The 71,431-nt window shown below is 38.3% G+C and overlaps 2 protein-coding genes and 1 long non-coding RNA gene across 6 annotated transcripts in view; 2 read left to right on the top strand and 1 right to left on the bottom strand.

Annotated features, from left to right (window-relative positions):
* LOC307170309 (uncharacterized protein) overlaps positions 1-464 on the top strand; it is a 1,533-nt gene extending 1,069 nt beyond the window's left edge. Inside the window, exons 4-5 of one of the 3 annotated variants that reach the window (XR_013823343.1) lie at positions 1-167; positions 395-463. The exon at positions 1-167 is cut by the window's left edge and continues 74 nt beyond it. Coding sequence is in view for 2 of the 3 variants with exons in the window: in XM_079891394.1 (XP_079747520.1) it covers positions 70-167; positions 395-426 (130 nt within the window). In the remaining variant the exon portion in view is untranslated. Of the gene's footprint in view, positions 168-394 lie in introns of all 3 variants that reach the window. The other 2 variants (XM_079891395.1, XM_079891394.1) reach the window with 2 other exon arrangements.
* Positions 465-24,673: 24,209 nt separating this feature from the next.
* LOC307169889 (ladderlectin-like) lies at positions 24,674-28,069 on the top strand. The gene is made up of 6 exons (XM_079890781.1): positions 24,674-24,756; positions 24,899-24,966; positions 25,150-25,286; positions 25,890-26,009; positions 27,543-27,657; positions 27,850-28,069. Exons 2-6 carry the CDS (start codon positions 24,906-24,908, stop codon positions 27,945-27,947), a joined length of 531 nt encoding a protein of 176 aa, XP_079746907.1. The 5' UTR covers positions 24,674-24,756; positions 24,899-24,905; the 3' UTR covers positions 27,948-28,069.
* On the bottom strand, positions 27,226-50,128 carry LOC307169897. 2 transcript variants are annotated; one of them, XR_013823228.1, is made up of 4 exons: positions 49,971-50,128; positions 44,215-44,310; positions 29,164-29,298; positions 27,226-27,248 (listed from the first exon to the last, which is right to left on the bottom strand). It is a non-coding gene; the product is annotated as an uncharacterized lncRNA (long non-coding RNA). The 2 variants fall into 2 exon arrangements; XR_013823229.1 differs by lacking the exon at positions 49,971-50,128 and adding an exon at positions 44,416-44,513.
* Between the last annotated feature and the right edge of the window lie 21,303 nt (positions 50,129-71,431).

Raw genomic sequence — 71,431 nt, 5'->3', positions numbered from 1 at the left:
GTAGGAAGGAGAACAATCTTCACACAGTGATTTCTTGCATGTGTCTTACTGTGTATTTGTCTCAAACAGGTACTCCTTCCCTGCAGACAAGCTGAAATGGGCTAAAATCATCGATTTCAGTCTTTCTCTCTATGGATCTCAGCATTTTTGGACAGAATTTAGGATTTGTAAGTATTAAAATTGAATCTGGCATAATTTAATTTAGTTATTTTGTATTTATTGACAAAAGCTGTTTACCAATATATATTCTTAAGTTTTTGTGAAAATAATAATACAAATTAACAAAAAAGGAGGTTAAAAATAATGTGACACTAATATTCTCTCTCTCTCTCTCTCTCTCTCTCTCTCTCTCTCTCTCTCTCTCTCTCTCTCTCTCTCTCTCTCTCTCATATAGTGTTGGAACCAGGATCTCCTCTGAAGGACTGAGTACATTTGTGTTTGTGGACACGCATACAGACCAGGGAACATTCTGATGTTGTCAATCAGGTTCTGAACAGGAACCAATCTTTGGAGAAGTTCATTTATTCGCAAAGGTGGACAAAAACATTGTGTTGGCTTTTTAAAGATTAACGAGTTTGTTTGCCCATAAAATCTTTAAGATATTAGGTTAAACTTATTTGGCTTGCTGTCCACTGAAGAGGGGCTCTATGAAGCAGCTTCAACTCGAGCTCTGATATACCCCCCCAGTGGCTAAATGTATGGATATGATAATTGAAGGGCAAGGTACCAGGGGACGTAGAGTGGCAATTGCAGGGGGAGAGAGAGAGAGAGAGAGAGAGAGAGAGAGAGAGAGAGAGAGAGAGAGAGAGAGAGAGAGAGACTTTGACTTTTAAGCTTCTTTTATTTACAGACACTTATAAAAAACAATAAATATTATATTTCACAAGAAAGCATTAAAAAAAATGCTTAAAAATGTTTTTAGCGCACATTCAAAATAATTTCAATTCATAACATTATATCATAATCTCTCTCTTCACTTGGTTGACATAAAATACCTTTAGTACCCCAGAAAGAAAAGAAAGAGTCAGTATCATTTACAAATTCATAAAACCTGTACTCCAAAATTAACCTACTTTTTACCAAAACCTTAAACATTTGTAAAGGATCAATTCCTCCACTAAGAAGTGTTTTATTCTTCCTTGTCAGCCAAATTGCCATTTTAGCCTTACCAAACAAAAAATTTATCAAAACTGTTTGTGTCCTGTTTGAGGCACTATATTTTGGTCCAAAAACAAAAAGACCATTTGTAAAGTGAAAACCAAATCTATGACTCAATTCTCCCAATACACCAAACATGTCTTTTAGCCTTGAACAACCAATAAAAATGTGAAAAACAGTTTCTGAAATTCCACAAAAACAACACTCTTCCTCTTGCAAAGGATTCAGACGTGCCTTATATCGATTTGTTGCTATTATCCAATGTGAAATTCGCCACTGCAAATCTCCATTCCGTTTTTCAATTGGTTTCTTATATAAGGACCTCCAACTACCTTTTGGGGAAGTACCAGACTCAACAAATTCAGTCCACTTAGTTTCTGGAAGTTCTTTTAACGCTCTTAAATTGAGATATTTAACACAAACACAGTAAAGAGCTTTCTTAGAAGTAATGTTAAAAAGACCAAGTTCAGGCGTCCTAAAAGAGAGCAGACTTCCTTCAAACTCCTGCCAGTCTCCTACATCCACAGCCACACTGATCTTGGGGAATACAATCTCCGATTTTTCAACTTTTAATGGCAAAACAGGAAAAGAGACTTGAATTTCAGCCAGCAGTTTTTGCACAACTCGAACCGAACGGATACCAGTCTTTATAGCCAGTTTTTCTGCAGTAATCCACTGGTCATTTGACCTAAGATGGCAGATCTTATGTACTCCTGCTCTCACCAAGCTTGTGCGTACAGTCTGTGATTTCAAACTCACACTGGGTAAGTGAGAATTAAAAATTAAGGGTTCTTCAAGATCCCAAAGACTCTGTGTTTCAGAAATCTCCCTTTTAACAATAAAAATCTGCCATGCATTGAGTACTGAGGCATAAAAAGATGGGAGCCCACTAAGATCCATCTCCTTTAAATTCATTAAAAAGAGATGTCTGTCCAAATTCAACCGTCCCACTCGATTCAATAAGGCACAAGCCACTCTTATCCAGTTCTGAGACTGATGATAAAGTAGTCTCTGAGCAGTTTGCAGTCTAAAAGCAGCCACTTTAGACTTAATATCGATAAGACCTTGGCCTCCTTCATGTACCTGCAAATACAAAACTGACTCTCGTAGCCAATGTTGACCAGACCAGAAAAAATTTACAAACAATTTTTGGATTCCTCCAATTAAATCTTCTGGTGGATTCAACACAATTAATCGATGCCATAGGATAGAGGCGGCAAGATTGTTTATAACCAGCACTCTTCCCCTATAGGACAGTTGAGGCAAAATCCAGTTCCATTTTGACAATCTGGCACAAACTTTGTCCTTCACACCTTCCCAGTTTTTTCTTTGGTAGTTTTCAGAACCCATGAAAATTCCTAAAAACTTAAAACCAATTTTTTCCCACTTAACATTTTCAGGGATGACTGGTAAAGGCATTTTTGTTTTATCATTACACCAGAATGCTTCTGTTTTACCCCAGTTGAGTTTTGCGGATGATGCTCTCTCATACAATCCAATACTGTAATTAATAATATCAATATCTTTTTGTTCTTTCACAATTACAGTAATGTCATCCGCATACGCAGTCAGTTTAACAGAATGAAGATCATCACCAATCTTTAAACCAGACAGATTTTTTCTTAGTAGGCATAAAAGTGGTTCAACTGCTAAAGCATAAAGCTGACCTGACAGTGGACACCCCTGCCTGATACCCTTCTGTATGCTTACTGGTCGACTTAAACCACCACCAATCTTTAAAATAGAAGATACATTCATATACAAGAGTTTGATCCAAGATATAAAAACATTTCCAAACCCAAACGCATGCAGTGTTTCAAACAGAAAACCATGGTCCACTCTATCGAAGGCTTTTTCCTGATCCAGGAACAAAAAACCTACATCCACTTCATACAGTTTAGAGTAGTCCAAAATATCTCGGATCAGAAAAATGTTATCATGTATTGTCCTTTCTGGGATACAATAGGACTGGTCTTGATGTATTATATCCCCCAGAACAGATTTCATTCTATTAGCCAATAACTTAGCTATTAGCTTATAGTCTGATGTTAGAATCGATACAGGCCTCCAATTTTTTAGGAAACTCAAGTCTCCTTTCTTGGGTATCAGTGCCAACACTGCCCGTTGACAACTTTTGGGAAGTAGTTTATCTTTAAAACATTCTTGAACAACCTCATAAAAGTCTCTTCCGATGATCCTCCAAAAAGCCTTATAAAAGTCCACTGGCAGTCCATCAATTCCAGGTGCACGGCCCGCATTCATCTGTATCACTGCATCAGTTAACTCCTTAAACGAAACAGCACTGTCCAGAGTCCGACTCTGCTCTTTAGTGATGGTAGGAAGCTGTTGTAATAGTTGTGAAATGCATCCAGTATCAGTGTCCTCCTTTTTATAAAGTTCTGAGTAGAAATCCACTGCAATCTTTCGCATTTTTCTTAAATCAAAAGTCTTTAGTCCATCTGGTGTTGTTAAACAGTGCATTTCATTTTGTTTCTTTAAGACCTTTTCTAAATTAAAAAAGTACGCAGTGGGAGCATCCATGTCATGTATAGACATAAAGCGTGACCTTATTAGGGCACCTTTAGCCCGAACTTGCAATAAAGTTTCAAGATCTTGCTTCTTTTCAGATAACTTTCCATCTAATGATGAATCTGAATGTTGAATCATTCCAGATGTAATCTGAAAGATCTCTTGCTCTATTTCAGACATTCGTTGTTTAATGTTTCTAGTAGACAAGAAAGTAAATTGCTGACAAAAAACTTTTATTTGGGTCTTTCCTATCTCCCACCACTGTATCAAACTTTCAAAATCATCCTTTTGGGAAACCCACTCACTCCAAAACAATTCAAATTTTTCACAAAAATCTTTTTCTTTTAACAACGCTACATTAAACTTCCAGTAAGGACTTTTACATTTTTGATTTGTCAAGGCAATATTCACTGTAATAAAATGATGATCTGATACACAACAAGGAAAAATGTTACACTCCATTAATCTATTATTTTCTGTACGCTTGATATAGAGCCGGTCAAGTCTAGCTGCACTAATCCTCCCTTGTGAAACTCTTGTCCATGTATATTGTTTTACAACATTATTCTTTTCTCTCCACACATCTATAAAATCATGTTGAACAATAATACTTTTCAAGAAAGAAGCTGATACAGAATCTGGTTCCTCATTATTTCTGTCTAAAAGAAAATTTAGAGTACAGTTCCAATCACCACCGACAACTATAAATTCATCCGGGGTAAAACTTTTTAAAATATCTCCCAACTTTTTAAATAACAAAATTCTTTCTGTGCCTCTATTTGGAGCATAAATATTTATGAAAACAAATACTTGATTATGAATTTCAGCTTTCACAATGAGAAGACGTCCTTTCTCCAATTCTATTTTTGATAAAATATTAACATCAAGATTAGCTGAAAATAAGATAGCTACTCCAGCACTGATATTTGTGCCATGGCTTAAACAGGTTTTCCCTTCCCACCACAAATTCAACTCGGATTCATTATTTGAATCACTATGCGTTTCTTGTAAAAATATTACATTATTATCTTTAAGCCTAAAAAATTCAGATAGTAAAGCTCTTTTCCCACCATCCCTCAACCCATTAACATTTAAAGATCCCACTCTTAGAATCTCTGACTCTGATATACCCCCCCAGTGGCTAAATGTATGGATATGATAATTGAAGGGCAAGGTACCAGGGGACGTAGAGTGGCAATTGCAGGGGGGAGAGAGAGAGAGAGAGAGAGAGAGAGAGAGAGAGAGAGAGAGAGAGAGAGAGAGAGAGAGAGAGAGAGAGACCTGGCAGTGGTAGTTGTAATCTTGCAGGGTAGGGAGGAGATTTGAAGAAGAGATGGATGGGTAAAACAAAAAGGAAAGGGGATCCAGGGGAAAACAAACAAAAACTAAACTAATTAGGCAATAACACATGATTTGTGCGGTGGTTAACAATGCTACTGCGTTCCCTGACACCTTTTTTTTTTTTTTTTTTGGCACAGTGGGTAGATTTCATACAGTCCCTGAGTTTGCCAACAGCTTTCATTATATGGATACAGTATTCAATTATTTTACAATAAAGTAATGAAACTTTATGCATATAAAGGATACAGTTGACAAAATTTCACCTGTACAACCTTTAGAATATGAATGTCACGGAGAGTGATGAAGCAGACAAGTTAGTATAATGTAACTGAAGTTTATTATGAACAGAAGCACGGAAACCAGCAGATGTAAATGTTGAGTTGAACACAATGAAGATAGTTGAATGGAACTTAGCTGATGAATAACAGTATTGTCCTTCACAGGTAGAGAACGGAACTAGGCTGACGTGGATGAGAGTCACTGACGATGATAGCAGGTTCGTGGAACGGGATCGGAAGACGAGGATGGCAGGTAAGTGGAACAGGTAAGGATCGAGGTAGAGTCTGTGTGTCCATGGAAAGACGAGATCAGACAATGAAGAGTGGTGCAAGTGAATGTATATAGTGCGCTCAGCTATTTTATTTATTTATTTTTCTCTCGCGCGTCCGCGCCTTTGAGTTCATAAAAAGCTCAGGTGAGTAAGAATCACTCAACAAACACGGTGAGTAATGTCTTGTCCTGTTATTATCACTTGCACTTCATGTCACATGTTTAGTATAGCCTTCTCTGTCGACAATATAGGATTTATATGTGATAAATGTAAGGAGACAGTTAGGTTGACAGAGAAGATTTCAGAATTAGAAACACGCATCCAAACTTTAATTGAGGATAGTAAGAGTGCTAGTGCTTTAGATGTTTTGGATGCGCATCTAGTGAACACTTTACATGGCGTGGTTCCGGCTGAAGTAGTGCCTGAGCAGCCGGGCAAATGGGTGACAGTGAGGGATCGCTCTAGTCGCGGATCTAAAAACCACTCTTCCGTTCCGATTACCATAACAAATCGATTTGCCCCGCTCAGTGAAACACCCACTGAGAATGATTGTGCCCTAGTTATTGGCGATTCTATTACACGGAACGTGAAAATAGAGACACCAACCACCATAGTCACATGTTTGCCGGAAGCCAGAGCGCCTGACATCAAAGCAAATTTAAAAGTGCTGGCTAATGCTAATCGTAAATTCTCTAAGATCATTATTCATGTCGGCACTAATGATGTTCGACTCCGCCAGTCGGAGATCACCAAAATTAATATTAAAGAGGTGTGTGAACTTGCAAGTACGATGTCAAGGACTGTAATTTGCTCTGGCCCCCTTCCTGTTCGCAGGAGTGATGAGATAGTTAGTAGATTATGTTCGCTTAACGGTTGGCTGTCTCGGTGGTGTCCGCTTAATAATATAGAATTCATAGACAATTGGAAAAGTTTTTGGGGCAAACCTGACCTGTTGAAAAGAGATGGTATTCATCCCTCCTGGGATGGTGCTGCTCTTCTCTCTAGTAATATGGCTCGTAGTCTTAGAGCTCAAACATGACAATCTGGGGCTCAGGTCAGGAAGCAGACAGACTGGCTAAACTGACCGTCTGCTAGCGGCCTCCCGTCACCAAGGTCAGATAAATCCTATCACATAGAGCCTCTTTCACCTAGCTATCATCATATAGAGACTGTGTCTGTTCCCCGAATTTGGAAATCCAAAAAACGTTTAAACCCATCTAAGGTTAAAAATTTAATTGATGTTCAACAAATAAAAAACAGCTATAATACAGATGAGCAAATGCTAAAGCTTGGGTTGCTGAATATTCGATCGCTTACTTCAAAAGCACTCGTTGTTAACGATATGATTTCAGATAATAACCTAGATGTGCTGTGTTTGACAGAAACCTGGCTAAAACCAAACGATTACATTACTTTAAATGAGTCCACCCCGCAAGATTACTGTTATAAACATGAGCCTCGTCCGAAACGCAAAGGGGGTGGTGTTGCTGTAATTTATAGTAATAGTTTCAAAACCACTAAGAAATCAAGTTTTAAATATAATTCTTTTGAAGCATTGGTGCTTAATGTAAAAATATATAGTGTAAACGATAAATCACGTTTGAGATTTGTGCTGGCTACTGTATACAGGCCACCAGGGCACCATACAGACTTTATCAAAGAATTTGCGGACTTTCTATCAGAATTAATATTGACTGCAGATAAAGTACTAATTGTTGGTGATTTTAATATACACATCGATAATGAAAAAGATGCATTGGGATTGGCATTTAAAGACATTGTAAATTCAATTGGAGTTAGACAACACGTGTCAGGACCTACTCATCGTCGTAATCATACTCTAGATCTAATATTATCACACGGAATAGATGTGGATGCCGTTGAAATTCTGCAGCAGAGCGATGACATCTCAGATCATTACCTAGTCTCGTGTAAACTTCATTTAGCCAAGGCTGCAAAGCCGACTCCGTGTTACAAATATGTGAGACCTATCACTTCTGCTACTAAAGATTGCTTTATTAATAATCTTCCTAATCAGTTTCATCATCTCAGCATCTCAGATAGCTTAGAAGAACTAGATATTACAACAGAAACGTTTAACTCTCTCTTTTCCAGCACTTTAGACACAGTTGCTCCGTTGCGCTTAAAGAAGATTAAAGAAAATAGTCCAACGCCGTGGTACAACGAGCACACTCGGGCCCTTAAGAGAGCAGCCAGAAAAATGGAGCGCAAATGGAAGAAAACAAAACTAGAGGTATTTCGCATTTCATGGAAAGAGAGCTCAATTACTTACAGAGAGGCTTTAAAAGCTGCTAGATCTGCTTATTTTTCAACCCTATTAGAAGAAAATAAACATAATCCTAGGTATTTATTTGAAACGGTGGCTAAACTAACGAAAAATAAAGCTTCAAGCACCGAAGTTTCCAAGCAACACAGCAGTAATGACTTTATGAACTTCTTCACTTATAAGATTGATAATATCAGGGACAAAATTATAACTATGCAACCGTCTACTACAGTATCACATCAGGCAGTGCATTGTAGTCTCCCTGAGGAAAAATTTGATTCATTCGTTGCTATAGGAGAGGAAGAATTTACTAAACTCATTAAATCATCTAAATCTACAACATGTATGTTAGACCCTATACCGACTAAGCTACTGAAAGAAATACTTCCAGAGGTCATAGATCCTCTTCTTAATATCATTAATTCGTCTTTGTCTCTAGGATACGTACCAAAAAACTTTAAGCTGGCTATGATTAAACCGCTTGTTAAAAAAACGCAACTTGATCCTTCAGAATTAGTCAATTACAGGCCGATCTCGAATCTACCTTTTCTGTCAAAGATATTAGAAAAGGCAGTATCCTCACAACTGTGTTCCTTTCTTGAAAGAAATGATATCTGCGAGGATTTCCAGTCAGGATTTAGACCGTACCATAGTACCGAGACAGCTCTCGTTAGAGTCACAAATGATTTGCTCTTATCATCCGATCGTGGTTGTATCTCGCTATTAGTGTTACTCGATCTTAGTGCTGCATTTGACACCATCGACCACAACGTTCTTTTAAATAGATTAGAACATTATGTTGGCATTACGGGAAATGCACTAGCATGGTTTAAATCATACTTATCTGACCGTTATCAATTTGTAGCAGGAAATGTTGAGATGTCTCATCGATCACAAGTTCAGTATGGCGTACCACAAGGCTCAGTACTAGGACCGCTGCTGTTCACTCTGTACATGCTACCCTTAGGAGATATCATTAGGAAACATGGCATTAGCTTTCACTGTTATGCCGATGATACTCAGCTCTATATTTCTTCAAAACCTAACGAAACTTATCAATTCACAAAATTAACGGAATGCATAGCGGATATAAAAAATTGGATGACTTGTAATTTCCTACTTCTAAATTCTGAAAAAACAGAGTTTCTAATTATTGGACAAAAAACTTCCTCACGTAATAATCTAGAATACTGTCTAACACTCGATGGCTGCTCTGTTAAGTCTTCGTCGTCGGTTAGGAACCTGGGTGTGTTCTTTGATACCAATCTTTCATTTGAAAGTCACGTGTCTAGTATCTGTAAAACTGCATTTTTCCATCTTAAAAATATATCTAAATTACGCCATATGCTCTCATTGACAAATGCGGAACAATTGGTTCATGCGTTCATGACCTCAAGGCTAGATTATTGTAATGCTCTACTGGGTGGTTGCCCTGCACGCTTAATAAACAAACTACAGCTGGTTCAAAACGCAGCAGCTCGAGTTCTTACCAGAACCAGGAAGTATGACCATATTAGCCCAGTTCTGTCAAAACTGCATTGGCTCCCTATTAAACATCGCATCAATTTTAAAATATTGCTGATTACTTACAAAGCACTAAATGGTTTAGCTCCGCAGTACTTGAGCGAGCTCTTAACGCATTATAGTCCGTCACGTCTATTACGATCTCAAAATTCCGGCCAGTTGATAATACCTAGAATATCAAAATCGACTGCTGGCGGTAGATCCTTTTCCTATTTAGCACCAAAACTCTGGAACAGTCTTCCTACCATTGTCCGGGAAGCAGACACACTCTGTCAGTTCAAAGCCAGATTAAAGACACATCTCTTTGACCTAGCTTTCACATAATACATTATAGACTTCTATAATTTAATGTTAGGCTGCATATAGTAGGTCAGCCGGAACCGGGAACACTTCCCAAAAATCCTGATGTACTCGTTACATCATGAGAAAAATGGCATCTACGCTAATTTTAGTGTCTGTGTTTATCCCGAGGTTTTCCTGCAGCCTGCCGGATCCAGGCCGTATCCAGATCTGACGAAGGACCTTCGCCTGGACCGATGACAACGCAGTGCTGAAGTGTCAACTAGTCTCTCCCTATGGAGGATCCCACTACCACTCTACAGATAAGGCGTTGTCGGGAAAATTCGTCTCGCGGTCCTACCCCAAAGCAACAAATAAAATAAAATTCCTTATCAAAATTTATAAGGAAAGACAAGTATTTTGTTTAGGCTTGGCTTGTAGGGAATTCCAAACCTGCGTATATTCAAACGCACATAACTATAGAACCCATTCTAAATGCGCATGTGAATGCCATCAGTGTTTCTCACAGGTTCGCGTTTAAAGTCTGTGTAGAGGGAATGGTGTCGTCTTAGCGGCCCCTAATTTAATAACAAATGATCATTGCGACGGAAGCAAATCAATTAAAACTAACTTTAGATGGAAATAACTTAACTCTGCTGTAAAGCCGAAACAATCTCTGTTACCTTAAATTATACGCTTATCTCTGTAAAGCTGCTTTGAGACAATCTACATTGTTAAAAGCGCTATATAAATGAAGATGACTTGACTAGTGAAAAGGTGACGAGGTACAGGTGTGGTGATTATTAATCAGGGGAGAGTGAACGAGTGGGTGGAGTCTGTAGATCTGGTGGAGCCGTGAGAGTACCCCCTTCTCCATGGGCGGCTCCTGATGACTGGGTGGAAAGATGATGACGACGGCGACGAGGTCTACCACGACCCCTGGGAGCTGGACGATTTGGGTACTCGGTGTGGAATTGGGTAAGGATTGCTGGATCGAGGATATCGTCACGAGCAACCCAAGATTGTTCTTCTGGTCCGAAGTCCTCCCAGTCGACTAGGTAGTCTAATCTGGCACCTTGTCGTCGTGAGTCCAGAATGTCTTGAACCCGGTAGATAGGCTTGTCTTCGGCAAGGTTGGGAGGAGGAGGTACGTCGGCATCACCAGAATCTGTGGGTTGGGGAGAGACAGGTTCAGTGTGAGGTTTCAGGAGTGACACATGGAAGGAAGGCGAGATTCTAAAGTGAGGTGGTAAGTTGAGTCTATAGGTAACTTCATTGATCTGCCTCTGGACGGTGAACGGCCCAATATATCGAGGACTCAGCTTACGGCAGGGCAGGCGAAGACGGATGTCCCATGTAGAGAGCCATACTTTCTGTCCTGGTTGATACAGTGGAGTGGAGGTGCGACGATGATCAGCTTGAGTTTTGTGTCTCCACACTGCCCGTTGGAGATGCACGTGAGCTGAGTCCCATACCCTCTCACTCTGCTCAAACCAGTGGTTGACAGCTGGAACCTCCGAGGGCTCACCCGACCAAGGAAACAGCGGAGGTTGGTAACCAAATATACACTGGAACAGGGTGAGCCCCGTGGTGGACTGGCGAAGAGAGTTTTGTGCATATTCTGCCCAGGGGAGGTATTGGCTCCAGCTGTCCTGGTTCTGGTGGCAGTAAGACCTCAGGTATCTCCCAATTTCTTGGATCTTGCGTTCAGTCTGGCCAATGGTTTGTGGGTGGTAGCCGGAGGAAAGACTTACAGAGACTAAAGAGATAAACTGAGGACCCCGGTCTGACATGATATCTTCGGGGATACCGAAATTTCAGAACACTTGCTGGAACAGAGATTCAGCGGCTTCAAATGCTGTGGGTAGACCGGGCATAGGTATCAACTTGCAGGCCTTGGAGAAACGATCCACAACGACGAAGATACAGGTGTAGTTCTTCGACTTCGGAAGATCAGTCATAAAATCGATACCGATGTGAGACCAGGGTCAACAAGGAATCGGTAGAGGAACCAGTTTACCCTCCGGAAGTCTTTTCGGGGTGTTGGTAAATGCGCAGACTGAGCAACCCTTGATGTATCGGGAGACATCCTGAGGCATGGAGGGCCACCAGTAGCGTTGACGTAGGAGCGAGAGTGTACGCCTACTACCTGGGTGTCCAGAGCCCGGAGATGTGTGGGCTGAGTCCAGAAGGTTCAAACGCAGGGGAAGTGGAACGTACATGAGCCCTCCTGGACCTCTCGGCAGAGCAGGGTTGGAACGGTTTTCTTGAGAGATCTGTTCATCGATATCCCAAGTGATGGGACTGACGAACATGGCTGGAGGGAGAATCAGTTCTGGAAGGGTTTCGTCTGGAGTTTGGTGAAGACGGGAAAGGGCATCGGCTTTCCAGTTTTTGATTCCAGGGCGGTAGGTTTTCCTGATGTCGTAGTTCTGCTCTGCCGAGGACAGCTTTCTAGAGTAGAAGGCACATGGTTGGAGTTTAGGAGGGTCACCCTGCCGCTGAGAAAGAACCGCTCCGATCCCGGTAGAAGAGGCATATACTTCGACGATGAAGGGAAGGTCAGGATTGGGATGGACCAGGATCGGAGTGGTCTGGAAGGCGTCCTTCAGCCGTTGAAAGGATTCTGAGGCATTGGGGGTGAAGGACAGAGACTTGGGCCGGCCTTTGAGGGAGGAAGTCATAGGTGAACTGATGAGACTGTAGTTGTGGATGAATCTGCGGTAGAAATTGGCGAATCTTAGGAGACGTTGAAGTTTCTTGACAATTGTGGGTTGTGGCCAGTTCCGGATGGTGTCCATACTAACTCAAATAAGTTCTGAGTAATATTAATTAACTACATGTAACTACTATAGAGGTATGGTTAGTGTTTTTTTTAGGGTCAGTTACTTGTCATTTTGCATAATTTACTGTTATTACCATAGTAAGTATACATGTATTTGCGTGTCACCTTAAAACAAAGTGTTACCGTTTTGTTTACTATAATAAATAAAGTATCATTTTCTAAAAGAAACAAACAAAAAATGGTAACTTTTACAATCTAAAATTTTGAATGGCATTGTTGAATATGATCAATGTGTATCTATTGCTTTTCTCCTTCTATCTATCACAGTATCTCATGTCTAACTGTGCGTTCACACCGGATGCGAATAGCGCGTCAAATTTGCGCCTGCCGCGTCTAGTTACGCTTGACCACTTTGTGTTAATTCGCAATTCGTAAAACAAAAGTTTGAAGCGAAATTTACATGCGTCAGAGGTGAAATCCGGAGGCGAAAGTTTCGAAACCCGTTGGCGGCCATCTTTTTTAGATGTTTATCGAGCATTAGCATTAGCATTAATCGAGAGAGTCACTCTGGAGAGCAGAAACAGCTGCGTAGGGGACATTGTCGCTGTACTCGGGTCCACCAGACCCTCCGGAGGGTTTCAGGAGTTTCACAATTTGCTCCAGGAGCTAGGTTTGGTGGACCTAACGGTGAGGACGCTGACGAGGACAGCGTAGGCCGCATAAGGCCTCGGCCTCGAGTGGTCGCTGCCTGACAAGCCCGCACTGTACAGCCCGGCGCGAGGTTCACCCTCACCCGCACCCACCTAATCTGTCATTTATTTTTGTTTTGATAATAAATGGAGCCATCCTCCAAAAGGGAAACCTGTCCTGTGATTTTTTTTTTTAGTTTTTATACACTAAATTGTGTTTGTTGTCTTTACATTAGATTAATAATGTTTCATATAATCTAGAATAGATATGGAATAAATAGCATTCAATACAAAATGAGTATCTCTCATATATTGAAATCAAATTTTCGTATGCGTTTTTTCATATTCGTCATTCGGTTGCTCTGAATTGTCATGAACACCATTCAAAATGCTTGTTACGGATGCGAAAAACGCAGAAAATCGAACCCGATACAATTTTTTTATGATGGATGAAAGTATTACAGGCAGTGTGTAAACATGATTGACAAAACATGAGGTCATATTTATTTTTAACATGCACAAATTTAGTGCAAGGATCCGTAATTTTCGTATGAGTTTTTTCGTATTTGTTGGCTCTGAATTGTCAGAACACCTCTCAAAATGCTTGCTATGGATGAGAAAAACAATTTTATTTTTTATTTTTATGATGGAGGAAAGTTTCGGAGGCAGTGTGTAAACGTGACTGAGACAACGTTTGGTCTTATTTATTTTTTAACGTGCAAAAATTTCGGACGAGAATTTGACGCATAGTAGAGAATTTTGACGTTCAAATCCGTCTTTTGCTCTACCCTCTTTTCCCATCACATATCAGATAGGAAAGGCATTTATTTTCAATAAAAAGAATAAAGGAAATAAATTGTTTAAAGTGTTTTTAATAATAAAGTGTTTATCGGGTAGGGTTAGATGTAGGGAGGGCTTTATTGTCCCAATAATGCGTCATCCATTTAATAACTTGAATAAATATAATCATTTACACTCTGCTATTATTGCATAGGTGTAGTGTTTAATGTACAACAACAAATAGTAGCTTATCTGCCACTATTTGTTAGTGTGAATAGCATCTAACTACAGTTTACACGTTGCAAAGAAAATGGGCTACTGCTTTTTACTTAGTGTAAATAGAATCTGTTGCCACTAAATAAATAGCATTTATTTAAGAATACTAGTGCAAAATGCCCGTGCAAAATCAATTTTTGTGTGTGTTTTTAGTAATTGTTGGTTTGGTGTGTTTGAGTGCTCATTACAGTTACACAGCAAAAGTTCAATGACATTTTTATTTGTACATGGTAGAAAGCACACAGTGAACTCTGAGAAAACCCTATGCTTGAGCAAACAGTTTGTGAATAGGCAACCACAAATGATGCCCGTGAAAGAGACTGTGAACGCATTGAATAGGATATGTTTAGTTGGTGAATAGCATAGGCTACTATTACACAGTAGCGATAACGTTAAGCGCACCGGAATGAAATATAATATTCAGAAGTAAACAGCATAGCTGACTTACAGATTCAGATAACATCCACAAATGAATAAGTGCATCGATTTAGGGAGCAGTGGAAAGTGCCCGTGCAAAATCAGTTTTTGTGAGCTGATCGCCATCAAAAAAGTTCAGGAGATATTTCTTAGCGATGGCTGATTTCAACAGTTTCAAAATGGTAAAAAATAACTTTTATATTGATTCAATGGATTAATTGCATTTTGAAAAAAAAAAAAAAGTGTGATGAATTTATTGCATTTTTGGGAAAAAATTATCCGTTTTGCATTTTTGGGAAAAAATAATCAATTTTTATAATAAATATTTGAAAATCAAAATCTGGATTTGAATTTTTTATGTTATTATAACCTAAAGATGCTATGTGAAAGTTTGAAACAGAAAATAGTGGTTTTCATCTTGCCACTTAAAATTGTAAATCTTTTAATATACTGCACAGAGACAGACAGACGAACTGACACAGACTGACGGATGGACTGTTATAAGGTCCGTGTAACGCTTTGCAGTTCTTTGTTCAATTTGAAATTTAATAATCAGAAATGAGAAAACGGCCCCTTTATTCGTTTTTTCCAAAAAACGAAAAAACGAGATTTCGGCTTGATTTTTCGTTTTTTGGTTCACAGGCAAAAAAACTAATAAATGACTTCATAATTCGTTTTCCACATCTGGGCGGCCTGACACGCCCCCTTCCGCCGATTGGTCAAGCAAATCTGAGCATGTGACGTCATCAGTTGTCGCTCAGGGGTGCGTTTCCCGAAAGCATCGTTGGCCAACTATGGTCGCAAGTTCCGTCGTTACCAATAGAGTTCAATGGACATTGCGATGAACTTGCGACCATAGTTGGCCAACGATGCTTTCGGGAAACGCACCCCAGGTCAGGTCTGTTCAACAAAATAATAGTCCTCTACTATGGCTACAGATTCTTAAACTGTACAGGGCAGGTCCTATTGGGCTTTCTTCTGTGCAACTTTACACGTTTCACAGAAATCATTACATCAGAAATATTAATTATTAGTCTGCCACCAGCCTGTTTTATTTAGCTGTGTGTGGTGAAGCTGCGCTTGACAGCGCCGAGCGGGAGAGGCTCACTGACCAATGTCCAGTCAGCAGTCAGAACTTTTCTTTTAGACGCTCCGTTTTGCCACGGGATGGTGATTGCAAATACTGTAATGCCAATCGGCTGAGGGTGGCTACCGATGATGGTGAAATACATTTTTACTGAAACTGTAGGCTAATCATATCCGCGACCCGTGAGAATGAGACAGATGATTGACAGGACGATAGCGGAGGCAATTAAAGGCGCAAGATAACTTGTTAACAAAAACATAAATAAAAAAAGTGTTTAATATAATTGACTTTGTCTTTGTTTTATTGTTTTTGTTGTTTTTAATCAAATAATTGTGAACCACAAACTGAGCCTTCGTTTTAAAGGGCAATTTTCAAATATATTTTATTTATTTGTTATAATATGGGTATTTTATAATACAGCATAAATAAAAACAAACACACGTAATATAGGCAAAACACCACAGTTTTTTGGTTTTGTTTGTGTGAACTTTCATCCCCAACCATATTTCTTCATGCTCCACGCTCAGCACCCCTACTTCCCATGGTAGGCCTACTACTAACTGTAATTAACATGTAAAATCTTTGGTATATTATGTAATATTTAAAAACACTTTACAGTGTGATGGAAATAAACTTTTCTTAAAGCGTGTTGTATACTGTAATAGACAATTGTCCTGCAGAATGATGAGGTTTTTTGGAAGAAAAACATTGCGAGCAAATGTCGAATTGTTGTTTAAAATATAAATCAACAACGTAAGAGGCTTTAGGCTGTCTGATGAACTCTGTATGAACAAACACACAGCTTTGCAGTATAGGTGGCACAGAAGCAGCATCTGACCCTGCATTTTTAGATGTACATTACACACTGTCTAATGCAGCTCAAAGGAGGCACTGTGAATTTGCATAGCAATTTCATTCTAAGCGGCCATTAAATGTGAAGTGACAACATGGAACACTACTTTCAATATATAAAAAAGCAAGTCAGCCTGATAATGATTGAATACCAATTTACTCATTTAGGCTCACAATAAGCAGATTACATAATTATACCATGAAAAAAAATTATATAGGCTATATGTGTGTGTGTGTGTGTGTGTGTGTGTGTGTGTGTGTGTGTGTGTGTAAAGGTATGTCACTTACTGGTGGAACCCAAACAGAAGTCCAGTTCTGGCTGTATAATCAAACAATAAAAACGAGAAACAATGCATGCCATCAAGAACATTTATTGATTCCACAGGAACTTGATCCAGTTTCCCCCATTTTTACTAATAACTACTTTGTGTTAATTCAGAGGACAGTAAGGCAAACTATTAAGCATGAACTCGATGAACAGGATCAATTAACATTTTCAAAGCAATTTGGAACTCTTCTTGGTGGAAATTGACAGCACGTTCAAAAAGAGATGAAATGTCAGGATACTGCATAGAAAACGTGTGGAGTTCAATTGCCTTTGCAATATTTTGCATTTATATATTTTTGTATATATTTTATAGTTTTCAGATGATTTGATATAATTTAATTGATTAGTTTGTTAAATACACATAATTTATCTGTTTGATTATTGTATTATATTTAATACAATATCTCTTCAGTTTAAACCATAAACGCATGCTCTCCATTCAAGTGGACATCTGAAAATCTCTTTGAAAAATTTGTAAAATGAAAAATAAAAAATAAAATCTTGTTTTCCATGCCCTAAGAGCAATAAAAACACATAGGAAAAAAATCCTGACTGAGGTTATCATAATTCATGCATGAAATGTCTAAACACTTTTTTTATTTATGTTTTTGTTAACTTAAGTCATCTTGCGCCTTTAATTGCCTCCGCTATCGTCCTGTCAATCATCTGTCTCATTCTCACGGGTCGCGGATATGATTACAGTTTCAGTAAAAATGTATTTCACCATCATCGGTAGCCACCCTCAGCCGATTGGCATTACAGTATTTGCAATCACCATCCCGTGGCAAAACGGAGCGTCTAAAAGAAAAGTTCTGACTGCTGACTGGACATTGGTCAGTGAGCCTCTCCCGCTCGGCGCTGTCAAGCGCAGCTTCACCACACACAGCTAAATAAAACAGGCTGGTGGCAGACTAATAATTAATATTTCTGATGTAATGATTTCTGTGAAACGTGAAAAGTTGCACAGAAGAAAGCCCAATAGGACCTGCCCTGTACAGTTTAAGAATCTGTAGCCATAGTAGAGGACTATTATTTTGTTGAACAGACCTGACCTGGGGTGCGTTTCCCGAAAGCATCGTTGGCCAACTATGGTCGCAAGTTCATCGCAATGTCCATTGAACTCTATTGGTAACGACGGAACTTGCGACCATAGTTGGCCAACGATGCTTTCGGGAAACGCATCCCTGAGCGACAACTGATGACGTCACATGCTCAGATTTGCTTGACCAATCGGCGGAAGGGGGCGTGTCAGGCCGCCCAGATGTGGAAAACGAATTTTGAAGTCATTTATTCGTTTTTTGCCTGTGAACCAAAAAACGAAAAATCAAGCCGAAATCTCGTTTTTTCGTTTTTTTGAAAAAACGAATAAAGGGGCCGTTTTCTCATTTCTGATTATTAAATTTCAAATTGAACAAAGAACTGCAAAGCGTTACACGGACCGTTATAAGATGCTATTAAATGTTATTCAACAATGTTCCTGTGTTTCCTGAGCATTTGTCACATTATTGACCTGATCTTAAATCAAAAGTAATCTATCTATCAATCCCTGTAACTTTTCGCAACCCTGTTACTTAAATTTCAACCCTGTTACCGTATAATTTTTATTAAAATAGGAATAAATTACCTTTTTTAGCTCACAGGGGCTTGAGCTATTGTCCTTACTGTAGTTTGAAGGATTATATGCATTATGCATTTTAGCAAATACTTGAAAATATATGCTGAAATCAGTCAAATTAAACATGTCAAAAGTAAAAAAATTTGGCAAAGATGGAACTCAAAAGTTACTGAAATGAATTTAAATCAAGTGATATCTAAAATTAAATATTTATCTAGAGTGATTGTGACTTTCTATACCTAATGGCAGGAAATTATATTTAAAAAAATCAATAAATATACTTTTTTCGGGTTCCTGAGTATTGGTAACAGGGTTGCAACGAGCACCAAAAAAATAAAATAAAAAGTATTATAAAAAGTGTGCCTTTGATACCTGAGCTGGACGACTCAAATTATTTAATGGTATATTGCCTGTTTTTATGAAATACATAATAAAAAATAGTAAAATAAAGGGTCAATTTTTCAAAATTATGGATGCCTAAATGTCCTCCAATTCTGGAATGACCCTTTGTTGTGCATTTTAGTCATATTACAAAATAATTTATTGAGGCCAAACATAAAATAACATTTTGCCACTTCACCACGTGACAGCAGCAAGCAGACTCCTGATTGGTTAACGCGGCGCGAATTGACGCAGAAGTTCAGATTTTTCAACTCGGGCGTCAGACGCGAATTCGCGTCAAACGCGTGAATGCACAAAAAGCACTAATAAAATCATTCGCGCTTAACGCGCCAGACGCTCGCTCGCGAACTTGACGCGCGAATGAGGCGTATTCACACACACACACTAAATGCCCATTCTCTCATGCACTTGATGTTTCCCCACCCAGTTGTCAAACCACATTTCTAAAAATAAAATAAAAAATCCTACATCAGGTTTCAGTTTGACTCAGAAGATTAACTCTAGTAAACTGGTTCTGTAAGATCATGGTTTTAACTTTGTACTTTTTCCATAAACTAAAATTGAGAACTGAATATTTACACTCAATCTTTTGAAATCAGTGGAGTTATGCTCCATTTTACCATGAAATGTAGTTTATCCAAAATGTTGACAATATTCTTCAACTTTTAGCTATTTAACACAGCCAGGCAACTAGCTTTAACAACTATCAATGTTAAATGATAAAAAGAAAGTGTTGTCCGCCATTAAGATAGTCTTACTAGAGGCAGAAGAACATTCTTAAATTGCATAACTATAACATGTGCATGAGCGTGTGCATTATGGGTCAGACTCTGTTGGGGGAGGATTCACATGGTGGAGCCTGATCAGTAAGTTCTACATATATTTGTGTCATTGAAGTGCTGCGGTTCAAATTAGATTGTTTCCATCTGTGTTCAAATCTCTCTTTTTTTTAGAAATCTTCATTTCAATGATTACAAATGCAAGGTTTCCCCAAGCAATTTCTAAAACATGATTTAAATCATTTTTAAATACTTCAACAGTAATTATAACAATTACAAATGTCATGGACATTCAGAAATACAAATGTTTTGAATATATATCCTGCATATTTAAACGTGTACTTTGTTTCTGTTGCTGTTCTTTTCTGTGTAAATCTGTTTGTTCATCAGGTGTGTTTGGTGATTCAGTGTCAGTGATTGGAGGGAGATTCTGTCACTCTAAACACCAATCTTACTGAAATACATCTAGACAACGAGATACTGTGGAGCTTTAGAGAAAATGTAATTATAGTTGAAATCACTAGAATCTTCTCAGCAAATAATGACCCTGATGGGAGATTCAGAGACAGACTGAAGGTGGATCATCAAACTGGATCTCTGACCATCACAAACACCAGAACTGAACATACTGGAGTTTATCAACTGCAGATCAACAGTGTGAGAAAGAGTTTCAGTCTCACTGTCTATTGTGAGTTTAATGTTTGTTTCACCTGTTTTTAGCTTTAAAATATCTTAATTATAAAAATGACTAAATTTCAATTAAGCATATATTGCTCAATGATATTTCTCCATATGTGTAAATAATAACCTTTTAAAAATATATGCATAGGAATGAAGATCATATGAGACACTCACTGACAACTGACATTTCAGTAAACACTTTCTAAACTATTCAAATGTATCTCTTTTCCAGCTCGTCATTAGTAGAAACTGTTCTTCTTCATCATCATCATCATCAAATTGTTCATTGGTGTGTTCATCAGTGTTGAATGTGAGTGATGCGACTCTCTCCTGGTACGCAGGAATCAGTGTATTGTCCAGCATCAGTGTGTGTGATCTCAGCATCAGTCTCTCTCTACCTCTGGAGGTGGAATATCAGGATAAAAACACCTACAGCTGTGTGCTGAACAATCCCATCAGCAACCAGACCACACATCTGGACATCAACACACTCTGTCACACATGTGCAGGTACCACAGCACTGATGATGATATTAGTTGATGTCAGCGCTGATATTTATTCACTGCCATTTATTCACTGAATTAAATTGTTGATTTTAGGAGAATTAGGAGAATCTTTCATTGTGTCTTTCTGAAGAGTTTTTACTTTATTTTTCTTGTATGGAGCAGGAAACAAGATTTTTTTAGTTCATGACAGAGAGTAAAATCTCAATTCAATTCATCGTAGCGCTTTATTTTATTTTATTTATTTTTTTAGAAGTCCATGCAGGGGGCTTGGACCCAACATGGGGTTGTCATTCTTCTGAAGCTGTGCTGCGATTGGTCGTCACTGCACTGATGGGCGTGGCTTCTGCAGCTGCTGCTGTTCTTCTGGTCAATGACGTCAGAGCTGCAAGAGGTTAAACAGAGAAAACAGAACAGAAATCAGAAATATTGTGGCAAATAGGCCTATTTCCGGTTTAAACTAAGCATGGTCTAATTGTTTACTGATTGAAATGCTTTAGCCTACTCTGAGCTTGATTGTAAAGGGTTCTTTAATCAAATCTGGTGTGTTGGGCGATTGGGCCAGTATTCTTGATTATTTCATTTTATTCTTTAATGTCATCCATTTTACATTTCGTTCTTAACTGCAGTGTTTTAATTTTTTCTTAATTTATGTTATGTTGCTGTTTTCATTTTGTTGTAAGCTTTAATTGTATGCAGCAACCCCACAAGTGTAGAACTGTCACACCAATAAATTCCTGTATTTGAACAGAAAACTAAATATTACTTATTGAACTGATAAACAGCTTTGAATCATGCATAGGCCTAAATGATAATTTAAGGGTATAATAAAAGAGTCAAAGTTGTTCATCATAAACATTACAAATATTACATCTTTAAAGACCGGATCAAAGGCTGGGAGATAATTTCAGCTTCTGAGACTTTTGTCCTTGTTTTGATGATACAGAGTAACCACATACATTAATCTGCATGGTGCTGGGCATTTTCAAAACACTGCTTCATGAAACTTCTAAACAATTACGAATCATTTGTTTCGAATCAGTGGTTTGGAGCCATAGACAGTATAAAAATATGGGCATTGTGTCTGTGACATCACCCGTAGGTTTCTCAAGAGCATTTTTGAAGCCCAAAGTGGGCGGAGCCAGCCGTCGCCATCTTGGTATCGCGTCACTCACGGATAAATGAAAATAGGCAAAAAGCAAAAAGGCGTGATTAGCTGAGGTGACGTGATGGCTAACAGACAGCAGACAAACGGCTATTAATGACAGCAGTGGCAATCCATACCTTATTTAAGGGTATAGGGGACGATTTCAGACACAGCTGGTCGGCATTACTGGCAACGCCTAAAAAACGTCACACCCATTTATGCCGTGGGGGAAAACAAGCTATTCGAATTAACACGCGTAGACCTTGTTAGGCACTTGATCTTTTACTCTTTGTAATGATTTCGATTGAGTTTTGCTTGGTGCAATGCTGAAAAGTTGCTGTGTGGCCTTCTGCATATCTAATATCTTAATAAACCTGACCTGAAGTTTTATACTGCCAAATAAACAGACGGAGCCATTCGTCGATTCAAAAAGCCTGTGCAATACGTCCATTACAATTAAACATTTACACTACATGATGATGAAAACAAGGGATTTCATCACTTGCAATGGCAAAAGTTTGTTTAACAAAAACGGCAATAAGATACTTTTCACGGGACTCAAACGTCAAAAAAGCGTCAAAAAAGCAGCCAATTTATCATTAACAGTTTTTCACGTTGAGCGACTCACATAGCGACTGAATGCGTGGAGTTACTGATGAACAAAACATTCAAAAGTCTTTATTTCATTATGGGAAGTGCTGGGCTCATGTCTGTGCCTCACGCTCACAACCTGATATATAGTTGATGGACCCCATTGACTTCCATTGTATTTTTATTTATTTTTTCTACTATGGAAGTCAATGGGGTCCATTCAACTGCCTGGTTACCAACATTCTTCAAAACATCCTCATTTGTGTTCAGCAGAAGAAAGAAATGCATACAGGTTTGATACAACTTGAGGGTGAGTAAATGATGACAGAATTTTCATTTTGAAGTGAACTAATCCTCCTTTCTATGCATGACGTCAACAAGCTAACTAACTATGTCCACATTAATTGGCTAATGGGGGAGAGGTCTCTGTCAGTGATAGAAATATTGTAGAGTGAGGTATCATGTTGCCATGTTCAAATTAAGATTTTAAACTAAAAATGTTACAATATTCAAATAAAGGTTTTATAATGTAGGCTAAGTGCCTCTTACATGTCTGCATCTCGAGAGATTGGAGAATTCAAGTGACAAATTATGTTTAATAAATAAGTTCAGGAGGAGCACGTTCAAACAGTCTATAGGGGTGCATTTTTTCTTCTCTGTGAATTTCCACAAAAAAAAAAAAAAAATTAACGTGCAACAAGTAGGTTACGCGCTTAAGTCGCTAAAATCAGTTTCTCATCATTAAAGTCATTTTGGCTTCATACTTTTGGCATAAAGTTAAATATGTGTCATACTTGACCAGAAGATGTTCAAATAAATTAGACAAGGAAGTTGTAGGTTGTGTTTGAATAATTACGTATCTGAGCTGAGGTAAATTAAACGCAATTCTCGCGTATCCTTGCTAGATGAATAATGAGACAATGGGCCCTATCTTGCACCCAGCGCAATTGACTTTGTACACCGACGCATGTATCATTCCTATTTTGCACCCGCGCAAAGCGGACTTTTCCCTCCACAGACGCACGTCGGTTAACTAAGAAATACACTTGCGCTCCCCGAGGCGGTTCAGCGCAAAGAGGAGGTGTGTTCCGGCGCAAACGTTCCATCTACTATTTTACGCTATTTTACAGGGTTAGAAAACAATTCCGCCACTGACCAAAAAAAAAAACAGTTTAAAGTCAGTGGCGCGTTGCGCATGTTATTCATATGCTATTTTAAGGGCCATAATCAATGTAGCGTGTGCACAACGCGCATACACTTTGATTCTCTCATCTACACACAGACGCAGCAGTTATCATTTTTGCAAATCATACATTATTACGATAGATAGATTATAATAGCCATTATAATAGGAATCCGCTATAGAACAAGCGCGCCTGCGCTTAAAGGGAATGTGAGATGTCGCTCTGATTGGTTTATTTCACGTTACGCCCAAACCACACCTATGAATAATGAAGCTACTTCAGACCAACCCATTTTAGATTTGCGTCGGACGCAAGAGTAATTTATCCCACCAGTATAATAGCAACAGCTCCCAAGACCCGCCCACAAAGTTACTTGCGTTTTGCGCTTGATACTTGCGTTTCAGATCGTTAAAATAGGGCCCAATGTGTTAATTGTTAAAAGGATTTCAAGTAAATCATTCAAGTTATTTTTTCAGTGTATATTGTTTGAGTAAGATTTACAAACAAAGAGTGAGTGAAATGTATTGAGTATTGCAAAGTAAACTTCAAATGAGTAAGTATAAATTACTCCACAAACTCTAACTGGCCAAGTTAAATTTACTTAGCCTATGCTCTTTGTTAATTTTACCTAACTTAGTTAAATGTCCATACATGTCACATTTGCTTAAAAAATAGGAGTGCAAAAACGTGCAAAAAAAAAAAAAAAAAAAACGTAAATTTTACATCGCACCCTGGTACACTCGCACGCAAACAACTCAAGACACACACATCCATTTGAACATTTGACCTCTCTATCATTAATATGCCATAAATGGTAACGTTTGTTCTTTGCACAGGACACCGGTTGTTACTTCCTGATATCATGTGTATAAATATTACCCCTCTTCACTCAATAGATATGAGAATATAACTGTATTGCACAGGCTCTGGCTCTTCACAAAATCTGCTAAAGGCAACAATTTGAAAACCAAGGTGAGTTTTTGGAACAGAAACCTTCTGAATAAATGTTCTACCTGAAGTATTTTTGAGCTTTGTCTTTAAATGCATTGAGAATCGCAGTGTGCAGCGTATGAGTGCATGCAGACATTTAACTTTTCCTGCTTATTATTTTCAGGTTCATCATGGCAATGCTGAAAAGTTGTCTGCTTCTTTTCATTATCTTCTCCATGGGGAATACAGAAGGTAACCAAGACATTTATTTTGTAAAAACCTAAACATTTTGGAAATATGAAATATTCTATTGACTAATAATTCCATGATTATTAAGGAGTTTACAGTGTATAAAGTACACATATTTTCAGCATATAATCACACAAACATAAAATAAGCTACATAAATAAATAAATAAAAACAAATTCTTTGCAGTGTATATTACAAGAGATGTTAATGGACTGGATGGACTGGATGTTGATTTAGCCAGAAAATGCCCCGCTACATGGGTAAAATTTGGACTCCGATGCTACAAGTACTTTTCTCATCCGACTAAATGGATCACAGCACAGGTAATGTGTACAACAAGATGATTTGGTCAAACTTAATATTAGGTGTCTTTAACTACATCTTAAAAGACAGATGTAAAGACATGTATGTACACAATAAGTGCATTGTATCTGCGTTTTGTGACATCTGGATAAATTTTCCACGCAAAATAACACAGTCATACTCAAAAACGATCTATCGAATGTTACCGTCATTGTGAACCAAGTATTGAGGTCTCTGTGTTCATGTAGTTTGTTACTTTAATTTACTTAGATAAAGTATGGAATTTACTGAAGTTAGTTAAGTAGATGTTACTTTATTCTATATGTGAAATTAAATAAATTAAATATTATTAAGTAATATTTACTTAATTACTTCAATTAAATGTCAAATGAATGTTAAGTTCAATAGTAAGTAGATTTTACTTGATAACAGGCAAGTTGTAGAGAGCAGTAGCAGTAAAATTTACTTTACTTGTTAGTGCAAGTTGTTACGAGGATTTTATCAAAAGATCAATTAGAGCAGACTTTGATTGCAAATGTCTAAAATGTTGTCACTTTTGCTTTATGCTACAAAACATTTGATTTTGTATATTGACAATAAAAAAAAAAAATCTGTCTCTTTAGAAAAACTGTCAAAGTCTTGGAGCGAACCTCGCATCTGTGCGCAAAAAACGGGAAAATGATTTCCTGCTGAGTCTGGTGCCTTCTTCCACACCTACTTGGATTGGTGCTCATGATGCTTTAGTAAGTTCAGATGTGTGTCCTACACTCTAAAAGAACACTGGGTTAAAAACAACCCAAGGGCTGGGTAAATAAAGGACAGAACTCATGCTGGGTTAATTTTACAAATTGGGTTGTTTATTTAACCCAGCATAATGGGTTGATTAAGCCATCAGAGTTGATTCTTTTTTATTATTATTTCTTTCCTTCATACATGAATGAATGTCTACGGATTACCTTAAATCCTATAAACGTTTTTAAAACACTCGATACATGCTTGCATGATCATTTCCTTCATTTCAATCACATTTTACAGTACAGTATATTTTATATATTTTTTTATACATATTGACAACATTTAAGCTTGTTTCAGAAATATTAGAAGTACAAATTAAACATTTATAAGTAATTCAAGTGTAATCGACAAGTCTCTGTTGTCCCGTTTCCATCGTAAACAGCGCTGGATCTCGAACAGGTGTTGTGCCGAATTTCAACCCTGCCAAATTATTTCCCGCCTAGCATTGGTAGGTTTAGGATTAGCTGTGGGGGAGGGGGTGGGGTTAAGATTAGGCAATCAGGTACTGACTTCAACGAGGGCGGTGATAATTTGGCAGGGGGTCGAAATTTGTGTCATGTTCAGCGTGAGAACTTTAGACCGCCGCCCTGCGTTTCACTCGTAGCCGAAATATGCTTTGACTGACTACATAACGTCCATAAACAATCAGTGCACAGTTCTGAGAACATATGAAGAGTTCAGATGCAAAAGCCTCTAAGTGCCATCTGAAATTTTCATCTAGAATGATCATTTTTATCAAGCTCGTATATTTAAGTTCAGTAATTTCACTTAAATGACAATAAATAGGTAATTTGCATTGCCATTTAAATAAAATTACTGAATTTAAATATACAAGCTTGATAAAAATGATCATTCTAGAAGAAAATTTCAGATGGCACTTAGAGGCTTTTGCATCTGAACTCTTCATATTTTAATATCATACGTATATATGTTCTGTATATTTTTTAATAAAACTTTATGCAAGGCATCAGACGTTTCCATCAGGCGAAAAGAGCGACGCGAATCACGCGACACTAGTGTAAAAGGTGACTCGCATCGCGCCTCTGTATGTTGCTTTGCATAAAATGTAAACAATATACAGCACAATAACGAATTTAATAATCAAATTAAATGTACACAAACCTGTATTTTACAGAAGACATAGGCCTGCACCATTTTGACGGAGCTGCGCTCTCTCCTGAAGAGACCTGTGGCAAAAGCCTGCGATAAATAACACACTCCCTGGTTTGTTACGTCTGACCCAAGCTCTGGGTAGCACAAGAAAACTACCAACATACTGAAAAAATAATAACATTTTTTTGTAAAGAGAGTGTAAAGAGACCTTTTTGTTTGTCTAAAAAATAAAAATTCAGCTTTAAACAGTAAAGGCAAAGTTTCTAATGAAGATGGTTTTACTTCAAATCTGAACTTAATTGGCTTCTTCCTGAAGTCTGACAACTGTAGTGCACTCTTTGTATTCACTCTCTCTCTTCACTCTTTAGGATGGACATTGGATGTGGAGTGACGGAACTGTGTTTCTGTATACCCACTGGTGCGCTGGAGAACCTAACAAAAATCCACATGGTTATGAGAACTGTTTGGAGATCAACTATTCCTGTAAGAATGCAGTCTGTTTTTTAATACTTTCAATTATAATTTACAATCCTACAATTTTACATCATACAGTAACATGAAATTACTCAATTTGGATTTCACAGGCCTTAAATTAAATATTCCATTTCATGTTGATTCTAACACTATAATGATCAGAATAACTGATTTCATTATTTCACCTTTCACCTTAAACAGCTAAACGTTGCTGGAACGACAGGGGCTGTTTCCACTCAAGGCCCTATATTTGTGTTAAGGACCTGCGAGACCGTCAAGCTGCTCCACAGTTACTTTGATTGAACTACATTTTTCCAACATTATATTGTCAAAAATGTTATTCTGAAATCAACTATCTTCTAAACTTTAATCTCTTTTCAGTATCTTCTCTGAAACATTCCTCAAATTAATAAAAGCATTGAAAAAGCAAACTGTGCATTGTGGATGATAATGTATGTCAAAATATAAGTATATTGTGTTGCAAGGTTTGAGGAAATAGTTATTAAAATAGCATTAATCATCAGGGGCGGGGTTTAAGCATGCTGTAATGCACACATGCTTCATCATTGGTAAAGAAGACATTTGCATGTTTGTTTCCTGGATTATAAGCAAATATAGAACTAATATAGGACCCTTTTAGTTTTCTGTCTTATAAGATATCGCATTATTTTGGTGTGACACCTCTGCAAACAAATCAGAGATTGAGTGACTGTTTGAACGAATCAAACTGAATCACAAACAATTTCAGACCATTTTCTAAACCTGTTTAATTAGATCAATAGTGATTCGCTCACTATTCTGGCATTGCTAATTCTGATTCTAAACAGCTGATAGAAAACACAAAGGAATATTCTCGGGTCGAAAGTAATCTACAATATCAGAAAATGATTTATCAGCAATATTTTACTGGGGCACAGTGTATTTCAAAAAGGGTCCAGCGACGCCCACAGATCTGTATGGTATCGCAAAATTTTAAAACAATGAAAATCATTTTAATTCAGCGATCTGCACCAAAGGCAGCAAATTGGTTTTGGTTTAGGCCTATTTTTAGATTAAACTAGTTTTAATAACATACTTAATTTTATTTGTAAATTGGTCATCAGTTAATTTTACACTTGCACAATTATTTAGCAAATGTATTATCTTTGAAATGTGGGTGATTTCAGTGAGCAAACATACTCATGCAGTGATCCTGCAGTTAAGCAGTGTGACACTCTCAGGGTCATATTCTTACAAAGGTCATATCATTTTTCTGCCAGTGTCTGGGTAATTTTAAGAATAAATGCAATGAATGACTTACAATTTATGATTTATGTTTGATAGTTTATTTTTTTATTTTAAACATTTATTTTGTTTTCATCAGTATGGACGAGAAACTAAACGCTGCAAACAATCTTGCTTTTATTCTTTTTTTTTTCTCAGTAGCATAACAGTGGTCCTGACTCCTGTCCATAAAACATAAAGGTAGAAATTCATAGAATGAGATCAAGATCATAATCAAATAGAAAATCTCACCTTAAGTTTCCTTCATAGTGGTAAAGTCCAGATGCAGTGATGAGGACAGCTCAAGATATCCACTCCTGCTCCAGTTCTGTAGGATGATGACGAGTCAGGGAACAAAACACAGGTGTGGGTGAAGAAGTGTTGATCCTACAAATAATACAAACCACGTGTTTTTAATATTTTTTTTTATTTAATTTTTTTTATAAATTAATATCCCTAATTAGCAAATATGTAGTTAGTGCAGTGTCCTGGAGGATTCGAGTAGGCTACCTAGGGTTGTTTACTAGTCAAAGTGCCCACTTCTCTGTGCTTTTCTCAGTCTCTGTGATCTTCTGGTTTGATGTCTCGGTTCCCTCCTTCAATGTGTGTCTGAGGGACTTTTCACCTGATTCATCATCATCTTCATTCAGGTGAAAATCTGCTCAATTACAGCACGTCTCCTCAACAACACACATTATTTTAGGAATCATTCTTGAATGGAGCACAGGACTGAAACTGTTTACTCGCAGTTCCCTTTCAAAGGAACTCGCGCTGCGTCAAGCGCTGCGGGAACGCCCCTGCGTGATTGCGTCATGAAGCACTCGTGAAATCAGTCCAATGGCGTGACGGGACGTCATAGGCGGGTGACGTCATTGACCAGGAAACTATAAAGCACCCCCCAGACCAAACAATGACAGCTTCTGTGTCTTCACAAGCGCTCTATGTGAAATCGTATCTGTCTATTTGATGTGTGTTTGTCTCTCTCTATTTATATATTATGGAAGGAAAGCAGCAATTTAAGCAGTGTGTCACTCCCTGCCCTCGTTTTATTACAGGTAGGGATACACACAAGCTTTGTGTGATGTGTTTGGGACTGGAACATGCCCAGTCAGCTCTCGAGGGGGCTGGCTGCGAGCATTGTGAAAAGTTGTCAATGAAAACTCTCCGGTCCCGCCGAGCGCTCTTTGAGGAGGGCGCTTTGGCTCGCGTTCCCCAGGGCTCGGGTCCCGCTGCTGCTGAGGCACGGCGAAGACGCTCGTCCTGGGGTTCGCAGATGGATTTAACGGCGGGGTTAGAGACGGGTGATCCCCTATCTCTTCCTTTAACCGTTGAATCCGGCGCTTCAGTTTGCGAGTCAGAAGCACGCGCGGCGGTTTCTTCTGCTTGCGCTGAAGCGCAGGTGCAACAGCACTCCAGTTCTGAGGAACTGGATGTTGTGAGCCTGAGTGAAAATGAGTTTACACAATCACACACAATTACACACACACAAGAGGAGCTTTTGGAGGTTATCACTCGTGCTGTTGCTAGATTAAATCTGGACTGGCCAGCCGGTGAACAGGAATTGGGTCAAACAAAAAGTAAATTAGATGAACGATTTCTGCCAGCTAGATCTCAACCTCCAAAGCGGGGCTTGCCGTTCTTTCCTGACCTCCACACCGAGGTGTCGAAGTCATGGATTAGACCAGCATCATTCAGAGTTTTTAACCCAGCGACGTCTGAATATTCAAATATAGTAGGGTTAAAGGAACATGGTTATGCGGTGATGCCTCAGGTGGAAGAGACGCTTGCTAGCTATCTCTCCCCTGAGTCTGCATCATCGCTGAAAGCCCCGCAGCTGCCCACTAAACCAGTGAGAACGACATCGGTTTTAGTGGATAGGGCATACTCAGCAGCAGGTCAGGCAGCCGCCAGTTTACACACTATGGCTGTCCTACAGGCATATCAAGCCGATCTTTTAAAAGATATAGATGATGAATGTGAGGAAGTGGGGAGAGAAACAATCGCGGAGATCAGGAGGGCAGCTGATCTGTCTCTTCGGGCCACCAGGGAAGCGGCGAAATCTATCGGCCGCTCTATGGCAGCAATGGTGGCCACGGAGAGGCATCTCTGGTCAAATTTGTCTGACATTAAGGAAAGAGATAAAAAGTTTTTGTTAGATGCTCCTGTCTCCCCTACAGGTCTTTTTGGTGACTCAGTGAATTCGGTTGTCGAACGATTTCAGGAAGCGAAAAAGCAGGCAGCCGCATTTCAAAAGTTTCTTCCCCGAAAAGTCTATGTCTCTGGGGCTGCTGGGCGGGAGCAGCCCCAGTCGAGTATGTCCTCCTCTCACAGAGCTCAGCAGAAGGTGAGCGTGGCTGCCCGTGCTCCCCCACAGAGAGACTGGGGACCGGGACAGCGCGCTCAGCCAAGGTCTTCCCGAGGTAAAGCAGATCTGAGGACTGTTATTATCTCTAGGAAGGCCTTGGCGAAGAAGTCCTGACGCCAAGGGTGTCAGGATTTCGATGGCAGTCCCCTCCGAGGGGAGTCGGTGTGTCGAGGCACCCGTTTCCTCTCGGTGCCATCAGGAGGCCGTGTTGCCAACCCTGCCACCTCCAGTGTTTCAGGGCGCAGTGGTCCTCAGCGAGTACTCATCTCTATGTCCGCCCTGTATAGATGTATAGAGAGGGTTCCTCCCCACAGCAGAGAGTCAGGGTTTTACAGCCCGTACTTCATAGTTCCAAAGAAGGGTGGAGGGCTGCGGCCCATTCTAGATCTGCGCCAACTAAATCGGGCAGTCAAGAAATTAAAATTCAAAATGCTCACGTTGAAGCAGATTGTGTGTCAGATCAGGTCCGAGGACTGGTGTGTCACGATAGACCTAAAAGACGCATATTTTCATGTCTCCATCCTTCCGCAACACAGGAAGTTCCTCAGGTTCGCTTTCGGGGGTGAAGCGTACCAGTATCGGGTTCTTCCCTTCGGCCTAGCACTGTCACCCCGCACGTTCACGAAGTGCGTGGATGCAGCTCTGGTTCCCTTGAGACTCCAGGGCATCCGCGTGCTGAATTATATAGACGACTGGCTCATTCTGGCGCAGTCAGAACTTCAGGCGGCCCAGTATCGAGATGCTGTGCTAGCCCATATGAAGACGTAGTATGGGACACAAAGACCATGAGAGCCCGTTTGGCGCCCGCCAGGATAAAAACGATCCTGGAAGCCGTGCGCAGGATAAGACTAGGCCAGTCACTCACTGTAGTACAGTTTCAGAGAATCTTGGGTTTGATGGCAGCAGCGTCCAACGTGATTCCTTTTGGCCTGCTGTACATGAGACCCTTACAGTGGTCGCTCAAGACCAGGGGGTTCTCCCCGAGGGGAAATCCGTTTCGCATGATCAAGGTCACGCGGCGATGCCTACGTGCCTTAGTTATGTGGAAAGATCCGTGGTTCTTGTCCCAGGGTCCGGTGTTGGGAGCTCCTTGTCGTCGCTTAACGCTAACGACGGATGCTTCCCTCACCGGTTGGGGGGCGACCATGAGTGGTCGCTCGGCTCGGGGTCTGTGGAGCGACCATCAGCTTTCCTGGCACATAAACCAGTTGGAGATGATGGCCGTGTTTCTGGCACTCAGACACTTTCTCCCAGACCTCAGGGGCCATCATGTGTTGGTTCGCACGGACAACACAGCGGTGGTCTCCTATATAAATCGCCAGGGGGTTTTACGATCTCGCCGGCTTTGGAAACTGGCACATCGAGTTCTGATTGGGCCCAGGGGAAGTTGCTATCAGTTCGAGCACTGTATATTCCGGGTTACATGAACAAGACGGCAGACTCTCTGTCGAGACAGGGAGTGGTGCCGGGGGAATGGAGACTCCACCCCTTGAAAGGGAACGTCTCAGGTTACGTATGTAACCATGGTTCCCTGAGAGGGAACGAGACGCTGCGTCGCTTTGCCATACTCCCGGCATGCCTGTGACCAACTTGTTCGACCTATCAGAAGCTATCATTGTTTGGTCTGGGGGGTGCTTTATAGTTTCCTGGTCAATGACGTCACCCGCCTATGACGTCCCGTCACGCCATTGGACTGATTTCACGAGTGCTTCATGACGCAATCACGCAGGGGCGTTCCCGCAGCGCTTGACGCAGCGTCTCGTTCCCTCTCAGGGAACCATGGTTACATACGTAACCTGAGACGATTTTCTGATGTTTTTTTTTCAACTTCTAAGAAAAGTGACATGAAGTCAGATTTACAGCTCATGCGGAAGACAATATTAATTTTGATGCCGCCAATGACGTCACGTGAACACGGCTTCATCCAGGGAGATGTACACAAGAACATTCATTTTAATCAAATAAAGAAAATTATTCGAAGTTCTTTGTGAATAACAATGAATGACAATTAATAATTCCGTAGCTGCCATGTTCCTAATCGTAAATAATATCCTTCATCAAACCTATATGTGTTCCCATCTGCTTCTGTATTGTAAACAACCTCCCTAACTAGGGATGTCCCGATACCACTTTTTGCAGAACGAGTCCGATACCGATACTTTGATTTTTGGTACTCGCCGATACCGATACCTGAATTTTCACTGCATTTTTTATTTTTAAATGTATTAGTAGATAAACCAAAAGAATAAATCATATTAGTTGGCTTAATTTGTTCATCAAATATATATTTCTTTCAGTTATTTTCATGCTTAGTTAAGCCTGCTAAAATGCATTGTATGAGCTTCTGTTACTGTCACTGTTCATTCTATTGCTCAATCATATTTTATCTTTCATTTAATAGCCACAGCAATATTTAGAGCTGCTTCAGCAGGGCTCCGTGCTGAGAATCGGGTCAGCGGTTCAAATGTTTGTCAAAACCAGTGAAATATCAATTATTTAATCCAATTTTGATATTACAACAAAAACTACCAGCCTAATTAATGTGAATTTAAAACAAGCAGTCAGTAACAAAATAAGAACAAACAATCGAATTACAAAAAGGACAAATAAATACAATAGAACAAAGAAAGACAAATGAAATAAACAGTGTTTTTAGAGTTTTTCAGGTAGATCTAACAGGTACAGAAATTTCAAAAAAGTAATCAAATGTGAAAAAAAGCATATTCATTACTGTATAAATTATATATAGATGGATATTTTTGTAAAGTTGAAAAGGGTAGCCTATTTAGTCAAGAGCAGTGAGTATTTATTTGTCCTTTGTTTGATTAACATTAAAACACAGAAGAAGGTATTAGACTGCTGCTGCCCCTTTAAGACCGACCGCATTTGAACATGCTACGTTCATTTGAGATATAACCGACTTTGTTTACTATAGGATACTCGCCAAGACAGGCGTTATTACACAATTGTGTGAATTCATCCGTACAAGTGCAAGATGTGAAAGACAATTTAATTCACTATTCGCGCGCTGAGACGCTGCTTTGGATATTTGCGTTCATGAAACTTGACCTGCACACGTCCTCTGTAATAATGTAGGGAACCACTCGTTATACTTAAATCAGGTAACAGTTCATGTTTTACTTTACTTACGATTTAGTTTTCATCCAAATAACATGAGCTGAGTGAACGATCAGCAATCAAGAGCATTCAACAGAAGTGCGCTCTCTCTCTCTCTCTCTCTCTCTCTCTCTCTCTCTCTCTCTCTCGTCAGTTAACGTTAATAATACGCTACCTGATGCCTCGTTTTATTTTCTTTGCCATTGACATCCGACTGAACAAACTTTCCACTGATGTCTGTTTATGTGCTCGACCAGCTCGCGCGTCTATGCCTCACAGTTCACCTCCACAAAGCACTCGCGGCGGCCAGTTTCGTTTTGCAAAATGTACGTGGTATCGGTGCGTGGTATCGGCGAATTTTTATGAGTACGAGTACGAGTATATGAGGACAGTATCGGCCCGATCCCCGATGCCAGTATCGGTATCGGGCCATCCCTATCCCTAACTGCATTTCTACAATCCTGCCAGTTCAACGCTGATAGTTTCCGTTTCTTTTTACTTCAACATGCGCTAATACTCAAAGAAAGCGGATATTTAAACACTCAGAAATAACTATAACAACACTTGACCACTAGAGGGATTAATCACATTCCCACCCAGAATAAATGTGGTAGCTATTTGCTTTGTCAAGCGTCAAAGCCTGTACTATTTTTATAAAGGATATTAATAATGTTCATTGCCATGGTATAGAGCGATTGAACATGGTAATTATATGTCTCCACAAAATAGTACAGTTATTGTTCCTATTATACAATTATAATTTGAGATCTTCAAAGAGTGTAAAATAAAATTATAAACAATGTTACTCATGTCTTAATCTATTAAATTTCACTATAATAACTGTTGCTGTTTCCCATGATCTTTATTATTATTATTATTTGTAAGAACAACATCCCACACAACGTGCCCTTATCATCACCTTATTTTTCAGATATGAGCAGACACGGCCATTTGTACTTTTAATGTGTCTGGCTTCCAGTGTCATATGCCTCCTTACCATTTTACCATATTACATATCCTACCATATTATTTTAATGGTTTGTCTTAGTAATTATAAACATGCTGGTTTGTAGCAAACAGTTTAAAGTTACACTGTGTATTTTTTTAAGTTGATTCTTAGCAAAAAACACTTTGTTCTTTCAAAATGATATGTGCTCATTAATGTGTAATTACTTCTACCAACTAATCAAGTATTCTCGTAAGCGTAGAATCTGCCATTTAGAATACATACAAGCGAGTCGCTCGAATGGCGGCAGCCATGTTGCGCCTCCATCTTGAAAATACATTAACCAATGAGGGACATACCTGGAAATTCAAGCTTCGCCTTTCGCGTTTTTACACTCAGTGGCACTGTGACGAATGCGAGGGGGAGATTACTCGCGACTGCCGGCAGATTTGAAATAATACGGCCACCGTAGGAGTTAAAACGCCCTCGGAATGGGAGGGGCTAGAAAGTAATATTCAGGTGGTAGTCATAAACAATTTCACCGCTAGATGGGAGAAAATCCTACACAGTGTAGCTTTAAAGTTAACTGAACTTTGATATATTCTTCTCGTTATTTCTCTATAGCTGCTAATAAATAGGAAGTCTCGCACATTCTGTGTTCAGCTTACTTCTGCGTGGAGGAGTACTCCACACACACTGTGGAGGGCTTTGACAAATGAAAGTATTTGGCTCTGACATGACAAAACATTTACATGACAGAAACAGGCATCACAATACACTTCTAAATGAGCGGTCCAGAGTGATTTTGCCAGCCCTTTTACTCACTCTGGATGAGTTCAGTTCTTGGAGAGTGTGGAGAGGTGTACCAGTGATTCTCTCAGCAGTCCGGACTATCCGCTGTAGTCTTCAGAGGTCTGACTGGTAGCTGAGCAGAACCAGACAGTGACAGAAGTGCAGAGGACAGACTCAATGGCGTTAGAGAACTGTATCAGCAGATCCTGTGAGAGTTGAACTTCCTCAGCTGGAGAAGGCAGGGCAACCTCTGCTGGGCCTTTTTCACAATGGAGTCAATGTGACTGTCCCAATTCAGGCCCAGGAACCTGAATGTCTCCACTGCTGCCACTGTGCTGTTCATAATGGTGAGTGGGAGAGTGCTGGGATGTTTCTCCTGAAGTCCACAATCATCTCCACGGTTTTGAGTGTGTTCAGCTCCAGGTTGTTGTGACTGCACCAGACAGCCAGCTCTTTAACCTCCAGTCTGTAAGCAGAAACATGAGGCTGATAAGTGGTGTCGTCTGCAAACTTCAGGAGCTTGACAGAGGGGTCTTTGGCAGTGCAGTCGTTCGTGCACAGGGAGAACAGCAGTGGGGAGAGAACGTACCCCAGTGCTGGCTGTCTGGTGCAGTTATAACAACCTGGAGCTGAACACACTCAAAATAGTGGAGATGATTGTGGAGATGAAACATCCCAGCACTCTCCCAGTCACCATTATGAGCAGCACTGTGGCAGCAGTGGAGTCATTCAGGTTCCTGTGCACCAACATCTCTCAGAACCTGAATTGGGACACTCACTTTTGCCGCGTTTCCACCGAAATGACCTGGAACAACTTATCCCAGGAACTTTTTTACCAGGAACTTTTTTCCCCCAGACCTGTTCCTAGCCGTGTTTCCACCGCGGGCTAAAGTATCGTGAAAATTAGGCAAATAGTCTGGTGTCGTAGGACAGTGTGCGACTTTACATTTCCCACTGGATTTCATCCTCTGAATTTAAGCTTAATAAAGCCTGAACCTCGTCATCGGCCCATCGGTGGCATTTTTTTAAACTCCTTTGTTGATTCGAATAGCAGACGACTGTTAATGCATGCACCGCAACAGATGGTGGTTGAATAAAATGTTGCGTGGAGTCGACCAATCAAAATGCGGCATGAACTCAACCAATCAGCATGTTCAGCGCCCAAGTCCCACCCCTGAAAGTTCCGGAACTTTGAAAAAGTACTTCCTTGCGAGCAGGGACTTTCGAAGGGGGGAAATATTTACCCGGAACTTCATTTAGATCCTGGTTCCTGCGGTGTAAACACAACGAGTACCACCCCAAAGTTCCTAGTTCCTGGGGCAAGTTCCTGCGGTGGAAACGCGGCAATAGACTCCATTGTGAAAAAGGCCCAGCAGAGACTGTACTTTCTTCCCGGGTGTTGGATGAGAATTTTCCCAGCCTTACTGGCTGCTGCCTGTCTGTCAGGAAGGTGATGATCAACTGACAGATGGAGAACTATGGAAGTAAAATAATGCCAAATGTTTTTGAAACAAAAAAGCTTTTTGTATTGCACTACTCGAAAAAATAGGCATTGCATTAACCCTGCTTGCATTTTAAAGCATTGTATTTTCAGGGCTTGCATTTTCTATGGGCTGAAATTCAACATGGTTGTATATTTAAGCTGTAAAAAATTTCAATTCAAAACATTTCACACTCATTTTCATTATTAAAAATTCAATTATCCATATTCATGTTTCAGATTTCACTTCCAAAATGTTCATTCTGTGTGCATCATGTCTGTGCTCTGCACGTATATTATGGGCACGATGAAAGGAGAGAAGCTAAATGAGCCCGATTCCAACCAAATCTGTAAAAAAAAAAGGCAGATATTACTTATATTATTGGTCACATGTTTTTGTGTGTGGGCCCAATTTAGGTGATTACCTGTTTCTACTTAAAGTTCACTTTTCTCTACTTTTGCATTGTACCTGATGAAGACCTGATAGTCGAAACGTTGTGCTTTAAATAAATTTATTTTTTATTTATTGTACGTGTCCTATTTTTTCTACTTTGCTTTTTTGGTGCTTTGCTTTTGTTTGTTTTTTTTTCAATATTGAAATTGGTATAGAGAATTGTGAAATTTTCCTGGTATCTAAAATTTAAATATCATAATATATTATTATCATATCATATCATTTCCAGCAAATACATGCTTGATATATATATCATTATCATTAAATAAATTACACTCATACAAAGTTTTGGTCATATACTCGTGATTGTAATATTGACCAAAATAATCATGAGTATGATCTATGCCCTAATTGAGCAGCCCTAGCATGTGCCTGTGCTGTTAATGCCTAAATCCACCACTGACTTTTTTTTATTTATTTTTTACCTTTTCTGATTATTGTGATCCTGCATGGTAATGTGTGTTTCAGTAATAGTAAAGGTTAAAAGCACAAAAAAAAAAAAAAAAAAAAAAAAAAAAAAACCCCCAGAGATAGTTAAGCATCATGGGACATTAACTGGATTTTATTCAACAGTTTCTAGCTCTGAACATTTGTGAGTCTCTTAAAACCCTTGTGTGGATTCTCAACAATCCCAAAACTCATCCACATTTACCAGACATTTATCATACATTAACTGAATTTAACATAAAATTTGGGGGAGAGTGCAAAGTTACATAGATAACATGGTAAAAACCTACAATTTACAAGATGCCCTACTGGGATTGATGTTAAATCTCTCAGATATTTGTATCTATTTTGAACAGGGTATTTTTCAGTTTTACTCTGTGTGTGGTCAAGAAATCCCAGCTGACTTTAAACAGCCATTTTATATGTCCTAACAGCACATTCTCAATGTATTCAGATCAAAAGTTAATGAGTGATATACATGAAACTGCAGAATAACAGTATACATTTAATTTTGGTTTAAATATTAGCAACAAACAGATGTTTTTGGTGTATTTTTACAGTATTGCATTCAACAGACTCAAACCACAGAAGGCCTCAGTTTTAGATCTGAAAAGAAATGTGGTTTTATCTGTTGAGAGAATGAGCAAGAGAAAGTGTCTGTACTGGACCTTTGTGGTTAATGTGTATCAGTGTTTGCTTGTCTTGAGGTGTGAATAGTGTGAATGTGTGAATTTTGTGAATCTGGTGGGGTTGAAGAACATCAACAATTTGACTTCCTCTTTATGCAAAACATAACATTTACTGCAAAATAAAGTACAGAATGGAAAATGTTTATTCTAAATATATTCTCTGTGAGATCTTACTGTGTGAATGTGAATTATTAGTATAATTTACTATGTGTATATATTCAGCAGCATTTGCATCTCTCTATATATCCATGACCCCATATACTCCTGCTGTGATCCTACAGAGAAGTGTTAGCTTCAGTTATTTGCAGCTCAAGCAACACTTAGTTATTTCTGAGAAGTTTCCACTATTCTTGTTATCACGCCTAGGTTCACACATCTTATGTTGATCTGTTAATGTCACACATCTATTTTACACTATTACAGTTTTTCTTGATTACTTGAACACATTTCTTGAAACTATGCCTCGTATTCTCAAAACTGTAAACACAAATCCATAACGTCTCACCCAGTTCCCCAAACATCCTAAATTCAGATCAAAATGAAGCTCTACACTCAAAACCATTCACTCTTGCTGAAAAATCAAACTTTTACCTCAGGACACACAAGCCCTCAAAATCACACACACTACAACATAGTCTAACACACTGGTGCAATAAATTCAAAACAACATTTCCAAAACTGGTAAGTTTTGTTGCTTGTGGTTCCCCCCTCACAAACCTTTTCACATGATGAGCACAAACACACAACCAATGGATACATTGGCACATTTTTATTCATTCATGTACTACACAGTACAACACACACACACAGTTTTACTTTTTTTTATTCTCTCCTTTATATTTACTTACAGTAAGATGTGTGTGACCATCATATGACAGTAAAAGAGCCACACAAACCTTATTATAATATGGAATTGTATTGGAATAAGAGTGTTGGTCGTGACAGGAGGGCCTCCACTCAAGGAGACAATATGATGAACACATCTAAGAATATTCCACATATGGTTGAAATACCATCATTGGCCTAGAAAGATAACAACAGTCAAGACTATAAAGGAGAAAGGATGCCCTCCCTTCACTGTCACACTCCACAGCGACTCTGTGTGACTGTATGACCGCTGGCCTTTTCTTGCAAGAAAATACTCCTCAAAGACTATTGGAAATGTTTGTCTCTTATTCAGTGATAGAATTTTGTTTGCCACCACACCCCCCTGAAGGTTCTCGAGGCGACGGTAAAGCGACTCAAATTTGGCCTTACTCGTAGCCCAGCCTCCCTCATAGTCCTACCACTGACAAAGACATGGGCAACTAGAGTGGCAGAATTTCATCTGAGACTGCTTGTCTTCTTGCCCTTCCTCCTCCTCCTCCTCCTCCTCCTCCTCCTTATCCCTCCTCAATCTCTTCCCTCATGTCTTTCTGGTTCCAAAACGCAATAAACTGATTTGGGCGGGCCCATTTATATATCTATTGAAGGATCAGATTGATGTGTGTTCAATTTTGACTCTTAGTGTTTCCACTTGGGTAATTGTGTGCTAACTGAGCTGAAGCTGTGCTGACTTGAGTGAACAATATTGAATGCTAGTGCTTTCTAAATGACAACATGGTCTAGGCAATGAGAAATTAAGGGATTTGTGTGTAGAGTTTTGCAGTGACAGTTCAACAAATCTGACTCATGTGTCGAAACAGGGAATAGTGTTTATAGTTTAGGGAAATGGGTGTGCTCTTTGATAAATGGCATTATGGTTTTGAAATTTTAGTTCAAAAGCCTGGTTATAGTGTTTAAGCAATCGAGAAAAACTGTAAAAGCATCCAAAAATACTTTACTACCATTTGCCTACAAAATGGTATAATTACAGTATCTAACAGCAGGGCCTAACAAGGCTATGCTAACCAGCTAAACTCTGAGCCCCTGTTATTAGAGAGTCATAGACGAGCGCTCTCTAGTGTGCAAAACTAGAGTTTACCTCTACAAAAGTAGCTCTACTGTTAACAGATGGGGCAATATAAATATATCTCATAGTGGAGCAGCATATCAATTATAGTCCGAATCTAACTTTAGGAAAATAATAAATAAATCTTACCAAAAATACTTTAAATATTTTTGTGTATATTTTTGTAATGTTCAGGTTCAGGTAAAAATGGTCTATCTACAAGTAAAGAGTCATTCACAAATAAGTTCAGCTTAATAAAACCTTCATCACTGACAGACAAGACATTTGTTTGGTTTCAAAAGACTGTCCGGAAAGATTCACTTTCACGTTACAAGTGAAAACGATTCATGGAGTCAGACATTAAAGGGATGTTTACCCAATAAATGGAAATTCTGTCATCATACTCATCCTTGTGTTGTCCCAAACCTGTGTGAATTAATTTCTTCTACTGAACACAAAAGAAGATATTTTGAAGAATATGGGTAACCAAACAGTTGATGGCCCCCATAGGCCTCATAGTATGGGGAAAAAAATTCTATGGCTGTGTCCGAAATCGCTCCCTATACCCTTAAACAGGGCACTTGTCTGAGTTTATTATGAAATGTAAGACAAGAATAATGTTTTCGGACATGAAAACATAGATGTTGTTGGAGCTATTTCCTTGTTTTGTAATTAATTTAATAATTAATTTACTTTATTTTGTTTCTCCTTAAATAATTTGCATGATTATTTTATTGATGTAGACACAGAATGTTAATGTTATTATTTTAGTTAATTTGAGTATCTTTTTGGGGACTTTTATTTTGATTGTACTGAGCACCTGTTGGCAGGTATATATTGGTGATTACACTTAGCACAGGCAGGTACTGGGAAAGGTTGTTGGTTTTTTACCAGGGAAAGAGAGGCTGCAGACGTTATTTGTATGCTTGCTTAAATGGAAATAAACCGCATGAATGATACGCTTGCCTGGACATTGGACTTATTGTGCCCTGCGTAAGATGCAATCCCAGCAGTGCCTCAGTGGCCGGTTTGATTTTGAGTTTGTTTATTTTATTTTGATTTCTTTTTTGATTTAAGACGAGGACAAAGATGTTACTATAGATGTTATCTTTTGTTTTGCTGTAAATTAATCACTAACACTAAACTGACAATAGAATAAGCAACTGGGAGACCGTGGACGGCTGTACATTCATTGTATTGCATTAATTAAAAGCCACATCTCATTCTAGCGTTTAATGCTGAGGAGGACACAACTAGGAAGGACGCATGGCTTCATCACACATGTTCCTGCCCACATGGTCACGGCACGAAAATACTCTTAAAACTTAATTTAGGAAAAATAAATATATTATATTATTGTCAGTTTAGTGTTAGTGATTAATTTACAGAAAGAAAAAAAAAAAGATAACACCTATGCTTCCATGTCCGAAAACATTCTTGTCTTACATTTCATAATAAACTCCAACTCGTTTTCTATCAGTTTATTTTCGTAAATTGGAATGTGTGCATTGGATTGTGGGTGATTTATTGCACGTTATGCCCAAAACACACCCATTACTCATTAAAGGTGAACTAAGTAACTTTTTTTACCTTAACTGAACAGCTTCGGAGTCATTGGAATGGTTATATTACTTATTTCGGGTTGAATGGTGGTCTTTTCGCAACCCCCTGGTGCCCGTGAGCGGAAAATACGCACTTGCAACTTTGAGCCGGCGGGCCGCCGGCCGCCGCGTCAGGAAGTCTCGCGTGATATCAGGTCTCGCGATGTAAACAATTGCTTTACGGCCAAAAGAAATCTGCTAAAATGCTGTCATTATTGCGCTCCCTCACGCTGTCCGAACCCGAATGAAGACGTTTTAAAGAATGTCCCATCTGCTTTGATGTCATTGATCTATATAGCCTCTGGTGTCTGAGAATCACCAACGAGTTTTTACAACAGTGTTGTCAAATATCTATTCCGAAGCTGTGGGGGGAGCTCTAGAGAGAAACCTGCGAGCAAAAAGCGAGAATACAGCGAAGAAATCCCGAAGCTACTGAGTGCTGCTTTAAGAGAATAGGGACAACCCTTTTAGACCATGCGCCGGGTGCGACGACCATTTTCCCGTCGTTAAACTAGCAAAAGTGGATTCGGACAGTGTGCGCTTAGATTGTTAAAATAGGGCTTCCCAGTGTCTAAATTCACTCACTCGTTTTCATTCACTATTGCAAGTGGACTATAGAGTATAGAGTTGAGCAGGGTTCACCAATCTCGGTCCTGGAGGGCCGCTGTCCTGCAGAGTTTAGCTCCAACCCCAATTAAACACACCTGAACCAGCTAATCAAGGTCTCATTAGGCATACTAGAAACTTTCAAACAGGTGTGTTGGAGCTGGTTGGAGCTAAACTCTGCAGGACAGCGGCCCTCCAGGACCGAGATTGATGAACCCTGGAGTAGAGCATAGAGGGCGATTTCAAACACAGCATATCTATGGAAGTCAATGGGGACCAGAAACGGTTCGGTTACCGACATTCTTCAAAACATATACTTTTGTGTTCAGCAGAATAAATAAATTCACAGGTTTGGAACAATACAGTGAGTAATGACAGCATTTTAATTTTTGGATGAACTATCCTTTTAATTAATCATTCAAACTGAATCGCGATTCGATTCAAACCATTCTTCTAACCCGTTGACCAATTCATTGAAAAGAACCGACTCAAAAGAACAATTAATTCACGAATCGGATTGGTTCTAATTCTAAACAGCCGACAGAAAACACCAGACACGTGATTGGCGAGCCTATTAAATTTATATAGGACTAAATAGGGTTTACTTGTTTTTTTAAATGCCGACTTATTTATACATAACGGTCCATAAATCTGCATGAATTGCTCTTAATGCATTTACGTCAGAATCGTTTTAAACGATGCAAATTCTGCACTTCAAAAGATACAAGAAAATGCATAATTGAAATCGTATTCACACGTAATTCAAGAAGCAATTTAAAACAAAAATATGTTTGAAGCAGTAGTAGCCTACAGTCTCGGAAACATTAAGTTCAATCGCAAATGTCTCAAAAAGGCGTTTACCAAACAAAATCTCACCTTGAGGGATCCTGATGGCGTCAAACTCCAGACTTCTGAGGGACTGATGAAGATCTGCACCTTTTCCAGTTTTGCAATCCCTCACTCGTTCCAAGTCTGTGCGAATGTTCCATGTTTCATTAGTAAATGTGATCACTTTGTACTTGCAAATTACATCTGTGCAATATTATTTTTGATTCAATGTTAATTTGCCCAACTCACAAAGTGATACTTTCCAACTTCTGCTAAGAAACGTGCAATATAATGCCACTTAAATCATATTTACAACTCATGCGGAAGTCCATAACTTTCGTTTCAGAGATGCGCGTACAAGTGACGTCTCGCAAATGGCGGCACGCAGCGAGATGTGATGCACACATGATAATCATTCGCTTTTAAATAAATGAAATTGATCGAAAATGACACTAGGCTACATTATATTAAAACCTCTCAGTAAACGTTTTCGGAATATGGTGTGTGTGTGTACGGCTCTTCTCTGAACGGTAGGCTACAGACAACACCTTTGGTTTCCAAACATTACAGGGTGCGTGCGCAGACCAGAGGCAGAAAGCCAGATTGGTGAGCTGGACTGGTCCGCTACTGCAACAACCTTAAGTATTGAAGCTTTCCTTATTGTTTGTATATAACTGCTGACTCAATAAAACGTGGTTTTAGCTGGATCTGTTTGTCTGTCTTTAATTGTGCAGTGTTATTGTGATGTATGAATTATCATGTTAGGCTAGTAATGTTATAGCCAGTGTTTGCAGTGCAGCATCTACTGGACATCCCGAATTTACCTTGCTTTACCTTGAGTTTCTTATCCTATTTTTAGTGTGTGATGCATATCCCCTGTGATCGTTGTTCAATAATAAAAAAATAAATAAAAACTGCAAAGCTGCCATAAATCCTGAACGTCATCGGGAAATGGACCTTTTTTGGTCGGAAGGCGGAAATATTGTCTATGATATAGCCAGAGGGAGCAGCTCTTAATACAAACAGGAACAAAAAATAAGGATGATTTATAAAAGGAAAAACAAACATTCAAATAAACAAATTTAAATAGATAAACGGTAAGAAATTATAACAACATAAGGGAAGAATTCATCCTTTTTCAGCTATTTACCTCAGTAGGGAAGTGTTTCAGGGTACCTTTCAGAGTTTTGAAGGATTTTATATAACAGTTTATATTCATAAAAAAAAAATAATAATAAAAAAAATTAAAAAAAAATATTGGGAGATGATTTCACAGTTCTACATTTGTGAATGAAAAATTTAGCTAGACATACAATTGTATTAGTACAAAGCTCATCACCCTTGCTTTGCAATATCAATCCAAATGTTGGAAATATCAAAGCTGGAACCCAAACACAGCAGATGTAAACACCCTCAGAAATTAAACTATAACATAACTGGGGAAGAATCATATTCTCACAGAATAAACAACGCCTGTAATGTCCTATTTACACAGGGAAGAATGACAATTTCGTCATATTAAAGTAGGCTACACCACATTTTAAAAGTAAATTAGCATAAAAAAAATAATGTACCATGGTATATTCATAGTTTTGATATGACCTCTTCTATGTTAGACGGTTCAGAAACTTTCTGTCTGATAAAACATTACCATACTTTTACAGAAATTGCACTACGGACAAACAGCCCTTGTTTGAAATGGCTTGACATGAATATTGAGTTGGAAAAGCTTATAATATGTAAAGAAATGTATGAATAAAGTGAAGAGACAAACATGAATTAATTGCATGGCCTATACTGCACTAGAGCGCTATCTAGTGTTATTAACCTGAAATTCACCTTTCCAAGATTAGCTCCACTGTCCAATATAAATAGACCTATTTGAAATAGAAAGATTTTTAATTACAGTTGATTAGACACTGTATTCAGGATTGAGTTTCACCGCTAGTAAAGCTCAAATGTTGAATAACATGTTAACCCTTGGGCTGCATTATTTGACACCGTTGAGTGCGTTAAGGGACAAAAATGTCCACTCTAAACACTGCCATAAAACTATTATATATTATTATTTTTTTCCACTTTGACTGAGTTCAATATTTTAACCAGCATCAGTCCTCATCATACATACCACATATTTATTTAATTTCAGGATTTTAACCCTTTAAATTCCAGTTTTGGTGACGGTACCCTCAATTTTTATAAGAGGAAAAAACACAAAAATGTAATTATTTTCCATATAGTAAATGCAAATTGTAAACCTTGGCTTTGGATTATCACAGTCTTGAATATGTAAAAGATTAGCAGCAAAAAAATTTTGGTGCATTTTTATTTTTTGTGCTACATCAGATTAAAATAAAAAAACCCATTCAGTGCATTAAGGGACAAAAATGTCCACTCTAAACACTGCCATAAAACTATTATATATTATTATTTTTTTCCACTTTGACTGAGTTCAATATTTTAACCAGCATCAGTCCTCATCATACATACCACATATTTATTCAATTTCAGGATTTTAACCCTTTAAATTCCAGTTTTGGTGACGGTACCCTCAATTTTATAAGAGGAAAAAACACAAAAATCTAATTATTTTCCATATAGTAAATGCAAATTTGTGTTGCCGCAAGATGAAAGTTGTTATGTCTAAGGACTGACTGCATGGCTGTGCTTGTGCCTACGTTGTCCTATGTGAGAAATTATTAGTTACCTTTGAAACATAGACTGCTAAAAAACGAAGTCGTGTCAAAGGTTCATGTCTGTGCGTAAATTACGCATGAATCAAACCGAAAGAAAACAATGCCGTGAGAAGCGCTTTCTCTCTCTCGTGCGCGAGCGCGTGCTCACACACACACTCACACACACACACACACACACACACACACACACAGAGAGAGAGAGAGAGAGAGAGTAAAACATTTCTTTCAGGATATTGTGATTTTTGTCACTCGCCTAAACACCATGCATTACGGCCCTACACACACACACACACACAATTTTTGTCAACGCAGACACACATCGCTCTCAGACATCCACACATACTCGGAAACATAATTTTTAGATCTTTGAACCATTCAAATCCTTCATGCACAGTCAAGTGCCCCTATAGTGGAAACCAGGAAAATAGCGTGCATTTCCCCCTATAGGGAATACACATGTAGTGACGTCATCTGGTAAAATACACTATATAATGCAAATATAATGCCTTTGCTTCAAAATGAAAGAATGTTTCAACATAAATCATGATTTATGTATTAATGACGGCCCCGGCTTTAAACGACGTTTGGGTGTCAATGGGACATTTTTGTCCCTTATGGTACTGAGTGGTGCTATTTGTTCTACACCGTGTGTGTTATACATATTTTAATTTTTTTTTTCAAAATTTGTAAATTTATGCAAAAAGTCACAACTTTGCCAAATTACATACCATTGGCATTAAAACAGCCAAAATGGTCAAAGAAATAAAAATGAAAAGGACAAAAATGTCCCTAATGCAGCCTAAGGGTTAAAGGTGAAAGTTTAGTGCATCAATGTTGATAGTTGAATGTACGGAGACACTATGATTCACAAATGGTAAAAGAGAAAGGAACAGGATTGATGAAACAGTTAGGCCTACACAAAATACTATAAACATGGGGTTAATACTAGAGACAAAATGACACTGATTTTACTGATGTACTGATATTTACATCTTTCTACTCTGATCAACAGTGGTATTATATTGATTTAACTGATAAATGACGCCATCTGGTGGATTTTTATTTTTGATTTATTTTTAAACAGCTGCTAAAACAGCATTATAGTAGTGTGAGCTCCACACCTACTAACATGTTTCATTAACAGTATTTCAACTTTTGGTAAATGTGTTGGTCATTATGGAAAATTAGCAGTATTCTTTCATTTTCACACGACCAGAGCTTTCCACTTCCATCAGCGCTTTAATGGGACTGAGCTCTCATGTTAATCTGTCGTTTTACAGACTGAACAAACCCAACAATAGCAACAAACGAATATATTTTTGGTACATTTTTTATTATTTTATTCAGTGAAGTGAAGCAAATGTTTTGCATTAAGCTTAAAGCAGCAATACAAAAAATACAGAGCAGAACATTCTCTAATAAAATCGTTAAAAAGAAAAAAAGAAAAATACCAATCAAATTAAAATATGAATAAGCTCACACAACTATAGTAAATCACCACCCGTATCAGACCATTTGCATTCACAATCAGAGAGTAAGATGGGCAGATTTACTTCAGATAACACAAAACAGAGATGAAATTAAGGGAAAACCATGTGACTATTTTAAAACCTGCTTTACAAAATACTGAACTCATCAATGTTGGTATTTGACAAAAAGATCTTCAAAAAAAAAAAAGATCTTATACAGAGATATTACTTTGAAATAAGAAAATATCATATACTTATATCTCATATCTCATATGCATCATGATCTTATTTATGCAGTGATCGTGCAGTTCAGCAGTGCTGGTTTCAGTAGTTATTTCCAGCTCTAAGAATTATTTCTAAGAAAAACTATTCTTGATACCTTTATTACCTTACCTTTTATTAGTTTTTATCATTTAAGAGAGTGAAAGAGTGAAAATTCACATAAATTAAAATTCAATCAAAAACCTTCTGATTTCCAGTGTTGGCAGTGTTACAGTGTGTTGTCTTTGTCGGCATGTAGTGTGACACCTGATCCATAATGCCATGTGAAATGATCACTATATGAAAACTCCTTCATCAGGGAAAACATAGATAAAAAGAAAGAATTACAAAAGCATTGATAATAATAATAATAATAATAATAATAAACTGAGCAATTCCAAGAGGGTCGTCGCACCATCAGTGCTTGGGCCCTAATAAATACAGTAGAACAAATATACAAATGAAATAAGCAGTGCTTTATATTTTTCAGGTACAGAAATTGAATAATCAAATGTAAAATAACACTGAATAGTGTTCATTGTGTAAATTAAATTTATCACAATTTATCTTTGTTAAAGCTACAAATTCCTCTTCTCTCTTTTTTGTTGTTTGATTAACATTGACAAACAGCTGCAGGTAAAGTATATTAGGCTGCTGTCACTTTAAGACTACACACATCCAATATAATGATACGCATCCATTTTCTTTCTCAGTTGTTAATAACATATAACCGACTTGTGTTTATGAGGATACTAGAGACGGGCATTTTGACTTAATTTTTGTGTGCACGTGTCTGTTCAAGCTCAATAAGAAGAGAAAGAGAACTGAATGTGGTGTTCACTTGCTGTCAGCGCGGCTCTGTGTGCGCACACAATAAAAATAGCACACAGTTTTCTTGCGCTTGATGTTTACATAGACATTTAGACATAAAAACACATGCAAATGATAAACTTTCACTCAATGATGATTAACTTTCCAATTAACCCACAAATCACATGCGCTCGGAACTGGGGGGCAGCGGACCCGTATAGATCACGGATCAACTCTCCTATACTTGACATCGCACATCCTGCAATCTCGGATGCACACATAGCGATATTGATGCTAAAACTATATATCGTGCAGCCCTACATCTCACAGCAGAAGAGCCAAAGGCCCCAAAAATCAGAGATATACATATTGTAGGGCTTGACTCAAGGATTCTGGAGGGGGAAAAATCCTGCTATCCTGGAAATCATAGAGACCATCCTGCCAATTTTGGGGCCTCTATGATTTAAGGTCTAACACAATACAAGACAAAAGCAACAGCTAACATGACATTAAAAAGTTACCATATAAAAACCTGTAATATTGAGTTAATACATATCAAAACACTAACCTGTAAAAGGTTATCCAGTTTCTTTTGGAATTTAAATCTCTGTGGTTTCACAACCAGAAGATGCACATTGTTGTGGCATCATTGACTCTTACTGAGTGACTCTCACGCTGACCGTTCCAAGATGGTGGACGCGCCGACATTGTCACGGGTCAGGGTGTGTCACCGGCCCCTCTCTGTTGTTTGGTTTGTCCTGCCATTTCTGCAGCTCGTGATGTGGGCAATTAGCACAATCACGATGATCTTCCTCACCTGTTGCTCGTTCCCCCTACCCTTTATATTCCCAGCTGTGTCTACTAGTGTTGTCAGTGGATTGTTACATGTCGCGTGTGCGTTCCTTGTCTGTTTGTGTTCTCTGTTTTGCTTACCTGTGATGTTCAGGAAGCCTAGACGTGGGGGTCGGTGCAGGACTGTTGCCTGCTGGACCCAGTACTCGTCTATTGCTGGACATTCCTGGGATCTCTCTGCCTGTCGGTGGTCTCCTCTTCTCTACACGTCCGTATGTGTGCGGGCTGTGCTCACAGGAACCACCAATCAGAGAGGCTTAACATTTGTTCACTGTGTCACTGAACTTTATATTGATCACGAAGTTTACTAATAAACTTTTCACTTCTCATCTGCATTTGAGTCCTCCTCATCTCTATACACCAGGCCTACCCGACAGACATGTCCGGTCGAATAGGGGATCTATACAGTTCCAACACCTTTAGTGCTTGGACGTCTAATGACATATCATGTGTTTTGGTGAACTGTTCATCAGCAAACTCTCAAGAGAAGGACAAAGTTGAACCCCAAGATCAAGATCAGAGAAAGTGTGGACAAAAAAAAAATCTCACCTTAATTTCCAGCTCTGAACCGCCATCAATCAGGAACAAAACAGGGTGAGGGCAAGTCTGAATGGATGGTAATCCTACAAATAAACAAACCGTTTTTGTTTTTTTTTATAAATCTTATCTTTAGGCTAATACTCGATAAACGAAAAGGCACAATTATCAAATATGTGGTTAGTGCGGTGTTCTGGTGGATTTCAGTACCTTTTTAGTCGGCTACTTGTGATTGCTAGGTGGTCAAAAAAGTCCACATCTCTGTGATCTTCTCAGTCTCTGTGATCTTCTGGTTTGATATGTTTCGGTCCCTCCTTCAATGTGCGTCTGAGGGACTTTTCACCTGATTCATTCACCAGCAGGGGGAAATCATGAGTCTTAACAGTATTTAACAGCTCACGTCTCCTCAACAACACACATATGAAGAATCCATCATTCATGTCTGGAGCACAGGACTGAAACTGTGCAGGACAGTTTACACACAGATACTTCTGCGTTCAATTCAACTCAGAAAGTCACGATTTTCAACTTCTACTAAGAAAAGTGTCATCACGCCTCTTGAAGTCAGACAGACACAACTCATGCTGAAGTCCATAACTTCAACGCTGCCGAGATTGTGACTTCATGCGACACCATAAAACAAAAATCATCGTTCAAATATATTGGAGTGCACGTGGACAGTGTGATCATGTAGACTATATCTGCAGCAAAGCACAGCAGAGAATCTACTTTTTAAGGAGACTTAGGTCATTCGGAGCGAGCAGTGAAATCCTGTCTCTTTTCTTTGTGTCATCAATTCAAAGCATTCTGCAGTTTGGAGGCGATGTGTGGTTTGGGGGTCTCTCAGCTCATCTGAAGGCCAGGATTCTACGGCTCCTGGGAATCTGTTCCAGATTGGTGGGACACTCAGTGGAGAACGCGTTCACTGAAAGCCATGTACTGCACACTGTCAGACTGGCTGACAAAATCTCCCAGGACTCTTCCCATGTGTTGCAGCGGGAGTATCAACTCCTGCCCTCCGGGAGGCGCTATAGGATCCCAGAATGCAGAAAGAATATATTAAACGTATTTCCTTATACGTAAATTAGCCTATCCCGCAACAAAACTGATGTGTGCTTCCACCTAATGTTTCTGTATTGTAAACCTATAACCTCCCTTCCATTGGGTAATCCTGTTCATAGCTTAGAAAGTTGCAGTTGCTTTAATGAAACTAATACATCATGTGACCATTAGAGGGATGAGACAACCCCACAGGATAAAGGGGGGTTTTGCTTTGCCAAGCATCTATTTCTTTTATTATTCCTTTGATTAGGGTATTAATGAATAATAATAATAATAATAATAATAATAATAATAAACAGATGAATTACTAAACCATAAAGCAGTCGACCATGATAATCATATTTCCCACATTATTCTCGAACTTATTGTTCCCACAAAATCATAATGTAAGATCAATTTGTAAGAGTGTAAGATCAATTTTGTCGTTTTTTTTCTTTTAAAGACAGTGGTGTCTGATATCACATTACCACAGTTGTACTGTAGTAACAATATCTATAAAACTGTTACATATTTCCACAGAGAGCGCAGTGATAGTAAATCACACCAGCAGAACAACACATCCTGAAGACAGACCTGAAGCTGTAATGATAAATAGATATAATTATTATTAGAGATTGACTGATAATCGATTTTAGCAATATCTTTGACTCATATTTACACCTTTCTACTGTCATCACTTTTACTCTCGATATTGAGTGGCGCCATCTGGTGGTTTTGAATAACAGCAGCTAAACAGCATTACAGCACTAACAGTGGCACAGAATGTGTATAACCTTTTTTTAGTGAACAAATATATACAGAACAGGACAGTAGGCCTACTGTGTAAATGTTTTTGTACAGATCATAAAGATTGTCAGTAGAGAAATATGTCTGGACTCATAATGCAAACAAACAGCAGAAGAACATCATTGATTCACACTTTCACTCATCAGACAAACATGCACAAGTCTCGTGGATGATCTGAATCTTAATGAACATCATAAAACCCACATCATGATTCATATACAGGAAAATACAGCAAGATTTTAAACTACTTCTGGAAAATGAAGAACAAAAAATGTGCATCAGGTGTGTTTTGCTTTTTAATAAATGTATGGTTTGGTTTGCTGTCCTCCAGTGGTTTTCTTGATCTGTATTTAATAAATACCACTTTGCAAATAAGTCCTTCAACTGTCTCCTTCCAAACAAGCCCTGACAGACAGGAAAAAAAAAAAAAAAAAAAAAATCATTCTAACCCTTTGAAGAGGCCCTTCAGCTACACACACCTGCTCTACCTGTTCTCACACACAAGATGTTTGTCCAAATCAAACCACATTTCTGAAGAAAACCAACCACAGCAGATCTCAGTTTGACTAAGAGCCAGAGCTTTAAAAAAATGGTAATGTGAGATCATAGGCTACATGATTTTAGCAGTTTTTCCATTTACTAAAATTGTGAACTGAATAAATAAATCACTAGACTTACTCTCTATTTTACAATGAAATGTAGTTTGTCCATAATATTTCCATTTTAATGATTGATTCATAAAGACTTCACTTCATTACTGGATGAATCAGCGCTCATCCGGAAGAACACTGTAGCCGGAGCTACTTCTCAACGTTTATTTCTATGACGCGGGTGAGTCACTCAGGCACTGTGCTACTCCGCAGCGGTGCCGTGTAAAGTAGTCCGAGTATAAACCACTGGTCATTATATAGATCAGTGGTATAAACACTTATTACAGGCTTGCTGTAGTGATTCAGGATAATACAAAAACACGGTTTGAAAAAAGGCATTTATGATGTAATCACTCATTATATACATTTAGTAAATTCTGAAGCGAATTTTCGTTATTTGAAGCGACTTTCAAAAGGTGATTTACCCTACTCTGTTTTGGCTGCTACCGTAGACAACAGTGTTTATTCTCAAACTATAAACTTTTATTTCAGTACCTCTGTGATCATTTAAATATATGTAACACCGAAATACCGATGTAATAGCGCGAGTGCTTTCATTCAGGTGAGTGTGAGACGTCGCTATTACAGGATAAGCTCCCAGCACTTTGCCCACACATCTTCCCAGAACCGTTTTTGGAACCGAAATTTAGGAATTTCGCACGGTTCCGGTATTTTTCAACAAACACTACCGGTTCTGGATAAGTCGGTTCCCAACTCCAGCAGCGAGTGAAACTAGGATGGTAAAACTGTGTCATGGGAGGATTCACATATAGACTGAGTGTTTTCAGCAGATAGTTTCATCACACACTGAACTACTGAAGAAAATGTTTCACACGTGTGTTTTATTCTGTTTGTGCTGCTGGAGTCTGATCGGTAAGTTATAAAAACATTTTCATGGCTTTTTTTTCTGTTTTAGAGCAATAAAGTGGCTGATACTGTTTGAATTAGACTTTTATCTGCTGTTAAAATGAATCATGAATATTGTGAAATCTATAATTTTGAAGTCTCTAATTCTTAAAAATAATAATAATAATAATAACAATAAAAGTAGTTATAAACATCTACAAAAGTCATGGAAAGCCATTAGTCAAAATGCGCAGGTCTCATATATATATATATATATATATATATATATATATATATATATATATATATATATATATATAGGCTATATATATATATATATAGCCTATATATATATATATATATATATATATATATATATATATATTGTTGGAGCTACATTAGTTTGCTTTCAGTTGTGGTAATTTTGTTAATTAATTTGTTTACCATTATAATTTTGCTCACATTAGTAATATATATTTTGGTAATATTATTTTGTTGTTTGTTTAGTTAATTGTTCTATTTATATGTTTAGTCTTTATTTTTTGGTTAGTTTAATAACTACAATGTTTGATTTAGACAACTGAGGGCAGTAGTGGGTACAGGTAAAGGTAAATATAGGTAGGAAGTAGGAGGTAACCTGTAGCACCTGGGTGATGGGCATATGTTTTTTTACCAGCGTGAGAGATGCTGTATTGTTTGCTCAGTTGGAAAAATAAACCAGCCACAACTCTGAATCAGCCTGGAATTGGACTTATTTCTTGCCTGCGTACATCACCTGCCCAGGGTGCTATAGAAGTTGTCGTTTGAAGTTTGATTTGTTTAATTTTCTTTTGTTTGTTGACAAACGGCCACTACACACACACACACACACATATATATATATATATATATATATATATATATATATATATATATATATATACATATACACACACACAGAGGGGAGAAGAACAAGTAATTGATACACTGCCGATTTTGCAGGTTTTCCCACTTACAAAGCATGTAGAAGTCTGTAATTTTTATCATAGGTACTCTTTGACTGTGAGTGACAGAATCTAAAGCAAAAAATCACATTGTATGATTTTTAAGTAATTAATTAGCATTTTATTGCATGACATAAGTATTTGATCACCTACCAACCAGTAAAAATTCTGGCTCTCACAGACCTGTTAGTTTTTCTTTAAGAAGCCCTCCTGTTCTCCACTCAATACCTGTATTAACTGCACCTGTTGAACTCGTTACCTGTATAAAAGACACCTGTCCACACACTCAATCAAAAAGACTCCAACCTCTCCACAATGGCCAAGACCAGAGAGCTGTGCAAGAACATCAGGGATAAAATTGTAGACCTGCACAAGGCTGGGATGGGCTACAGGACAATAGGCAAGCAGCTTGGTGAGAAGGCAACAACTGTTGATGCAATTATTAGAAAATGGAAGAAGTTCAAGATGACGGTCTATCTCCCTCGGTCTGGGGCACCATGCAAGATCTCACCTCGTGGGGCATCAATAATCATGAGGAAGGTGAGGGATTGTTGGAGATTTTCCTTTGCCTCATGTAAAATTCTGTATTTCTGTGTCTCAGTCAGAACCCAGGTCAAATCAGGATAAATCAGGTTAAATTAGGTCAAGGGGTCTGTAAGGATGAAAGAGTACCTAACAAGCTCAGAGAGGAGATGTGTATAGGTAGTTGATAAGATGGTACTAAAAACGCTAATTAAAAATGATGGATGGGATTACAACACTGCAGGTGCAGAGAATCATGTGACCCGAGATATTCCTTAAAAATGGGTATGGCCAAAGATTTTCCACCAATAGAAAAATGTCTCCGGGAAAGATGATGCTAACGGTAGCGAGATCTTGAGGTGGAGCAAGAAGAGAAAGATAGCTGATTGGCTACCTAGTGATAAGAAAAGGTATAAGACCTGAGGTTCCGACCAATGCAGATCAGATGAACAGCTGCATCTCACTTTGTTGCTTGTCATTAAAGTTACTTCTTCTGACACCTGGAACTTTGACTCCTGAGAGATTTCTTTGAGAACCAATTTGAGGACTTAGAATTTGCTACAACAGGATCAGCCCAGAACTACACGGCAGGACCTGGTCAATGACCTGAAGAGAGCTGGGACCACAGTCTCAAAGAAAACCATTAGTAACACACTACGCCGTCATGGATTAAAATCCTGCAGCGCATGCAAGGTCCCCCTGCTCAAGCCAGCGCATGTTCAGGCCCTTCTGAAGTTTGCCAATGACCATCTGGATGATCCAGAGGAGGAATGAGAGAAGGTCATGTGGTCTGATGAGACAATGAGTTTTTTGGTCTAAACTCCACTCACCGTGTTTGGAGGAAGAAGAAGGATGAGTACAACCCCAAGAACACCATCCCAACCGTGAAGCATGGAGGTGGAAACATCATTCTTTGGGGATGCTTTTCTGCAAAGGGGACAGGACAACTGCACCGTATTGAGGCTAGGATGGATGGGGCCATGTATCGCAAGATCTTGGCCAACAACCTCCTTCCCTCAGTAAGAGCATTGAAGATGGGTCATGGCTGGGTCTTCCAGCATGACAAGGACCCGAAACACACAGCCAGGGCAACTAAGGAGTGGCTCCGTAAGAAGCATCTCAAGTTCCTGGAGTGGCCTAGCCAGTCTCCAGACCTGAACCCAATAGAAAATCTTTGGAGGGAGCTGAACGTCCGAATTGCCCAGCGACAGCCCCGAAACCTGAAGGATCTGGAGAAGGTCTGTATGGAGGAGTGGGCCAAAATCCCTGCAGTGTGTGCAAACCTGGTCAAGAACTACAGGAAACGTATGATCTCTGTAATTGCAAACAAAGGTTTCTGTACCAAATATTAAGTTCTGCTTTTCTGATGTATCAAATACTTATGTCATGCAATAAAATGCAAATTAATTACTTAAAAATCATACAATGTGATTTTCTGGATTTTTGTTCGGATTCCGTTACTCACAGTTGAAGAGTACCTATGATAAAAATGACAGACTTCTACATGCTTTGTAAGTGGGAAAACCTACAAAATCGGCAGTGTATCAAATACTTATTTTAATAATATAAATAAAATTATACAAATACAATTTTAAATCACGAGTTACTCTCTATTTTACCATGAAATGTAGATTATGACATGTATATGTAATGTGTATACGTGTGTGTGTGTGTGTGTGTGTGTGTGTGTGTGTGTGTGTGCATTAGGAGGGTCAGACTCTGTCGGGGGAGGATTCACAAGCTTGTGTTTAAGATCTGTTGTGCGTTCATTGATAGTCTTATTAGATCAGGCGTTTCACTGAACAGCTGCAAATGTTTCACATGTTTGTTTTGTTCTGTTTGTGCTTCTGCCGTCTGATCGGTAAGTTATAAACATATTTGTGTTGTTTATTCACATATCAGAGTAATAAACTCCTGCGACGGTTCAAATTAGATTATTTTCATCCACTGTGATCATCCAAATCTCTCTTGTTTTAGAAATCATGATTACAAATGCAAATCCTCCCCAGCACTTTTTAAAAACATAATTTAAATATTTTTGAATTCTTCATAGACTACAAACATAATGGGAATTCAATAATACCAAATCTATTGTATATTGAATGTATTGTAATTAAACTTTTAAGCTGTAATTAATTCATCATATCATTTTTATCTTGCTCTACAGCAAATCATTTTAAAGATCACATTATTGATTCCCTCAAATTTGTCTGTTTTTTCATATTGTTTCGTGTCTTTGTTGCTGTTAAAGGTTACGAACTGATTTCAATCTTTGTAAACAAACAAAAGCTTTAATCTGTTCTTTTTCTGTTCATGTTCATCAGGAGTGTTTGCAGCCGAAACAAATGAGATACAGTCAGTGTCAGTGATGGAGGGAGATTCTGTCTCTCTAAACACTGATGTTACTAAAATACATGAAGACGACGACATACTGTGGAAATATGGAGCTGAAAAGTCTCTGATAGCTAAAATCAGCAAAGAGAGCCGAATCGTCTCCACATATGATGATGTTCCTTATGGGAGATTCAGAGACAGACTGAAGCTGGACGATCAAACTGGATCTCTGACCATCACAAACACCACAACTGAACATGCTGGAGTTTATCAACTAGAGATAAGGGGAGTGAAGCTGACATAAAAAACATTCAGTGTTTCTGTCTATGGTGAGTCGAGAATATTTGTCTCGTCCTTTACAAATTTACAAGTAAAACTCGATCCACAGCATTTGTAGCATTGTGTCGATTACCACAAAGAATAATTCAGACTCATCTCTCATTTGGAGGTTACGGCGAGGCACTTATAAAGGAATGTGAACGAGGCCAAAATTTGAAGGATTTAAAGTAAACTTCAGAAACACTTCAGCATTTTTAAAGGCAGTTTAAGGTTTATGGCGTATTGTCGTAGCAAAAGGTTAGCAAGTGATTTTTCACACTAAAACCATGTTAACACACATTGTTCACATCATGTGGAGTATTTTAACATTTACAGATCGGCCCCATTCTATGAAAACTTGTTTCCGCCACTTAATAAATAATAATAATAAAAAATTAAAATGGTAATTGCCCCGTTTAATTGCACAATTCAGAATTTTTTTTTTAGAATTGCGAGATTTAAACTTGCAATTGTGAGAAAATCAATCTTTTAAATTATTTAATTCCATGGAAACAAGCTTCCACACCATTCAGTGCTTCACTGTAACCCAGATTTTTGCTTTTCTGGTGGACAAATGGAAATAAATTGTGGCAATCAACATTGTCAAAATTGCATTAGATTAAGCTTACTTTAAAATTAACCCAGAATATTATTTTTAATATTTATACACTGAAATATCTTATAGTTTGAGATGCACTTACTGACAGTGAACACACTACTCTCAAAATAAGCTGGATGTTTAGATTTACCCATATTTCTCTTTATTCTCTCATGTTTTTCAGCTCGTCTGCCTGTTCCTGTCATCAGTAACTCTTCACAATGTTCTTCATCTTCATCATCATCATGTTCACTGGTGTGTTCATCAGTGTTGAATGTGAGTGATGCGACTCTCTTCTGGTACGCAGGAATCAGTGTATTGTCCAGCATCAGTGTGTGTGATCTCAGCATCAGTCTCTCTCTACCTCTGGAGGTGGAATATCAGGATAAAAACACCTACAGCTGTGTGCTGAACAATCCCATCAGCAACCAGACCACACATCTGGACATCAACACACTCTGTCACACATGTGCAGGTACCACAGCACTGATGATATATGTGTGTGTTTACAAATTCACTCACACTAATGACTCTCTCCTTCAGTTCCTCCAGTCTCAGTGTCTCTGATAGTGTTGATCTCTGCTGGATCTCTGATGATTGTTGCTGGATTCGGGATCTTCTGGATCTGCAAAAAAAGAAAAGAAAGAAAAACAGACAAAGAAGGCAAGTGTTATTTACTGCTTTTAAACAAACTTTATAATAAACAAAACTTTACACCCTAAAATACACTCTAAATATATAAACTCTGATAACCCTGAATATAATTTTAAAATAATAATTGTCATTATTTTGTAGTTAACACCCTTAAGATTATTTAAAAGAAACCAAAATAATATGTGTAGTTAGTGTTTAAAAAAGACAAAAAAACAGATCCTTCTTTTCTAAAATTTCTCCAAAACATAAAAAATACAAAAGCTTTCTCCACTTTATGAACATAATTTTACATGTTCCATAATTATTCCATGTACATGTTACATAATTTCCTATTGTCACTGTAAAGCTGCTTTGAAACAATCTATATTGTTGAAAGCGCTATATAAATGAAGGTGACGTGTAAAGATGCAGCTGGTGATAAAGTTAAAATATGATATTGATTACTTTTGTTCAACTTGTTGAGCATCAATTTCACCAAACAAAGAATGCATTTGACTTAAATGTCCTGCCTGGGTTTGATTTATGTGTAAAAAATGTCTCTCTAACTTTATTTACTAATTTTAAGGTGATAGTTCAAATTTAAATTTAGTGGAATGAAATTTGTTAATGTCATTTTTTTTAAAGGGCTGTGTTAAACATTTAATGAAATGTGTGCATTTATGCTTTAACTTTGACGGCCATAATAATAAAAATACATACAGTATGTTGTAAAGAATCAGATCTAGTTAGTATTGAGTTGTGTTGTTTTAATGCATCTATTATCATTGAAACAGTCGAGACTCACGAAGACGAGATCATTTACGCAGAACAAGCGTTCTACAAAAGAAACGCACAGGAAACGGTAAGACGATGTATTATTAAGTTATGTTGTGTTTCTCTGTATTATTTCAGCAGTGAGTCAGATGCAATTGTGTTTTTGACTGTATAATGATCCATCAAACACAACAGCACCAAATCAGATGTTTAATAAAAGCCATAAGATTATCAATGCAAGAAAGACTTTTGTGTCAGATTAACATGTTAGCAAAACCGGTTGAGATCCACTGATATAGAAGATGTTGTTTGATGTCATTTCCTCAAGATGTTTAAGTTTGCATGCAGTGCTGATAAATGTTATTAGAAAAACTATATACAGTAACTACTATATAAAACTATATTTCTTGTGTTGTGTTTTTACAGAAAGTTAGGGTAGAGGAGGAGAAGAGGAGGATCATGTGGATTATGCACCAATCACAATGAGAAGATGAACAAACTTCAGTCTTTTTATAAGTACAAGACCGAACTGTGTGACCAGCGTCGAGTCCGAGTCTGCGAGTTTCTCATGAGAATCACCATATTGTATCAGGACGTCCCAGCAGACGTAGAGCAGGATCAAAGTTTAAACTATTAAATGAAGTGGTCTCCTAAAAACTTAAAACAAACTTCCCTTTTTAACCAATTAAATCATATGATTGATTGGAGCATTTCATGTTTGACTTTTAAAGTCTTAAAGAGACCATGCGTGTAATCTCATGAAAAACACAGATGTAAAACACTCATGAACACTGTGGTCTCATGTATTCACATCTGAACAGAAATGTGGTTTGATCTGCTGGGTGGATGGACAGCTTGTGCATGAGTGTTTCTGCTGATGGACGTGTGTGTTAGATGTCAGTTTGTGATCGTCTCTGTCTGAGGTGTGAATAGCCTGTGAATAGCCTGAGGTTGAAGGACTTTTTCCATTCCTGCTCACATGAAACCGTCGACTTCTGCTCTACAGAAAACCTGCTGTACTGCAAAATACTGAACTCAGCACTGGTGTTTAACAAAAATATCATATACTTTGCGTGTGTGATGATCAATATGCAGTGATCCTACAGTTAAGCAGTGCGACACTCTCAGGGTCATATTCTTACAAAGGTCATATAATTTTCCTGCCAGTGTCTGGGTAATTTTAAGAATAAATGCAATTTATGACTTACGTTTGATGGTTGTTAATTTATTTTGTTTCATCAGTATGGACGAGAAACTAACTAAATGTTGCAAACAATCTTGATTTTTTTTTCAGTAGCATAACAGTGGTCCTGTCCATAAAACATAAAGGTAGAAATGTATAGAATGAGATCAAGATCATAATCAAATAGAAAATCTCACCTTAAGTTTCCTTGATAGTGGTAAAGTCCAGATGCAGTGATGAGGACAGCTCAAGATATCCACTCCTGCTCCAGTTCTGTAGGATGATGACGAGTCAGGGAACAAAACACAGGTGTGGGTGAAGAAGTGTTGATCCTACAAATAATACAAACCACTTTTTTTTTTCTTTTATAAATTAATATCCCTAATTAGCAAATATGTAGTTAGTGCAGTGTCCTGGTGGATTCGAGTAGGCTACCTGTTTAGTAGGCTACCTAGGGTTGTTTACTAGTCAAAGTGCCCACATCTCTGTGCTTTTCTCAGTCTCTGTGATCTTCTGGTTTGATGTCTCTGTTTCCTCCTTCAATGTGTGTCTGAGAGACTTTTCACCTGATTCATCATCATCTTCATTCAGGAGAAAATCTGCTCACTTAAAATTACAGCACGTCTCCTCAACAACACACATTATTTTAGGAATCATTCTTGAACGGAGCACAGGACTGAAACTGTTTACTCGCAGACTTGCTGATGTTTTTTTTTTTTTTTTCAATTTCTAAGAAAAGTGACATGAAGTCAGATTTACAGCTCATGCGGAAGACGATATTAACTTTGATCAACATGCGCTAATACTCAAAGAAAGCAGATATTTAAAGGAGCTGTATGTAAGATTGTGGCCAAAACTGGTACTGCAATCACTTTCAAATTACTGTATAGAGCGGTGTATCCCCTCCCCCTCCCCATGACTCGAGGTTGCCAGATAGGCTGCAGGATCCAGCAGGAACGTAGGCTGCAGTTTGAATCTGCAGCTGTGGTAACTAGAGCAGAGCTGGCAACCCGGATGCAGAAACACTACTGACTTCGTGATTGGTAGATAGATGGAGGGCGGCGCTTCAGGCCAAAACACAAGATGACAACATCAACATCAGTTGAGGGCTGCAACTTCACTTTTTAAATGACAATATCCTGGCCGTACTACTTTTGTCAGTGATATAAGTATTTGAAATGAACATGATTTCTTAATGTCTAGTGACATATCAGGGCCATTTTATGATTAATTGAAATACATTTCTTACATACAGCTCCTTTAAACACTCAGAAATAACTATAACAACACTTGACCACTAGAGGGATTAATCACATTCCCACCCAGAATAAATGAGGTTGATATTTGCTTTGTCAAGCGTCAAAGCTTATACTGTTTTTATAAAGGATATTAATAATGTTCATTGCCATGGCATGGAGAGATTGAACACGGTAATTATATTTCTCCACAAAATAGTACAGTTATTGTTCCTACTATACAATTATAATTTGAGATCTTCAAAGAGTGTAAAATAAATTATAAATAAATATATTTTTTTAAGTCACTCATGTCTTAATCTATTAAATTTCACTATAATAACTGTTGCTGTTTCCCATGATCTCTATTATTATTATTATTTGTAAGAACAACATCCCACACAATGTGCCCTTATCATCACCTTATTTTTCAGATAAGAGCAGGCACGGCCATTTGTACTTTTGATGTGTCTGGCTTCTAGTGTCATATGCCTCCTTACCATATTACCATATTACATATCCTACCATATTATTTTAATGGTTTATCTTAGTAATTATAAATATGCTGGTTTGTAGCAAACAGTTTAAAGTTCACTGAACTTTGATATATTCTTCTCGTTATTTCTCTATAGCTGATAATAAATAGGAAGTCTCGCACATTCTGTATTCAGCTTCTGTGTGGAAACATCAGGAGGATAAATTACCTGATATTAAATTAATACATAAAGTGTGTATTACAAGCAGTATGGAGACTGTGTTAGACCACCATCTAGTGTCAAAACTAGGAATTCACCATTCAAAGAATGTCTATTTGATGTTTTTAATGTAATTTATCACATCAACACACACACACACACACACACACACACACACACACACACACACACACACACTGTGGAGGGGTTTGACAAATGACAGTATTTTGGCTCTGACATGACAAAACATTTACATGACAGAAACAGGCATCACGATACACTTCTAAATGAGCGGTCCAGAGTGACTTTGCCAGCCCTTTTACTCACTCTGGATGAGTTCAGTTCTTGGAGAGTGTGGAGAGGTGTACCAGTGATTCTCTCAGCAGTCCGGACTATCCGCTGTAGTCTTCAGAGGTCTGTCTGGTAGCTGAGCAGAACCAGACAGTGACAGAAGTGCAGAGGACAGACTCAATGGCGTTAGAGAACTGTATCAGCAGCTCCTGTGAGAGTTGAACTTCCTCAGCTGGAGAAGGCAGGGCAACCTCTGCTGGGCCTTTTTCACAATGGAGTCAATGTGACTGTCCCAATTCAGGCCCAGGACCCTGAATGTCTCCACTGCTGCCACAGTGCTGTTCATAATGGTGAGTGGGAGAGTGCTGGGATGTTTCTCCTGAAGTCCACAATCATCTCCACTGTTTTGAGTGTGTTCAGCTCCAGGTTGTTGTGACTGCACAGACAGCCAGCTCTTTAACCTCCAGTCTGTAAGCAGAAACATGAGGCTGAAAAGTGGTGTACGAATTCGTACGAGTGAGGTCGTACTAATTTGTACAAATTAGCCACATTTTAATCAGTATGTATACGGTTAGAAGATGGCTGTGTCTCATGTGACCATGTTATTTGCACATGCTGTGACTATACACATCACAACATGTAAATAGGAAAATGTTGGCGTTATTTTGTCACTTAATGGGAGTAGTTTGCTAGCTGGAGCAGTTTACCTCCAGTCTTTGTGCTAAGCTAGGCTAGCGGTGGGTGCGTCAGAGTTACGGCACGCACGGAGATGAGAAGAGTATTTATGGACTTATCTAACTCTGGGGGATACGGTGAATAAGTCCCAAAAAGTCAGCGTGTTCCTTAAAAGAAAAATGCAGTGAATGACTAAATTACACTTGAATAAGTGACAGAAATTGACAGAATGACAGAAATACTGAAGCTCTTTATAATTCTGCTGTTCATCTGTAGTTTATAGAGTACAGAGTCTGTGTTTCTGGTGTTTGTGATGGTCAGAGATCCAGTCTGAGAATGTAAAAAAAAAAGTTTAAATATACTAACATGACCTAAAAGTACCCATTTCTAAGACAAAAAAATTTTACCTTCAAGAAGTCTTAAAAAGTATGAAGTATACGCAGGGGCGGAGCTAGACTCTCAGTACAGTGGGGGTGGAGCTTCATCATGGGGTATGACTGGTAATATGGTAATAATGTGTCACTTGTTGAGCCAAGTAAGCTTACCGGTATATGTTAAATGAAACACAAAGAAAAGCCACATTTTTGGACAAGTTTGTATTGACGACAGAGAAAACAGTTTGCCAGTAAAAATGTTTCAGCACCACGGACAGCGACATCTGCTTGACAGCGATGGTGCTGAAAAGGCAAAGTGCGCTCAATCAGTGCCACATTACATACTGTAATTGACATGGCACTATTATATATACTGAACACAAAGTTTGTTTACAGCTCCATAGTTAAGCTACAGGTGCTACATGAAAACTTAACTGGGATGAAAACTTTGAGAAAAACAACTGATTTATAACATTCTGACTGAGTGAACTAAAATATACATTTTTAAAGACAATTTTTTTTTCTTACAATTTTGTTGTCTGCTTAACGATCTTAACGATCCATCCTAAGTGCAGATCTAAGAGCAGATCTGCGCAGATCGTTAAGATCTGTGCAGATTGTTAAGATCTGCCTAAGAGCAGATCTTAACGATCCATCCTAAGTGACTGTTACATTTCATAACAAGAGCTGGATTATCTCAACGTTAGCTAATGCAGTAATTAGCTTTTTTCAGCTAATAATCTGCAATATGTTACTTTGCCAGGGCCCCGTGCAATGCGTCACCTGGCGAGGGCCCCGTTCCTGTCCAGTGACACAGGATTGGCGGCGTTTGAGGGGCCTCTAATTGGCACGGGCCCTGGGGCGGCCGCACACAAGCACCCCCGCTATCTCCGCTACTGAGTATACTTGAAGACTGAAAAGTATGTTATAGCTGAAACCACAAATGATGGATTCTTCACACTTGATGGTCCTGATGAGAGATTCAGAGACAGACTGAAGCAGACAGGTCGTGCTTTCCCACAGACTTACCATCTACTGCATCATGATGTGCAACACACACTTTCAGGGTGGAGGGAGACAGCCTTCACTCCAACCCTTCTAGCAGGAAGGAAAACTTCACACTTTCACTCATCAGACAAACATACATGAGTCTCATAGACGATCTTCAACAACTCAAAGAACATCATACAGAAACAAAACCACATCCTGATTCATACACTGCATATGTGCATTCATACAACCAAGAGATCATTGCACATTTTCACTCCTTATGAATATCACCACTTCAAAAGATCACCACTTTTTTTTCATTTTTTAATTACAAATATTTCATTTATTTTCATATTTTCAGTTTGACTATCCAATAATTAGTTGAATGAAATAATGTGGGGTTTGTATGCAGGACAAATCAAACCTGCAGTCACTCACACCCGTGGGATTCTACTAAATAATAGTGATGTTACGTTCTGTGTCGAGGCTTCGGAGCATGTGTTGAGAAATCCCAGGATCTTGAAGTCATGTCAAATGACTACAAGAGAGGAAAGTAATGATTATATATGACTGGTTCAGGAAGTGGTTCGAATCTTGGCGCGACATTTTGACAGATATTTAAACCAATGGTTTAAACCCAACCACTTTTAACCACAGTTTTAAATAATAAATATTGCCCCTCCTGCCTATTATGACCAAAGTATTGATTTACACACATATTTGATAGCCCCAATTATTTCAAGGCAATACATTTATTACACAGTTATGTAGTTTCTGAGGGTATATAATGATTGTATAATATACAATCATTATATACCACCAGAAACTACGCAATATATTTATTTAAATAGATTATTTTTTTTATTTTTTTTTCACCGTTATTTCTAAGCCTTAACTGGTGCAAAATAAGCTATAGTGTATCACAGGTCATCAGGTCATCTGTAATGTGTCTGCTTGTTTTACACTCTTCGACCACCAGGTGGGATTGTGAGCAAATGAAGCCTCGAGAAATGAACCCTTTTGTGAACCACTTGACTGAGAAGCTTCAATGCTTCATGGGGCTTCATCTCGCCACCACTAATAAATAAACCTCTAGAAAATGTTTTTCACGAGTTCACACTTACACATATTCAGATAGAGTAAAGTAGTAAGCGTATTTGGTGTGTTGTCCGAGGAGAGGGCTCCGAGCTCGGGATTTTGGCCCGAACCCAGAGTAGCCAACTCCCCCCGTATTCCTGGTTAGGAAAGTAACCAGTCGAGTGTGAGGACTCGGACACAGGGTGGTGGAGGGATGCTGAAAACTGTCGAGGAACAAACAGGTGAGTCGACAGCGTATATATAGCCTATAGGCCTCCACTCACTTTGCTGATTGGGTAGACATGTTGAGTACTGATTGTAGACAGCTGGTTGGAATGACGTGATGATTGGATAAAAAAACATACTTTAGTTAAAACATAAACAACAGCAATTAAGTCAATAGAACAAAAGTGTCTTTTTTTAACAGTGAGTGTAAATTTCACATGTTGCCTTATTTACTAGACCTGAGAGTTTTCCATTAGCTTTCATTATCCAGAAACAGTATTCAAATATTTTACAATAAAATCTGAAAAAATAAAAAATGTGTAAAATAACCGTATAAGTGGAGCTGTTGACATATTTTCACTTGTAATAAAGCACCTCAATGGAAACTGAGTACAATAATGTAAAAAATATGTGTTTTTTACTAACGTAATATAAAAGTATCAATTTATAAAAACAAAAAATATTAACTTTAACAAGATAAACTATTGAATGGCAGTGTTATATGATCATTGTGTATTTATTGTGTTTCTCCCTCAGTTTCTCAACATGCTCAACATGTTTGTGTGATTAAAAGCATGACAGGAAGAAGCTCTTCACCTACAAACTAAACACACCAGCTCTAAATGGGCATTTTCTCACCTAAGATGTTTGTCCACTAACACAGTGGTTCTCAACTCCAGTCCTCGGGACCCGTTGCTCTGCACATTTTGTATGTCTCTCTTATCTGACACACTCAGTTCAGTTCATGGAGTCTCTCTTAACGAGCTGATGATCTGATTCAGGTGTGTTAAATAAGGGAGACATACAAAATGTGCAGAGCAGCGGGTCCCGAGGACTGGAGTTGAGAACCACTGCACTAACAGATCAAAGCACATTTCTGAAGAAACCCGACCGCAGCAGATTCAGTTTGACTCAGAAGATGAACGTCAGTAAAACTGTGAGATCAGACATGCTTTTAACTCCAACTATATATACTAAAATTGAGAAATGAAAAGTAATTCATCCAATATTCAGACAATATTCTTCTTTTTTTACATATTTAACACAGTCAGGCAAGTAATTGTGTGCAATTTGAATGAATCATTAAAATCTATTAAAATAATTATTAAATTAAAGTTGGAATAACTCGACGAGGAGCTGCTCATAATGAGTAACAGTAAACAACATTAATGAGATTCACTCACAGTAACTACATCATTCATTCCTGCCGCAGTGCATGCTGGGAACTCGACTAGCAGCAAGGATTTCTTAAAATAATTTCTAATCTTCTGTAAATGTAAATTGGGCATAGGAACATAGTTTAAAAGTGTGAGTGTGTGTGAGAGAGTGAGAGAGAGAGAGAGAGAGAGAGAGAGAGAGAGAGTTTGTCTGAGAAAGACAAACTTGTGTGTGTGTGTGTGTGTGTGTGTATGTGCTTTTGTGTGTGTTAGTGTATCTGTGTATCTGTGTGTGTGTATGTGTGTGGATCTGTGTGTGTGTGTGTGTGTGTATGTGTGTGGTGTGTGTGTGTGCGTGTGTGCGAGTGAGTGTGTGCGTGTATGTGAGTGTGTGTGCGTGTGTGATAATGTGTGTGTGTGAGTGTGTGTGTGTGTGCGTGTGCGTGCGTGTGAGTGTGTGCGTGTGCGTGCGTGCGTATTAGGAGGGTCAGACTCTGTCGAGGGAGGTCTTGCTCACATTACTTCTGTTGTGTTTGTTTAGATCAGTTGTGCTAGTGTTATTACATCAGAAAATGTTTCACATGTTTGTTTTGTTCTGTTTGTGCTTCTGGCGTCGGATCAGTAAGTTATGAGCATATTTGTGACGTTTATTAACATCTCAGAGTAATAAACTCCTGTGGCGGTTCAAATTAGATTATTTTCATCCTCTGTGATCAAAATCTCTCTTGATGTTTTAGGTATTTTAGTTTCAATGATTACAAATGCAAATCCTACCAAGAAATTTCTTAATTTTAAATACTGAAGAAATACTTCTGCAGTAATCATAAACAACTACAAAAGTCATGGAAATTCATTAATAAAATATGTGTTGAATATTATATGAACATACTGGAGTTTATCAACTAGTGATAGCTACAGCTAACCTGACATCAAAAACATTCTGTGTTTCTGTCTATGGTGAGTCGAGATGCAATTCCTCTTTTACTACTTATTTCATTAGCTATTTACATATTGAAATATTTAATAATGTTATAGTTTGAGATAACAGACACAATCACTGCTCATCAACACAATGAACTAAAAATAACACTGTAGATTTATGCATATGTAAGGGTTAACCCTTTATAGGGCACTCATTGAAATACTTGGAAATTCTAAATTTCAACCATAGAGTGTTATTGGAGGATATTATAAGACTTCTAAACATTTGTGAGTTTTTAAAAAAATATATTTTTTTAGGTTGGAAATCAAGGGCAATGAAGTTACCATATATGGTTCCTCGCCAGTCTAGGGTAATGTTTTTCCCTTAAAAAGTGTATATATAAAAATATAATAAAAACACATAAACTTGTTACAAACATAAAAATATTTATTTAGTAACATTTTAAATTATTATTAGGAACATTTTAAATTAAATTATTATTAGGAACATTCATTAAATTAATGAATAGGGTATTCATTTATGGTTTGTGCTCCTAAGAACATCTAATATGATTCATATTTTATAAATGCACATTTGTGCATTTATAAATGTTATAAATAAATGTATACATTTATAAAAGATCTGTACTACTGATCTTTGGTATGGTCAAGTACTGGTGGTACCACTTATTTTAGCAGTAATAAGTCTCACAGTAAAAAAAAAAACACCAATACATGGCATTTAACTATGATAAAAACTGTTTCAAGGGCATAAAACTTACACATAAAGGGTAAATATATAATAAGAAGTGCAAAATATCATTATAAGTATTAAAAACTGTTATAAAGATCATAAAACTGACCAAAACCACACATATTTCAATATCTATGGCAATATAAAATGTCTATAAATGTGTTACGTTTCCCACTGGATCACTTTATAATGTTATTCAAACCTGTGATAACATCCAATGCACTAGTAAATACTATTGTCCTACGTTATAATCATAGACTGTGGTTATAATGCATTATTTGTAGAAAAAATACCCTAGTACGGCTTTTCTATACGCATAGGGCGTATGTCTAAATATGGACATTCTCTAATCTTACCTGAACAGGGCGTATGATCAAATATGGTCTCACCATTTTTCATGCCACAAATGTCAATACTTTCAAGAAATCTATGCAAACAACACCTATCTCAACATGTTGCACAACTATTCAACCATAGAATGTGTGAGTTTCATCAACTCACAATTTTTTGTTTTGAAGTTATTAGTGCTGATGTGGGAGTAGGTAGTAGCGCATAACCTCACTTTCCAATATCCGGAACGACACTGAAGTTTGAAATGCTCCGCGCAACTTCTGATTGGTCAGATGCCATCATGTGACTATCAGTGACGTAGCCTGATCTTCGCTGATTGGCTAGGAGAAATCTATGCGCTCATATGACAACGCAAACAGGCAGGGGAGACTCAGTTTGAATGCGCGATTAAGTTACCAAATATGGTTCCTCGCCCGATAAAGGGTTTTAATGACCGACGGGTGTCCATTGTCAGGTATTAATCAAGTCAAGTCAAGTCAACCTTTATTTATATAGCACATTTAAAAACAACAGAGGTTGACCCAAAGTGCTTTACAGATTAAGAAATAAAATGAACATTTGATTGACATCATAACATTCGTCAATTAAAACATTCTATCAATATCAAAATACACAATTCATGATCTATTTAAAAGCTAAAGAGAACAGATATGTTTTTAAAGACGACTTAAAAATAGCTAAAGATGAAGAAGACCTCACATGAAGGGGAAGACTGTTCCATAATTTCGGGCCCCTCACCGAAAAAGCACGGTCACCCTTAGTTTTATAGCGGCAGGAAGGAACTGTCAGTAATAATTTGTCAGAGGATCTCAGTGTTCTAGTTGGAGAATAAAGATGAATCAGGTCACTGATGTATTTAGGAGCAAGACCAGCTATAGCTTTGTAAACAAGCATCAGAATTTTGAAATCCACCCTGAATTTGACAGGGAGCCAGTGTAGAGTTTTCAATGCTGCTGAAATATGATCCTTTTTCCGTAATCCCATTAATAGCCTGGCTGCAGCATTCTGAACAAGTTGTAGGCGAGATAATGCATTTTGGGGCAGTCCACTGTACAGTGAATTACAATAGTCTAACCGAGATGTAATAAATGAGTGGATCACAATTTCCAAGTTAGACGGAGTAAGGAGAGATTTTATTTTAGCAATTTGTCTCAGCTGGTAAAAACTACTTTTTACAACAGCACTGATCTGCTTATTGAAAAGTAA

The sequence above is a fragment of the Squalius cephalus genome (assembly GCF_949319135.1).
Source record: "Squalius cephalus genome assembly, chromosome: 13".
Lineage (NCBI taxonomy): Eukaryota > Metazoa > Chordata > Actinopteri > Cypriniformes > Leuciscidae > Squalius > Squalius cephalus.
The sequence above is the reverse complement of the archived record's forward strand: the minus strand, read 5'-3'. Positions and strand labels throughout refer to the sequence as shown.

Coding starts and splice junctions, on each gene's coding strand:
- LOC307169889 (XM_079890781.1), top strand. CDS start 24,906: ATGGCAATGCTGAAAAGTTGTCTGCTTCTTTTCATTATCTTCTCCATG. Junction 24,967..25,149: donor CTCCATGGGGAATACAGAAG/GTAACCAAGACA, acceptor AATTCTTTGCAG/TGTATATTACAAGAGATGTT. Junction 27,658..27,849: donor TTTGGAGATCAACTATTCCT/GTAAGAATGCAG, acceptor CACCTTAAACAG/CTAAACGTTGCTGGAACGAC.